Raw genomic sequence first — 72,089 nt, 5'->3', positions numbered from 1 at the left:
TTTTATTTTACTATAATAAGCCTATAATCTTAAGTATAGGATTTTTCAGTGAGCTCTGTGAGTCATTCTAGAGAATTTCTGAATCTGGCAGGGATCCTGGAATTGGTAGCCAGTTGGTCAGAAGTGAGGATGGCTCAAGGGGCTCTTGGATTTGTGCCTGGTGCCTGAAGGACAATCGTGAAGAAAATAGCCCTTATCTTGTGTGTTCTGGCTAAGTCCAGGTAGCTAAAGTCAGAATAGAATTGATTGAGTTAATGAAGTCTTTTGCAATTGGTGTCAGAAACTGTTGGAAGTTGCTGAGGCTTTTGAAGATTTCATAGCATCCATCATTCTTTTTTATAAATTGAGCTATGAGGAGATAATATTTTCTATGACAATTATTAGGACTTTTGGTTCTAAAAAGATTTATGTTTTAACAAAATGTTTTTAAAATAATTTTAAAGATATCTTTTCTAATTATGACTTTTATTTCATCATAGGCCAATATTTCCTTATGATATTTGACCTTAATAAAGAAATATCCTTACCAAAAATGTACATTGTACTTTTGGAAACATTACTATGAACTAATGTAGTATATATAAATAATAATTTAGAAGTACTTAAAATTATAGAAATACTATAGAAATAATGTAGTTAGAATAAATATAATGTTGCCTTCCAGTGGCTTAAGCCTGAGCTTTATACATAATTACACATTTGACAATACATAATTTCCAAGAAAGCACATTGACTTTCTTAAAATTATATCATATAGTAGCATTTTGCAGTCACATTATTTTTTTTCAAAAATATGCTCCTCCTAAAGTAAAGTTCCTGTAAAGTTTACATACCTTTACATTTTAAATGAAGAGCACACATTAAAATCACTCTGCCGAGTTCCAGGCCAGAGGTCATGGTGTTTGATGCCTCACGGGCTTGCAGCCAGGACTTTGGTGATGGCTTTGGCTCGTCAGACACTAGGCCTAGAAATGAAAATGTCCTCATATGGACTGCAATGGTGAATGCATAACTATATGATTATACCAGGAACCATTGTTTACTTAAGAGGAAATGTCCAGTATGTGAATAAAACTGTTTAAAAATAAACAGAGAGGCAGATTCTGGGAAGATGGTGGCATAGAAAGAAGTGGAAGACTTAGTCTCCCCCAGAACAATTCATAAATGAACAAAAAACCAGTAAATAACCTGGAATAACAGCGGGGAGACAAATGTGACTGCACACTCAACATCCACTGACATGAATTGGGAGGAATGCCCGAGATCACACCATAAAATCTGTAAGTAAAACTGCGGACCCGTGCTGAGAGCCGAGAACCTAGAGCCGAGAGCCTCTCCCTCACGGAATCCATGCGGTGCACTTTCTCAGCCCAGCTCCAAGTGAGGTTTTAATATTAACTGCTCAATAGAGACAGTGAATCCTCAACAAGCAGACAGAGGCTTTTGGTGACAACTGACCTTGGATGAATCACAGTATAGGGAGCCCAGAGGAGTGGGTGCTATATCTGGCTGACGGGTGAACCTGGGAGTTTTGTCTGTCTCTCGCTCTCTCTCTGTGGAGAAAGCCTCAGCTGCTCTCAGCCCACAAGGCTTTGCAGTAAAGACAGCCTCAGAAATTCTGCATTCTGAAACAAGCTGAGAGCCCCACGGCACAGCCCAGTGACCCAGGGCTTCCCTTGAGGGACGGCGCACACTGATGACGTAGCACAGCATTCCCTCGGCTGAGGGAGGATCGTGGCTGGTAGGGGGCATCTGCTTGGAGAACCCAGGGGCACTACGCCAACTCCGGTGGTTTGTGGGACACCGAGAGAGAACTGCTTTTCCTCCCTGGCCACCCATACACATGCCCCACATTCAGGGCGGATGGCTCCAGCAATACACCCAAACTGAGTTCTCCAACTGAACACACAAGAATCATTTCCCCACACTCTGTGGAAAAAAGGTTGAGAACTGACTGGAGGGATATAGGTGGCTCACAGACGCCATCTGCTGGTTAGTTAGAGAAAGTGTATGTCATCAAACTGTGTCGCTGAAAAATTAGATCGATATCTTTTTTTTTTTGATACAACTTGAAAGAACCCTATCAAGCAAAACAAATGCCAAAAGGCCAAAAACAACAGAAAATCTTAATGCATATGATAAAACCAGACAATATGGAGAATCTAGCTCCAAACACACAAATCAAGATTTTGGAAGAAATGTTGTAGCTTGCAAAATTAATTAAAGAACTACAATCAAAGAATGAAAACATGTCAAAGGATTTAAAGGACATCAAGAGGACCATGGCCCAGGATATAAGTGCCATAAAGAAAGCCCTAGAAGAGCATAAAGAAGACATTGCAAGAGTAAATAAAAAAATAGAAGATCTTATGGAAATAAAAGAAACTGTTGGCCAAATTAAAAAGACTCTGGATATTCACAATACAAGACTAGAGGAAGCTGAACAACATCTCAGTGTCCTAGAAATCCACAGAACAGAAAATGAAAGAACAAAAGAAAGAATGGAGAAAAAATTGAAAAAATCGCAATGGATCTCAGGGATACGATAGATAAAATAAGACATCCAAACTTAAGACTTATTGGTGTCCCAGAAGGGGAAGAGAAGGGTAAAGATCTAGAAAGAGTATTCAAAGAAATTGTTGGGGAAAACTTCCCCAACCTTCTACACAATATAAACACACAAAGCATAAATGCCCAGCGAACTCCAAGTAGAATAAATCCAAATAAACCCACCCCAAGACATATTCTGATCAGACTCTCAAATACTGAAGAGAAGGAGCAAGTTCTGAAAGCAGCAAGAGAAAAGCAATTCACCACATACAAAGGAAACAATATAAGACTAAGTAGTGACTACTCAGTGGTCACTATGGAGGCTAGAAGGCAGTAGCATGACATATTTAAAATTCTGAGAGAGAAAAATTTCCAGCCAAGAATACTTTATCCAGCAAAACTCTCCTTCAAATTTGAGGGAGAGCTTAAATTTTTCACAGACAAACAAATGCTGAGAGACTTTACCAATAAAAGACCTGCCCTACTTCAGATTCTAAAGGAAGCCCTACCGACAGAGAAACAAAGAAAGGAGAAAGAGATATAGAGAATTTTAACAGACATACATAGTACCTTACATCCCAAATCACCAGGACACTCATTTTTCTCTAGTGATCACAGATCGTCCTCCAGAAGGGACCATAAGCTGGGACATAAAACAAGCCTCAAGAAATTAAAAAAAAAAAAAAATTGAATATACTCAAAGAACATTCTCCAAACACAATGGAATACAAATAGAAGTCAATAATTTTTGAACTATAACTCCACTATTTACTTCCTACATGATAAAAAATACACAAACTCTAAGGACAAATCAGTGGTTTTGAACTCAATGTAAAATATGTAATTTTAGACAACTATATAAAGGTGGGGGAATGAAGAAGTATAGGAACATAGTTTATGGGCCCTATTGAAGTGAAGGTGGTATCAAAGAAAAACAAGATTGATATGGATTTAAGAGGTTAATTTTAAGCCCCACAGTAAACACAAATAAATTATCAGAGAATATAACCATAGAGATGAAAAGTAGAGTTTGGGTTAAGAGAAATGGGGGAAGGGGCAATGGGGAGTTAAGAAGGGAGTGTAGGGTTGCTGTTTGGGGTGAAGGGAAATTTCTAGTAATTGGTAGTGGGAAAGAGCATAACATCATTCTAAATGTGATTAATCCCACTAATGGAAGGGTAGGGAGAGGGTGGAATGGGAAGATTTAGGCTGTATATATGTTTCCACAATTGAAAAAAGAAAACAAAAAAAAGACAGTCTAACTAGACAACAATTGAATGCTAAAGATGAACTTGGATGGGATTGGAGGGTGGAGGACTGGTGGCTCGAAGGGACACAGCTGAGACATAAGGAAAAGGAAATATAGAATGTAAGCATTGTATCATTGTTGAATCTCTTATAATTCTTAGCTTTGCTTAATGCAATTAGATAAAAGAATGTTCTTGTTCATGGGAAGTACATGCGTGAATTATAGTGTATGTTCAAAGATGTGTGCAGCTAACTCTCATATGTTCAGAAGACAGAGAAATATATGATGGAAGATGGGGGGGAGGGAAAGAAATAGCGATGTGACAGCATGTTAAAGTTGGATTGAGCTATCGGGGGAGGGGGTCAGGGTATGATGGAATTCTGTGTATGAGGCTAGTATTGTTTTTGCAACTATTCATGTAACTTTGAATTTATTTCAAAATAAAAAAAAGACAAAAAAATCACTCTGCCTTATTCAGAGCAGATAGTAAATAAGGTGATTTTTGAATGAATGAATGATGAGCATTAGCATATGTCTTTATGACACTATTAAGTAGATTCTTATAAATAACAAGATGCAAACTATGTTGTTATTCATCACTAAATTAACGTGTTTTTTTTAATATTAGATAACTTGTAGACTTACAAGAAAAATTATGCATAAAATGCGGAGTTACCATATACTACCATATTATTATCATCTTGCATTAGTGTGGAACATTTTTTACAATTGATGAAAGAATATAATTGTATTATTAACTATAATACATGGTTTATATTATGTTTCATTGTGTTGTACATTCCTATGTTTTATTTTTTTAAACTTTTATTCTAGCAAAATATATACAATTTAAAATTTCCCCTTTTAACCACACACAAATTCAAGACTGATAATTACATTCACAATATTATGCTACTATCATCATCATCCATTACCAACATGTTTCCATCATCCTAAATAGAAACAATGTACAATTGAAGCATTAAGGCCTCATGCCTGGTAGCATATATTGCAGATTCTGACTTTTGCATTTACTTTTTCTAACTATTTCATATCAATGAAGTCATACAATGTTTTTCCTATTGTATCTGGCTTATTTAACTGAATATGATGACTTCACAGTTCACCCATTTTGTCACATTTATCAGAATTTCATTCCTTTAAATGACTGAAGAATATTCCATTGTTTGTATATACTACATTTTGTTAATCCATTCATTGGTTGATAGACACTTGGGTCGTTCCCACCTCTTGGCAATTGTCGATAGTGCTGCTATGAACATTAGTGTTCAAATATCTGTTTGAGTCCCTGCTTTCATTTTTTTTTTTTTTTTGGCATATACCTAGCAGTGGGCTTGTCAGGTCATATGTTAATTCTATATTTGTCTTTCCAAGGAACCACCAAACTGTCTTCTATAGCTGCTGCACCATTTTGCATTCCCACCAGCAATGAATGAGTGTTTCTATTTCTCCACAATCTCTGCAACACTTGTTTTTCCTTTTTTTTTTTTAAATAGCAGCCATTCTAGTGGGTGTGAAATGGTGAAATGGTGAAATGGTGGTATCATTTTGTGGTTTTGATTTGCTTTTCTCTAATGGCTAATGATGTTGAACATTTTTACATGTGCTCCTTGGCCATTTGAATATCTTCTCTGGAGAAGTATATATTCACGTCTTTTGCCCATTTTGAAATTTGGCTGTTTGTCTTGTCTTTTTGTTGCTGAGTTGGAGGATTTCTTTGCATATTCTGAGTATTCAACTCTTATCAGATATTGGTTTCCAAATATTTACTCCGATTGTGTAGATGGTCTTTTTAATTTCATAATAATGGCCTTTGATGTGCAAAAAGTTTTAATTTTGATAGCATCCCATGTATCTATTTTGTTGTTGTTGTTGTTGTTGCTGGTGCTTGGGTGTAAAATATAAGAAATCATTGCCTAACAAAAGGTCCTGGAAATGCTCCCCTATGTTTTCTTCCAGAAGTTTTATATATCTTTTATGGTATTTCTATTTAGGTATTTATCCATTTTAAGTTGACTCTTGTATATGATGTGAGGTAGAGACTGACCTACATTCTTTTACATATGTACAACCAATTTACCCAACTTCATTTGTTGAAGAGTCTATTACTTATGAATTGAGTGAACTTGGTACCCTTGTCAAAAATCAGTTGGCCAAAAACTTGAGGAATGATTTCTGAACTATCAATTTGGTTCCATTGGTCTAAATGTCTGCCCTGTGCCAGTACTATGCCTTTTTGATTATTGTGGCTTTGTGATAAGTTTTAATATGAGGAAATGCAAGTCTTCTTTTCTTCTCTTTCAAGATTGCTTTGGTTATTCAGGGGCCCTTATTCTTCCACATAAATTTCTTGATTGGCTTTTCCATTTCTGCACAAAGGCTGTTGCCATTTTGATTGGGATTGTGTTAAATCTGTAAATAACTTTGGGTAGAATTGAAAACACAATATTTAGCCTTCTAATCTATTAACAGAGACTGTCCTTCCATTCATGTAAGCTTTGATTTCTTTTAAGTAATTTTTTTATAGTCTCTTGAGTACAAGTCCACTACATCCTTGGTTAGAATTATTCCAAAATATTTGATTCTTTTGTTATTATTGTAATTGGAATTTTCTTCTTGATTTCTTCTACAGATTCTTCACTACTAAATTATAGAACTACTACTGATTTTTTATTTTGATCTTTTACCCTGTCTCATTGCTGAATTCGTTTGTTAGTTTTAATAGTTTTGTTGCATTTTTTTTGAGGATTTTCTGTATTGAGGATCATGTCACCTAAAAGCAGGGAAAATTTCACTTCTTACTTTCCAATTTGGATGCTTTTTATATCTTTCTCTTGCCTAACTGTTATGGCTAGAAATTCTAGTACAGTATTGAACAGCAGTGATGGCAGTGGGCATCATTGTTATTTTCCTGATCTTAGAAAATTTCAGTCTTTTACCATTGAGTATGATGTTACTGGTGGGTTTTCATATATGCTCTCAATCATGTAGATAAAGTTTCTTCTGTGCCTAGCTTTCTATACATATATATCAAGAAAATACACTGAATTTTGTCAAATGCCTTTTTTCTGCATCAATTGAGATGTTCATGTGGATTTATTCCTTTGTTCTGTTAATGTGGTGCAGTGCTTTTCATAGCTGGGATAAATTCCTCTTGATCATGTGTATAATTCTTTTAATGTGCTATTGGAGTCAGTTTTCTAGTACTTGTTGAGGATATTTGTATCTATATTCTTAAGTGATATTTGTCTGTAATCTTTTTCTTGTATTATTTTTATCTGGCTTTAGTATGAGGTTGATGTTGGCCTCATAGAATGAGTTAGGGAATGTTGTCTTCTTCAACTTCTTGAAAGAGTTTCAGCATAATTGGTGTTAATTATTCTTGTAACATCTAGTGATATTCACCAGTGAAGACATCTGGTCCTAGGATTTTCTTTGTTGGGAGGTTTCTGTCTACTGACTACCTCTTTAGTAGTTACTTGTTTTCTGAGATCCATTTCTTCTTCATGTGTGTGTGTCTGTGTGTGTGTGTGTGTGTGTGTGTGTGTGTGTGTATACATGCTCATACTCTTGGAGGGCATCCAGAGCATGAATATTCTCAACCTGCCCTGTGAGGGTTAATCAGGCCTGCTCAGTGGTGGTGCCTATATGCAGGCCTGGTTTGCCAGGCCAATTAGTTTTTATTAAATATTTGCTCTATAACCCACAATATAGGTGTTATAGGGAGAGTGAAGAAGTTTAAAACAAAGTATTTTCCCTCAAGATAGCAGCAGACTGCATCTGCCTGGGGAGTCAGGTGAGTTGCATCCCAGTGCAGTCTTTTTTTTTCTTTTTTTTAAATTAAGATTTATTCACACACCATACAATCATCCAAAGTATACAATCAATTGTTCACATTACCATCATATAGTTCATTTGTCACCCGATCTATTTTTTGATCTATTTTTTGAACATTTTTCTTGTACCAGAAAAAGTGACAATAAGAATAAAAAAAAAAAAGAGTAAACAAAGAACATGCAAATCATCCCCCCTGCCCTATTTTTCCTTTAGTTTTTTTTGCCCCCGTTTTTCCACTCATCCATCCATACGCTGGATAAAGGGGAATGTGATCCACAAGGCTTTCACAATCACATTGTCACCCTTTGTAAGCTAGATCATTATACAATCATCTTCAAGATTCAAGGCAAGTGGGTTGTAGTTTGATAGTTTCAGGTATTTACTACTAGGTATTCCAATTCATTAAAACCTAAAAAGAGTTATCTATATTGCACATAAGAGTGCCTACCAGAGTGAACTCTTGGCTCCATTTGAAATCTCTTAGCCACTGAAACTTTATTTCATTTCATTTCATATCCTCCCCCCAGTCAAGAAGATGTTCTCCATCCCATGATGCTGGGTCCAGATTCTTCCCTGGGAGTCATATTCCATGTTGCCAGGGAGATTTACACCCCTGGGTGTCAGATCCCACTTAGGGGGTGGGCAGTGATTTCACCTGCCAATTTGGCCTAGCTAGAGAGAGAGGTCCACATCTGAGCAACAAATAGGGATTCAGGGGGAGACTCTTAGGTACATTTATAAGCAGGCCTAGCCTCTCCTTTGCAGTAACAGGTTTCTTAAGGGCAAGTCTCATGATAGAGTGTTTGGCATATCAAACTGCCAGTCTTCAATGTTTGTGAGAACATCTGCAACCATCTAGGTGAGGAAGCCCAAAACCTCTGCATTCTCCCCCAGCTCCTCAGGGGGGCTCTGCATATATTTTTTCATTTTTTTTAATTAACTTTATCAAAAAGTTAAAAAAAAAACAGCAATCAAAAAAACATTTCAAACAAAACCAAAACAAAGGAATAAGAAAAAACAAATAACCTAAAATAACTACATTACTTCCAGCATGTTCCTACTCTATCCCAAGAAAATATACAGACTATAAGCCAGCAAAGGAATAAGAATGACAGATAACCTAAGACAACATTTCTGTGAACTTGTTCCTACCATATCCACCAGAAATTAACAAACCATAGTCATTCCTGAGCATTCCCAGAGTGTTAAATTTACCCATGGTAACTTATCTGTTCTTAGAAAATTATCATTCCCTCTTCACTGGTTGCTATCTAGCTCTAGGTCCCCTATATTCTATATTATAAAACATTTATTTTACATTTTTCAGTGTTCACATTAGTGGTAACATAAAATATTTCTTTTTTTGTGCCTGGTTTATTTCGCCCAGCATTTTTCTTCAAAGTTCACCCATTTTCTTCAAAGTTCACACACCCGTTGTCATGTGTTTCACAACATCGTTCCTTCTTACTGCCATGTAGCATTCCATGATGTTTATATACCACATTTTATTTATCCACTCATCTATTGAAGGACATTTGGGTTGTTTCCATCTCTTGGCAATTGTGAATATTGCTGCTATGGACATTGGCATGCAGATATCTGTTCATGTCACTGTTTTCAGATCCTCTGGGTATATACTGAGAAGTGTGATTGCTGGAACAAAGGGTAACTGTATATCTAGTTTTCTAAGGAAATGCCAGACTGTCTTCCAGAATGGCTGAACCATTATACAGTCCCACCAATAATGAATAAGAGTTCCAATTTCTCCACATCCTCTCTAGCACTTGTAGTTACCTGTTTATTTAATGGCAGCCATTCTAATTGGTGTGAGACGGTATCTCATTGTGGTCTTAATTTGCATCTCCCTAATAGCTAGTGAAGCTGAACATTTTTTCATATGTTTTTTTTTTTTTTTGCCATTTGTATTTCCTCCTCAGAGAATTGCTTTTCATATCCTTTGCCCACTTTAAAATTGGGCTGCCTTTACTATTGTCATTAAGTTGTAGGATTTCTTTATATATGCAAAATATCAGTCTTGTCAGTTACATGGTTTCCAAATATTTTTTTTGCCATTAAGTTTGCTGCCTCATCACCTTTTTGACAAACTCCTTTGAGGTGCAGAAACTTCTAAGCTTGAGGAGTTCCCATTTATCTATTTTTTCTTTTGTTGTTTGTGCTTTGGGTATAAGGTCTAGAAAGTGGCCACCTAATACAAGGTCTTGAAGATGTTTCCCTACATTATCTTCTATGAGTTTTATAGTATTGTCTCTTATATTGAGGTCTTTAACCCATTTTGAGTTAACTTTTGTGTAGGGTGTGAGGTAGGGGTCCTCTTTCATTTTTTTTGGATATGAATATCCAACTTGCCAAGCCCTGTTTGTTGAAAAGACTGTTATGTTCCAGTTCAGTGGCTTCGGGGGCCTTATCAAAGATCAGTCGACCATAGATCTGGAGGTCAATCTCTGAATTGTCAATTTGAGTCCATTGATCAATATGTCTATCTTTGTGCCAGTACCATGCTGTTTTGACTACTGTGGCTTGATAATAAGCTTCAAAGTCAGGGAGTGTAAGTCCTCCCACTTTGTTTTTCTTTTTTAGAATGTTTTAGCAATTTGAAGCATCTCCCCTTTCCAAATAAATTTGATAACTAGCTTTACCAAGTCTGTGAAGTAGGTTGTTAGGATTTTGATAAGGATTGCATTGAATCTTTAGATGAGTTTGGGTTGAATTGACATCTTAATGACATTTAGCCTTCCTATCCATGAACATCGAATATTTCTCCATCTTTTTAGGTCCTTTTCCATTTCTTTTAGTAAATTTATGTAGTTTTCTTTGTATAGGTCTTTACAGCTTTTGTTAAGTTTATTCCTAGGTACTTGATTTTTTTAGTTGTTATTGAAAATGGTATCCTTTTCTTGAGTGTCTCCAGTTCAGTCATTTCTACTGTATAAGAACATTACTGACTAATGTGCATTAATCTTGTATCCCGCTACTTCGCTAAATGTTTATTAGTTCTTGTAGTTGTGTCATTGATTTCTCAGGGTTTTCCAGATATAAGATCATATCATCTGAAAATAATGACAGTTTTACTTCTTCTCTTCCAATTTGGATGCCTTTTATTCCTTTGTCTTTCCGGATTGCCCTGGCTAGCACTTCCAGCACAATGTTGAATAACAGTCGTAACAGTGGGCATCCTTGTCTCATTCCTGATCTTAGAGAGAAGGCTTTCAGTTTCTCACCATTGAGTACTATGCTGGCTGTGGGTTTTTCATATATGCTTTTTATCATATTGAGGAAGTTTCCTTCAATTCTTACCTTTTGAAGTGTTTTTATCAAGAAAGGATTTTGGATTTTGTTGAATACTTTTTCAGCATCTATTGAGATGGTCATTTGATTGTTCCCTTTTTATTTGTTAATGTGTTGTAATATATTGATTGTTGATTCATTTTCTTATGTTGAGTCATTCTTGCATGCCTGGAATGACCCCCACTTGGTCAGGGTGTATTTTTTTTAATGTGTCTTTGGATTCGATTTGCAAGTATTTTGTTGAGAATTTTTGCATCTATATTCATTAAGGAGATTGGTCTGCAGTATTCCTTTCTTGTAGCATCTTTAACTGGTTTTGGTATTAGATTGATGTTACCTTCATAAAATGTGTTAGGTAGTGTTCCATTTTCTTCAATGTTTTGAAAGAGTTTAAGTAAGATAGGCATCAGTTCTTTTTGGAAAGTTTGGTAGAATTCCCCTGTGAAGCCATCTGGCCCTGAGCATTTATTTGTGGGAAGCTTTTTGATGACTGATTGAATCTCTTTGCTTGTGATTGGTTGGTTGAGGTCTTCTGTTTCTTCTCTGCTCATTCTGGGTTGTTCATGTGTTTCCAGGAAATTGTCCATTTCCTCTACATTATCCAGTTTGTTGGCATACAGTTGTTCATAGTATCCTCTTGTAATTTTTTTTTTTAAATTTCTTTGGAATCTGCAGTAATGTCACCTCTCTCATTCATTATTTTGTTCATCTGTGTCTTCTGTCTAACTTTGCCAGTCTAGCTAGGGGCTTCTCAATCTTGTTGATCTTCTCAAAGAACCAACTTTTGGTGTTATTTATTCTCTCTGTTGTTTTTTTTTGTTCTCTATGTCATTTATTTCTGCTTTAATCCTTGTTATTTCTTTTCTTCTATTTGGTTTAGGATTAGTTTGCTGTTCATTTTCTAGCTTCTTCAGTTGTTATATTAGTGCTTTGATTTTAGCTCTTTCCTCCTTTTTAATGTATCCATTTAGAGCTATAAATATCCCCCTCAGTACCGCTTTTGCCACATCCATAGGTTTTGGTATGTTGTGTTCTCATTTTCATTCATCTCTATATATTTAGCAATTTCTCTTGCTATTTCTTCTTTAACCCACTGATTGTTTATGAGTGTGTTGTTTAACTTCCAGGTATTTTTGAATTTTCTAAGTCTCTGATGGTTATTGACTTCTAATTGTATTCCATTGTGATCAGAGAATGTGCTTTGAATATTTTCAGTTTTTTTTTTTTTTTTAATTTATTGAGGCTTGTTTTATGTCCCAGCATACGATCTATTCTGGAGAAAGTTCCATGAGCTCTAGAGGAGACTGTGTATCCTGGTGATTTGGGATGTAATGTTCTATATATGCCTGTTAATTCAAATTCATTTATCAGATTGTTTAGGTTTTCAGTTTCCTTATTGGTCTTCTGTCTGGTTGATCTATCTATAGGAGAGAGTGATGTATTGAAGTCTCCCACAATTATTTTGGAAATGTCTATTGCTTCCTTTAGTTTTGCCAATGCTTGTCTCATGTATTTTGGAGAACTTTGGGTGCATAAAATAACTTTTATGATTGCTATTTCTTCTTGTTGAATTGTCCCTTTTATTAATATATAGTGGCCTTCTTTGTCTTTCATAATATCCTTACATTTAAAGTTGATTTTATCTGAGATTAATATTGCTAGTCCTGCTTTCATTTGGCTGTAGATAGCATTAAATATTTTTCCATCCTTTCACTTTCAATTTCTTTGTGTCTCTGTCTAAGATGAGTCTCTTATATGCAATGTACTGATGGTTCATATTTTTAATCCATTCTGCCAATCTATATCTTTTAATTTGGGAGTTTGATCCTTTTACATTCAATAATATTACTGTGAAGGCATTTCTTGAATCAGCCATCCTATCTTTTGGTTCATCTTTGTCAAATATATTTTTCCCCGCTCTTTCTTAATTTCCTCTAATGTATCCTTACTGAATCTCTTTAGTTCTGAACGTTTCTCCATACCCCTCTCTCCTTTATTTGTTTCTCTACCAGTAGGGCTCCCTTTAGTATCTGAAGTAGGGAATGTCTCTTGTTAGGAAATTCTCTCAGCACTTTTTGTCTGTTAAAAATTTCAGTTCTCCCTAAAATTTGAAGGAGAGCTTTGCTGGATAAAAAATTCTTGGATGGCAAGTTTTCTCTTTCAGAATTTTAAATATGTCATGCCACTTCCTTCTTGCCTCCATGGTGGCTGCTGAGTAGTCACAAATTAATCTTACGCTGTTTCCCTTGTACGTGGTGAATTGCTTTTCTCTTTCCACTTTCAGAACTTGCTCCTTCTCTTCAGCATTTCATTATCTGATCAGAATATGTCTCAGAGTGTGTTTATTTGTATTCATTCTGTTTGGAGTTCATTGGGCATCTATGATTTGGGTCTTTATGTTGTTTAGAAGATTTGGGAAGTTTTCCCCCAGAATTTCTTTGAACAGTCTTCCTAGACTTTTATCCTTGTCTTCCCCTTCTGGAATACCATTGATTCTCATATTTTCATGCTTTATGTTGTCCATCATATCCCTGAGATCCATTTTAATTTTTTCCCCACTCTTTCTTTTGTTCTTTCACTTTCTGGTCTGTCCTCTTCAAGCTCACTGATTCACTGCTCACCTTCCTCTAATCTAGTACTGTGAGTATCCAGAATCTTTTTTCATTTAATTGACAGTTTCTTTTATTTCCATAAGACCATCTTTTATTTTATTTTATTTTTTTTAATTTACTCTTGTAAATTCTTCTTTGTGTTCTTCTAGGGTCTTCATGTTCTTTATATCCTGTGCCATGATCTCATTTGTCATTAGTTCCTTGATGATCCATTTCTTCTTAAGGCAGGTGTTTTGTGTATTTCTAGAAATTTGTCCACTTCATCAAGGTTATCTAATTTTCTGGCATGTAATTGTTCATGGTATCCTCATAATTCTTTCTATTTCATTGGTATTGAGGATCATGTTCCCCTTTTCACTTCTGATTTTAGTTTCATACCTCATTTTTTTCATCGTCAGCCTAGATAACTGTTTGTCAATTATATTGATCTTTTCAGAAGACCAACATTTGGTTTTGTTGATTCTCTCTCTTGATTTTTTTTTATCTTCTATTTCATTTCTCTCTACTCTAATCTTTATTACCTTATTTCTGCTAGCTTTGGATTAGTTTGTTTTCCTTTTTTTTTTTTGGATCTTCCTCTTTTGAGGATAGGTCTTTGATTTGAGAGCTCTGCTGTTTTTTAATGTGCAAATTTGCAGGTATAAATTTCTGTCTCAGCTCAAAGTTTGCTGCATCCCTTAAGTTTTGGTATGTTATGCTTTCATTTTCATTCACCTCAAGATATTTTGTAATTTCCCTTTTGATTTATTTCTTGATCCATTTGTTATTTGAAATTCACATGTTTGTGAATTTTCCATTTCTCCCTCCAATACTGATTTTTAGCCTCATTCCACTGGGTTGGGTAAGACAAACTATATTGATTTCAATATTTTTAAATTTATTGCAATTTTTTTTGCAATAAAGAAGAATGTGTATTCTACCTTTTAATATACATTGGGTGAAATGTTCTACATATGTCTGTTCTGTCCAGTTAATAGAGTACCAACCAAATATTCTACATCCTAATTTGGTAAGTTTTCTACTATAATTTCTTTGAATACTCATGTTGCCCCTTTCTCTGTTTCTTTTCCAACTGGGTCTTCCATAATGAGTTTATTGGTTTGCTTTATAGTTTCTCACTGGTCTCTTACTCTCTGTTCACTCTTTTTAATTCTTTTTTATTTCTGTTCCTCAGCCTGAATCACTTCAATTTTCTTGTTTTTGAAATCACTGTTTCTGTCTTCTGCAAGCTCCAATCAGGTATTGAAATCTTCTAAGGAATTTTTCATTTCACTTATTGTAGTCTTCAAATACAGTGTACAAATTTGTACATATTATGTCCCCTCAAATGCCATGTTTTTTAATGCAATCTTATGTGAGCAGATGTACTAGTGTTAATTAGGTTGAGATCTTTGGATTAGTTCGTTCCCATGGAGAAGTGACCCACCCAACTGTGGGTAGTATCTTTGATTAGATTATTTCCATGGATGCATGGCCCCACCCATTCAGCATGGGTCTTGATTAGTTTACTAGAGCACTATAAGAGCTCAGAGAGAGGAGCTCAGTGCTGCAGCTGAGACGGACATTTGGAGATGGTCATTGAAAGTAGACATTTGCTAGTCCAGATTTTGCCTGGGAGAAACTAAGAGAATACCCCTAGATACCAAGAAATGTTCTCAGAGAAAGCAATTTTGAAACACAACCTGGGAGCAACCAGACACCAGCTTATACTTTCTGAGCTAATAGAGGTTTTCCAGATGCCAAAGGCCTTTCTCCAGTGGAGGTATACACATGTTTATGCCTTGGTTTGGACACCTTTCTGGTCTTCAGACTGTAAATTTGTAACCAAATAAATCCCTTTTATAAAAGTCAATCCATTTCTGGTATTTTGCATAGTGGCAGCATTAGCAAATCCTCCCTGGATAACTGTATCTCCAATCCTGGCTTGTACTGAAATGGCTGAATTGTTCCAGGTTTCATTGCATCTTCACATAAGGCACCTGCTTCTGGGGTCTCACTTTCTGGAAGCCCAGAATTTTCCAGAACATCAATTTCTGGTTTCTTTGTACCCAAGAGTTCAGTTCTCAGCTTGTGTTTTTCCTCTCACATTTTACTATATGCTGCAAGGAGAAACCAGGCTGTATTTTCCATATTTAGTTTGGAGATCTCTTCAGATAAGAATTCCAGCTCATCATTTTCAAATTCTGTCTTCCATCAAAAACCAAGGCTTAATTTAGCCAAATTCTCTGCCACTTTTAAACAAGGATATCCTCTCTTCCAATTGGCAATTACACATTCATTATTTCTGTTTAAGCCTTCATTAGAAGTATCATTAGAGTCCATATTTCTACCAACAGTCTCTTCAAAGCAATCTAGGCATTTTCTATCAAGCTCCTCACAATTCTTCCAGTATCTTACCCTTATCCATTTAGAAAGGCATTCCAACATGTTTATTGTCTGCAAACTCAGCAGCAATCCACTCCTGGTACCAAAATCTCTTCCAGTTTACTGAAGCTGCTGGAATGCAAAATATCAGGAATGGATTGGCTTTTATAATGGGGATATATTAGGTTGCAAATTTATAGTTCTATAGCCATTAAAGTGTTCAAACTAAGGCATCAATAAGAGGATACCTTCCCTCTGATGGTATCCAGAACACCTCTGTCAGCTGAGAAGGCACATGACTGGTGTCTGCTGATCCTTTGCTCCCAGTTCTGGTTTCAAAATGGTTTTCTCAAAAATGTCTCTGGGTTTCTGCCTCTCTTAGCTTCTGTCTCTCAGCTCCAGTGAATCTTTGCTTGTTCTCCCAGGATACTTCTCTCCAAGCATATGGGGGTCCTCTCTTAGCTTTCTCCAGGGCTAACTCTGGACTGCATCTCTTAGCTTAGCATCTCCAAACATCTTCTTGTCTTCTACTCCAAGTGTTTCCAAGTGTCTGTGTCTGTGTGGGCTCTCAGCTCTTGTAAGAGCCCTTGTAAGTTCTTGTAAGATCCAGTGACCTAATTAAGACTCATCCTGAATGGACAGGGTCACATCTCCATGGAAGTAATCTAATCACTTTTCCCAACCATGGTTGGGTTGGTCACATCTCCATGGAAACAACCTAATCAAAAGATCCCATCCATAAGTCTGAATGATTGCATTAAAGAACATAGCCTATACTGGCATACACAACAGTCTCAGACTGGCACAATCCAGTTATGATATACCTTTAACTGTTTTCTATAATTTTATGGAAGGGTACTGTCTTTAAGATTCCTTTGCCACTTATGCCTACTGGAGGTTGGCACAATGGTCACCCTCAGAACCAGCCTCCAGTGAATTGAAGTAGCTGTTCAAAAGTGGTGATCAGCAATCAGACCACACATACTTGGAGTTTGAGGGACTAGGTCTTTATATCCCCCTCTGGCACCAGAAAGCTGTACCAGGAACACAAACTGCCATCACTGCTTCTCCTGGCTGTGAGGCTGGGGAATAGGGTATGGTAGTCCCTGCAGGGAGGGTGAAATTCACTGGTATGTACTGCAATTTACCAACCTGTTCCTCTAGGTTTTCCTTGTGTGCTACACAGTATTCCACTAGATTCTAGAGATTCAAAATAGTTGATTCAGACAATTACAGCAAGTTCAATATCTATCTTGGTAAGGGGAATGATTCTTGGAGTTTCCTACTCCACATTCTTCCCATAATCCTCACCCAATCTGGTGTTTTGTTGAAATAAAAGTTGATTGTGATCAGTCCATGGGTCAGGCAAAGAACAAAACATAATTTATGTTTACCCAAATATGACCCTTTATAATTTTTTTCTTTAAATTATTCATCCTGAGAAGAAGAGATGGAGTTTGAGCATAAGCTTCTAGAAAGTATGACATGCTTTGTCAGTCTGGATATATTATGTTCCCCAAAACACCATATTTTTTAATGAAATCTTGTGGAGGCAGACATATTAGTGGTGATTAGGTTGGAATCTTTGGATTACGTTGTTTCCATGGAGATGTGAACCACCCAACTGTGGGTAATACATTTGATTGGATTGCTTCCATGGAGGTGTGATCCTGCCTATTCAGCATGAGTCTTGATTCAGTCACTGGATCCTATAAAAGAACCTACAAAGAGAAGGAGCTAAGGGCAGCTGAGAATGACATTTTGGAAAGTAGCTACAGCCAAGAGAGACATTTTGGAGATGGCCATTGAAAGCAGATACCTCAAGAGCAACATTTTGAAGAATGCACAGGAGCTAAGAGGGGAGATGGAACACAATTCAGGGTCAGCAGATACCAGCCACATGCCTTTCCACATAACAGACTGCGGGACACTGTTATCGAGTTCCAACTTGGCGGGCCTGGGCCAGGGGAACTGATCAGCCCCTAGGAAAGGTAGTGGGGCACGGGTGGTAGCGCCCTCCATGGCCCCCCGGGCCTGAGAAAGTGGAGCCAAATGCAGGCCCCATTTCCTCACCCCAAAGTAAAACCGTCAGGGGAAGCTTGCCGGAAAAAACCGCCCCCTTTACCTCGCCCGCCCACTCCCCGTTACCGGAGCAACTCCCGCCCCTTTTCAAACAACCTCCGCGCCCTCTCAGAACCAATCCAAGCCTTTAACCTCTACAGCTACCCCGCCCTCTAAACCGCCCGATATAAGCTTGTACTCTCCCCTAATAAACTCTCTTGGCTTCTTCACCCTAAAAGAAACGTGTCCCGCCTGTTCCTTTTTCGCCGCCCTCCATACTTTGCACGCCACCGCCGGGGACCTGGCCAAGTCCCCCGCCTCGCCCTCGCCTCCGGGAAAGAGCCCCCACCGCCGGTACCCTCCGAGCAGTCCTGAGAGCCTAGGATTTAGCAACCGGCCGCCACCCCCCCCAGACGAATCAACGGCGACCGCAACTGGCGCCCAACGTGGGGCTAACCCTAACCCATGCTCTACCGACCCTGGGATTAAAAGTCCTCTCCACGCAGCGGTCCAGTAAAACCACCCGCTCGCCCGGACGCCTCTCCAACTCCCCTTCTCCTCGCCTGCAAGGTAAGGGCCGCCTCTCCCTCGCCGCCCCACGGAGCCGCCTCTCCCTCGCCGCTCCACGTCCGGAGCCGCCTCTCCCACGCCGCTCCGCGCCCGGGCCGCTCTTCCTTTCCCGCATTAACCTGGCTCTTGCCCCTGACTACCTTTCGTCTTCTTTTCCTATGTCCCCCCCATTCCTCCTAACACTCTTCCTCCAGTAGCTTTCCCTCTTCCCCTCCATTACTTTGCTGTGGTCCTCTGTGTCTTTGTTTCTTTGTTTGGCGCGGTGTGCCTCTTTGTGACCGCCCCCCCCAAACTGCTCTCGCTACTAGAGGGTCCTGCTTTCTATTCTCGCCGTCTCCTTCGGCCTCGCGGCCACGGTTTACCTCATTTTCTTTACTCAATAATCAACCCCCCTTTTTCTTTTCTCCCTCCGCTATGGGTAATCGTCTATCTGCACGCCAAGCACCCCAAGTTCGCGCTCTGGCAGGTCTCCTAGACACACATCGCTGTAAGGTGTCTGTCCGGCAGCTGCAAGTATACTGGGACCTCCTGCTGCCCTTTAACCCATGGCTCACCACTTGCCATCTTTGGGACCCTGTTACTTATAATCGCCTTATTGATCGGGTCACCAACGCCATGGAACATGAGAGCAAGCGCTTCCCTCCCGGCTTGCTCCCCACCTTAATAACCGTCCGCTCCTGCCTTCAAGGCTCCCTCCCCCCTGATCGAGACCCCATTAAATCCAAGGAGGCCCTATCTACCCAGTCAACAGATTCAGACAGCGATACTAATGTGGACCACGATTCGGACACAGAATCCTTAGTCGAGCAGATTAACAATGCGCTCGAAGTCGCCCCCCAAAACCAAAGCAATACTAAGCCTCTCCAAAATGGCGAACTTCCTCCTTCTTCTTCCACTGAGGGGAGGAAGTGCTCTAGTGATGACGTCAGCCCTAAGCCGGGCCGGAAACCGCATGCGCTTTACCCCGCCCTTTCACAAGGTGGAGTTAGTCCGCCATCTTATGCCTTGGGCCCCGCCCTTTCACAGGACGGGGCTAGTCCACCATCTTATGCCTTAGCCACTCCCACCGCGCTGCCATCTTGCGACACTTGGGGCCTCCCACTTCCGCCTTCCCCTTCAACAAGCTCCCCCTCGGAGCCGCTACCGGCAGCTGCCGCTGCTCCTCCCACCCTGCCGACTAACAACCCCTGGCTGCCTTCTACACCTCAAGGCAACCCTTGGGGCAACGCTGCCCCTGCCCCCACCCCTGTGCCAGGCCTTTTGCAAGCGCGTCCTCCTTTCTCTCGTGCTTTTCGCTGCTTTCCTCTTAACCTTACCCCCACACCACAGAAACCGTACGACTGGTATCCCATTGACTCAGATACTATCAAGCAGCTTCGCAGGGCCGTCAAGGAGGACGGGTTAGGTAGCCCATACGCTTCCCAAATACTGCAGAATCTCGCCATGGACTTTTGCCTCCCCCAAGACTGGGCCTCGCTTGCCCGTTCCATCCTTAACCCCGGCCAGTTCGTTGATTGGTGTGCCCACTTCCAGGCAGAAGCAGCTAGGCAAAGCGAGCAAGACGCAGCCACTGGAGTCTATCATCACCCCGAAGCCTACTTAGGCACGGGAGCATTTATAAATGCATCTGCTTATATTAATGTACCTGCCACCTTTTGGCCTATCCTTCGGGTAATCGCCTTGCGAGCATTTGCCAACTGTTCCGCCTGTCGGCCTACCAAATTCACCAAGCTCCTCCAGGAGCCAAATGAGCCTTTTGCCACCTTTGTCTCCAGGGTTGAAGAAACCTGCGCCAGGAAGGTTAGTGATCCCCAGGCCCAACTGGCTCTCACTCGAGAACTCATTCTCGAGGGAGCCAATCCCCCTTGCAAGCAGGCTATTCTTCCCTTGTGGGAGAAAAGCCTATACGATTGGGTACTTGCCTGCAGCGCCTTTGACCCAGCTGCCACGTCCCTAGCCCAGGCTGTCTCTGGCGCTGTCACTGCCGCCTTAGCCGCCACCACCGGTTGCTTTAAGTGCGGGCAGAGCGGTCATTTTGCCCGGGAGTGCCCCAATGCAGAAGTCAACCGCCCGCCTTTCACGCAGTCCAATGGGCGCCCCCCTCCCACTCCTTGCCCACGCTGCCAGCGTGGCTATCACTGGGCACGCGATTGTAAAAATAACCCCAAAAACCTCTGCCGCTGCCCTGGTATCAATCAGCGCCAAAACGCTGAGCAAGCTTTAAACTCCAAGCGGGGCAAGCCTGAGCCCCGCCCCTAAGAGGCAGCGTGCCGGCTGGTTCTAATAAAACTAATCACTTCACCGGCAGTAAAACGCTTCTCTGGACAGTCCCTATCACTCCAGAAAAGCCTACTCGTAAGTTAAGAATAGGGGGGCAATGGTACACGGGCACGCTCGATTCAGGGGCAGAAGTCTCTTGCATGCCCGCTCAGTATGCCACCATGTGCATGGTTCTCGATGGTCCCTCAGTAGTGGGAGCCACTGGTACCTCCACCTCTCTCCAGGCCATAGGGCCCATTAAGTGGGAGGATGAAGAGGGCCACTCAGGCACCTTCCGCCCGTTATTTCTACACACCATAGACCAAATTTTATGGGGCCGCGACATCCTCGCCGCCTCCGGGGCAGTGCTTACCACACAGCCCCCCCCAATAATGTGCGCCACTGCTCGTTTAACACCTCCAGCGCCCGTTCCTCTGCAGTGGGATACTGAGGAACCTATATGGGTGGAGCAGTGGCCCCTTCCCACGCATAAATTAGTGGCACTTCAAGCCCTTGTCCAAGAACAATTGGACGCTAACCACATAGAACCTTCTACTAGTCCCTATAATTCGCCAGTGTTTGTTATTCATAAAAAAGCCACAGGGAAATTTAGGCTCCTCAATGATCTGCGGGAAATCAATAAGCATATTCTTCCCATGGGTTCCCCGCAGCCTGGCCTCCCCCATCCGGTAGCCATCCCGGCCCACTATCATGTAGCCACCATTGACATCAAAGACTGTTTCTTTTCCATCCCGCTACATGAGCGAGACCGCCCGCGCTTTGCCTTTACAGTTCCCGTCCCCAATCACGCGGGCGCGGCTAGCAGGTACCAATGGAAAGTCCTCCCTCAAGGGATGCGTAACAGTCCGGCCATCTGCCAAATGTATGTTAATCACGCAGTGGCCCCCCTGCGAAAGCGGGCCATGCTCATCCATTACATGGATGACATCTTGGTGGCCTCTGAGGACGCCGAGGCACTTCCTCTAATCCTCAAAGACCTCACCACTAATTTAGCTGACCTCGGCCTTACGGTTCAGCCCGATAAAGTTCAAATTGTGCCACCATTAGCCTTCTTAGGGTTTAGTATTAATAGAACCATTGCCCCGTCCGCTCCCCAGCTGGACATACCGGATCGGGTCACTATCACTGAGCTTCAACAGCTCTGCGGTCAGATCAATTGGCTCCGCTCTGCGTTGCCGATCACCACCGCGCAGCTCCAACCACTCTTTATGCTGCTGAGTGTCCCTGAAGCCCCGCCGCTAGCAATCTCCCGGCGCATTAAGCTCACCCAGGAGGCAAAGGAAGCCATTGCCGCAATTAACAAGGCGCTCGCCGCCTGCTGTCTCAACAGGTTCAGCACTAAAGAGGGCAATCTTATAGCACTCATCCTTCCTACGCCCGGCACACCCATGGGCTGCCTGTGGCAGGAAGGCCCTCTACTTTGGGTGCACCCTGCTAAAAGCCGGCTTAGAAAAATTTGCCCCGCAGTGCGGCTCTGGATCAGCCTAGCTTCAGATCTAGTCACCCTGGCTGTTCATGTATTCGGAGAGCCGCCGGAAAAAATTGTTTGGCCCCTAGACGCAGGCCAAACCCGCCTGCTTATACGTGATAACCCGGACATGCAAATCCTCTTAGAAGGATTTCAGGGAGAATTCAGCTGCCACTATCCTAGCCATCGACTGTTACAGGGGCTCGCCAAGCTTCCCTTCCGTAGCCCCTTCCATCCTTTCCCCTCCTCTGCACCCATCCCGGGTGCCACCACCGTCTTTACTGACGCCTCCAAAACCCGTTTCGCCTTCCTCTCTTATTCACAGGACCACCCGGAACCCCGCCTATTCAGTTATGTCAACCTTCATTCAGTCCAAGTGGGGGAAATTCTGGCGGTGTCATACGCGCTAAACGCCCACTGTAACCACCCAGTAAACATTTTCACTGACAGCCTCTACACTTATCAGGTCTGCCGAGTCCTCGCGTTTTCCACCTTTTTCCCCGGGGACTCGGCCATTGATAAAGCGCTTTCTACCCTCAGGAGCATCCTGGAGCATCGACAAGATCCTTGGTTCATTAGCCATATTCGTAGTCACTCAGGCCTTCCGGGGCCCTTGGCTAATGGCAATAGTATAGTAGACCAAGTGGTCTCAGCTCAGAATACCCAAGCTATGCTAACTCACACGGCAGCCCCTCTGGGGGATGCTGTTAACCAGGCTAAGTTATTGCATTCTAGATTTCACTTTTCGGCTACGTCGTTGCATCATTTATGTGGCCTCCCCCTAGATACCTGTAAACATCTTGTCCGCAATTGTGCAACTTGTGCACCCTTTGTGCCGCTTGGCCCCTTGTAACCTCAGGGAGTCAACCCACGAGGCCTAAAACCCAATTCTAGATGGCAAATGGATGTAACTCACGTTCCGTCCTTTGGGCGCCTCAAGTATGTACATGTAATGATTGACACCTTCTCAGCCATGTGTTATGCAGTCCCCCTCGCCGGGGAAACGGCCAAACACTGTATCAAGGCCCTAAGACAGGGAATTCTCTTCATGGGAGTCCCCTGGGACATAAAAACGGACAATGGGCCTGCCTATCGCAGTGCCTCCTTTGCAGCCTTTCTTCAGTTATATAACATCACCCATCATTTCGGCATCCCTTATAATCCACAGGGACAAGCCATTGTGGAAGCAGTCCATCGCCGCTTAAAAACACAAATTGAAAAAGAAAGGGCAATGCTCCCCCAGGCAACTCCAGGGGACCTTATCATAGCAACCCTTATTCACCTTAATCTACTCACATTCAATAAAGAAGGACTTTCGCCCCTACATAAACATTGGGGGCCCTCGTATAGGCCCACCCAGGCCCCGATGGTCTACTGGAAGGACCCAGAAAATAATGCCTGGAAGGGTCCCTCCCCACTCCTCGCCCAGGGGCGCGGGTTTGCTTGTGTTTTCCCAGATGATGCAGCACAACCAATCTGGATCCCAGGAAAAGCAATCTGACCCGCCACCAGCAGCCAAACGGCTGACAAGACGAGAACGCCGCCGTCTCCGCAGCCTAACATACCAGATGACAACCTTACAACTGGACCAGGAAGGCCGTCCGAGAGCACCCCCGGAGAGGCCTGAAAACTCGCAAGAGGAAAGACAAGAAATCGTCCAAATCATGCGCCTATACAGACAGGCAAAAGCCAGCCCCCTACACCTTCACAACCCTCACCCAAGCATAGCTTCTCTTCTAATAGCCATGTTAACCCTCGCCTCTTCTACACAGGCCAACCCCCACCAGCCTTGGAAATGGACATTAGCGCGATGGGAAGATAACATAATTATATGAACCAATATCTCTATGCAAGTCTCCTTTTCCATTTACGCCTCCGACCTATTCTCCCCAGGTCGTTTCCCTACCAGTCTTAACCAGGCCCAATATTACATGTGTCCCCAAGTAAATCTTGGAAAATCATATTGCAACTCCCCAAAGGACTATTACTGCCCGTACTGGGGGTGTGAAACAATAGCCACAGGTTGGAAATCTCCCGTTTCTGATCGTTATCTAACCCTTACTGAAGTTGAAAATGCCTGTATGTCCAACAACGGTCTGTTTGAGTTTCTCACCTGCCCCAAAAAGCTTATACTCACCGTGCAGCTTCCTACTGATCCCTCTTGGCTACTTGGTCGAACTTGGGGCTTCCGAATTTACGTTCCGGGAGGCGACCCAGGTTCCCTTATTTTGATAAAAAAGGAGGCTGTACTAAAAAACCCCTCTGCTATCGGTCCCAATAAAGTCATTAACCCCCTTTTTCCACAGCCCTCCAGCCGCACCTCAGCTCCAACCAGCCGCACCTCAGCTGCAAACAATGCATCGCCAACCCCACCACCCCGACCTCCTCTACCCCCCTCTCGCTACTCCTCTCGCTACTCCTCTCCCCTCCTCGGTCTTATCCAAGCGGCCTTCACCTCAGTGAATTCCTCCAACCCCAATCTTACCTCCTCTTGTTGGCTTTGCCTCTCCACTTCCTCCCCCCTGTATGAGCCAGTTGCCTCCAACCTCTCCTTTTCAGAAAACACAGAGGACAGCCCCTCGGAATGCAATTGGAATACCTCTGCCGTCCCCCTAACCTTTCATTCAGTCTCCTTTACAGGAAAGTGCATCCGCCCTCGCTCAAGTAACTCTCCCAACCTCACAGCTTGTGCCAACTACTCATCTCCCAGCAGCTCTGCCAAATTTCTCATTTCTCATAACTCCTCCCAATGGCTCTGCTCCTCTACAGGACTTACCCCCTGCCTTAACGTGCAAACCATCAATATAACTAAAGAAACTTGCCTCCTAATTGTCCTTATCCCTAGGGTCCTGTACCACAGCGAGGAAGACTTCTTCCTCCACCTGGAAACAACTGCAGTTCCTGCCCCTCTGCAAAAGCGAGAGCCCATCACCGTCCTCACGATTGCCTCCCTCCTAGGTCTTGCAGGCGCTGGCACCGGAATCGCTGCATTAGCCAGTCAAGGCTCCGCCCTAACTCACCTCCGGGCGGCTGTTGACGAGGACATTCGTCACCTACAAGACGCTATTTCCCATCTTAAAAATTCTGTCAATTCCCTCTCTGAGGTCGTGCTCCAAAACCGCCGAGGTCTCGACCTTCTCCTCCTCAAAGAAGGAGGCCTTTGCGCCGCCCTAGGAGAAGAGTGCTGTGTATATGCCAATTCCACAGGTCTCGCCGAAGACAGCCTAAAAAAGGTCCAAGAGGGAGGACTAGAACAACGCAAAAGAAACCGTGAAGCCACCAGCTATTGGTCCCACATCTTTACCCCCCTCCTCCCATACCTCCTCCCTCTCATCGGCCCCCTACTAATGATTATTCTAGCTCTCACCCTAGGGCCCTGCATTATCCGCAGAATTGTCCAGCTTGCTAAAAACCAAGCCAATGCTGTCTTTTCATCATTTGTGCAAGTCCAGTATCAACAACTTGCCTCCACTGAAGAAGCTGACCCTCCACAGCGTCGCCACCCTCGTCCATCCCGCAAGCAGCGAGGCCCCTCTCGAACGCCCGGGCGCCGCACCAATGTCGAGCTCCAGCCTCTCTAACTACCATCTACCCCTATACCTTCCCCCACCTCCCCTTTCCCTCATCCCCTGGCGGATCTCTCCAGTAAGCTTCTTCCTCTAATTAGAAAAGAAGGGGGAAATGCGGGACACTGTTATCGAGTTCCAACTTGGCAGGCCTGGGCCAGGGGAACTGATCAGCCCCTAGGAAAGGTAGTGGGGCACGGGTAGTAGCGCCCTCCATGACCCCCCAGGCCTGAGAAAGTGGAGCCGAATGCAGGCCCCATTTCCTCACCCCAAAGTAAAACCGTCAGGGGAAGCTTGCCGGAAAAAACCGCCCCCTTTACCTCGCCCGCCCACTCCCCGTTACCGGAGCAACTCCCGCCCCTTTTCAAACAACCTCCGTGCCCTCTCAGAACCAATCCAAGCCTTTAACCTCTACAGCTACCCCGCCCTCTAAACCGCCCGATATAAGCTTGTACTCTCCCCTAATAAACTCTCTTGGCTTCTTCACCCTAAAAGAAACGTGTCCCGCCTGTTCCTTTTTCGCCGCCCTCCATACTTTGCACGCCACCACCGGGGACCTGGCCAAGTCCCCCGCCTCGCCCTCGCCTCCGGGAAAGAGCCCCCGCCGCCGGTACCCTCCGAGCAGTCCTGAGAGCCTAGGATTTAGCAACCGGCCGCCACCCCCCCCCAGACGAATCAACGGCGACCGCAACAGATGTTTCCCAGATGCCATTGGCCTTCCTTTGGTGAAGGTATACTTGGTTGTTGCCTTAATTTGGACATTTTCATGGACTTCAGACTGTAAATTTGTAACCAAATAAATCCCCTTTATAAAATCCAATCCATTTCTGGTATTTTGCAAAATGGCAGCATTAGAAAACTAGAACACATGCTGACAGTGAGGATTTGAAAAGCAGATGGGTGAGAGCTGTTGTATGCTGGGGAATGCATTTGCATAGCTAAATGTGGAAGTGGTGGTAAAGTCACTGGAAAGGGGCAAAAATAATTTTTCCCCTAAATCAGTGGCTTTCTCACTTAAAAAGTCAGAAAATAAAATTTGCCTGTTGGATGGTTAATTCTTACTCAGTGACTAATGTACTATGCATTTTACAGAGTACCTAGCCTTCAATCTTATTTTCTAAGAGTTGGTGATTTGCTATTTTAATTATAGTAAGTACATTTCTGATTACTAAAAGAATTCTGTGACTACTGAAAAAAAGAAAATAAATAAGGCTTATTTGCCACACAGATTTAAACAATTATTTTCACTTACCTTTAAAGTCACTTAATGTATTTCTTTGTTTTATCACTGTGCATAAGTACCACATTTCCTGTCAGTTATTTATCAACTTAAAACTTAAGTAAATTGTAAATACTAAAAATATTGGATGTTTTTAATTTATGTAAAGAATGAAAAACAATTGTTTAGTGCCTTTTAGGGTGCTTAGATTCCAGATGGTAAAGTTTTAATGGGTTTAAATACTGAGCATTATTAATATTTTATTTCACATGTGCAAAAGAGAATTGGCTATATTCATAATTTTTATGATAAAAATATAGTCAAATTATTGAGTTAATTTTATGATCATTATTTTAAAATATTGAGAGCTCATGGAAAATAAATTGATAATATAGTTAAAAAAACAAGACAGAAAAGAAATGCTTACACAGTGGAAATCATGGAGATTTAATAAAAAGATTTAATTTCAAAATTATTTTAATTCATTAAATTCTATACATGTTAACACTGCATCACTACAGTTTAGATGAGCAAAAAATCAAGATTATTCTCAGTCACAGTATGAAAATCCTTAAGGATCAAAATTTCTTTTATTTCACTATCTGACTTGTTTTCTGAAATCAGGTTTTCCTGTGTTTTCATGTGTCTGTGTGTGTGTGTGTGTTTGAAAGTCATCATTAGTACTTAACAACTATTTTACAACAGATATTTTAGGACCTGAGCCTATACTTAGACATATTTTTAAAAGAATATTTTAGGAAATAAGCATTTTGAACCTAATAGAAAATTAACTTCTGTAAAACTTTCTCAGACCAAAAAAAAAAAAAAAAAGGCACTAACTAGACAGTTAAAACATGTTAATATTTGAGTAAAAAATTCAGTGAAATCTTAAAAGTGGTGTTTTTCACTTTCTAGAACAAATTTCTCTTGTTGGTATACAGTATGTACCATTTAGCTATCGCTGACAAACCACACTGAAACACAATGGCTTAAACTATCATTCATTATTGTATACCACCAGTCATGAAAGTATGGGTTTACTGATCTTACCTAGGTTCAGTGATGTGTCTGTGGGTCATCTGACTCACTCATACATCTGTATTTAGGCTGGAAGTTTACTCAAGGCTGGCATGACTAGAATAACTTGGCTGGGATGACTCGGCTTTATGCGTCTTCCATCCTGTTTCTCTGGCCTGCAGGCCAACCTGTGTTTCTTTCTAATGAAGATGATACATACACAAAGAGGCAAGCAACATACACAGAGACTCTTGAACTCTAAACATAGAAATGGCACCATCACTACTATTCTCACTCAACTGTCCAAATCCCTCGTAGGATTTTTTTTCCCACTCACTTTGGGAGAACATTCCAAAGGGCACAGATTCAGAAAGAGGTTGAAGACATTAACACTGATTTACTAAGAAGTAGTCAATTTTCAATTGAGCATTTATGCTCAGTCTCACAATTAAGTAGAGGAAAGCTTATTAAAATAATTAGATACCACTTTTTCACATCAGATAGGAAAAAAAAATCATTAACTTAATGAAAGCATTCCCTTTCCTAGTATTAATGTAAATAAATAAAATATAGTCAATTTGGAAAAACAGTCAGTATTTGCTAATAATGAAAATATTCAGAAGCTATAACTGAGTAATTTTGACTCTAAGATCCACTTTGGATCCACAGTGCCCATATGGATTTTTCTTGGAAATACCTATTTCCAAGAAAAATCCATATGGGCATTCACAAAATTGTGCATGTTTTTAGGTTTTTCATTTACACTCTACAGTCAATACATGTGTCTCCTAAGAGCCTGTCAACCCCACTCACTGTTACATAAGTAGTTAAAGACAAGTTGTTAACTTGCAGCACTCTCAGGAATAGCAAAACTTCGGATCATCCCAAAGGTCTAAAGATGAGGGCCTAGATAGTAAAATATCACACTCTTAGAATAGAATATTGAAAAGTAATTCAAAGAATTCCCTAGATCCATATTGATATGAACAGGTGCCAAGAACATGATGACTGAAAAAGGAAAAGAAGTCAGAATTAGATCTTGAACACTATGAAATTTATCAGGTAAGAAAGTCACAAAACTGCATTATATGATTATAGATGTATTTGTACTTGAATTGGATTTGAAAAGCCTACATTAAATATTTGAGTGAGTGTGACTATGGTAGTGGAGTGCAGATTCTATTGGAAATAAAAGATATGAGGGGAGAAAAGGAAGAACTAGATCTGAATACACCATGATAAAATATTTCTCACTAAGTAACATAATTGAGTGAATCCATCCAAATCTGAGGTTTGCTCCTTAGGTTCAAAATAGATCATATATAAATTTTACATTTTTTTCCAAAAGAAAACCAATAACTCACTTTTTAATATAACAAATATGTACTGAGAGACTGTTGTATAAATCAATAAATAGAGACAGGTTCTGGGGGGACTCTGTCTCTTCCTATTTGAAGAATATAGTTCTAGTTGCTAATGCTGCCAGAATGCAAAACACCAGAGATGGATTGGCTTTTATAAAAGGGGGTTTATTTGGTTACACAGTTACAGTCTTAAGGCCATAAAGTGTCCAAGGTAGCACATCAGCAATTGGGTACCTTCACTGGATGATTGCCAATGGTGTCCGGTAAACCTCTGTTAGCTCAGAAGGCACATGGCTGGCATCTGCTCCAAAGTTCTGGTTTCAAAATGGCTTTCTCCCAGGATGTTTCTCACTAGGCTTCAGCTCTTCAAAAATGTTACTCTTAGTTGCTCTTGGGGCGCTTGTCCTCCCTTAGCCTCTCCGAAGCAAAAGTCTGCTTTCCAAGGCCGTCTCCAAAGAGTCTCTGTAAGCTGAAGCTCCTCTCTCACTTCCAGGGCATTCTTCAAAGTGTCCCTCTTGGCTGTAGCAGCTTTCTCCTTCTGTCTGATCTTATATAGTGCCCCACTAATTTAATTCAGACCCACCCTGAATGGGTGGGCCAACACTTCCATGGAAATTATCTAATCAGAGTCATCACCCACATTTGAGTGGGGCATATTCCATGGAAACACTCAAAGAATTACAATCTAATTAACACTGATAGGTCTGCCCACACAAGATTACATCAAAGATAATGGTGTTTGGGGACATAATACATTCAAACCAGCACAAATATTGAGCAAGTTACTTAACTTTCTAATCTTGGATTTTTTCACTAACTTAAGGGATGATACCAGTAATCACCTGATAAGCTTTTAGTGAAAACTGAGGAAATACATAGAAAAAGTAGTAGTGAGTATTTAACATGTGAAACAGTTGATCACTCAACATTTACTTATTGTGCACTGACTATATATCAGGTATCAAAATAGGCTTCAGGAGATAGTGGTAAACAAAAAAACCAAGGTCTGAATTCCAGATGAGTGTTGATGATGAATGAATGAAAGGTCATATGGATGGATGAATCAGTAGATGAATTGATGGATGGGCTGATGTATATAGAAAGAAAAATATCATAGAGAGATAATTTTTATCAGAGGTAAATAGGGTGATAACAAAGAGAGTGCTTGAGTGGCCAACTTCAGATTTGATGTTCAAGGAAGACTTTTTTAGAAGGCTGCATGTAATATAACAGATAACAGAAAAGAAAGAGCCAACCATGGGGAAAATAGGGAGAGATTATTGCAGGGAAACAGAAGTTGCTAAGTTAGAGAACTAATGTGTTTATTTAAGGAAGTAAAGAATGCTTAATGGTGGGAACACTGTAAAGCAGGGTCAGAATGGTAAGGAACAATCACAGAAATTTACAGGGACCACACATCTAAGGCTTAAAAGCCAAGATAAGGAGTCACAGTTTGATTCCAAATGCAATGTTATGATGGTTTTAAGCAAATGAGTGATATGTTTTAAAATGACATCTCTGGCTACCATGTACCATAAAAATAGTGGATTATTGAGGACAAAAAATGTAAGAGAGGAGAGTTGAGGAATCTCTTGAAGCAGTACAGGTATGAAATGGGAATAGCTTTATCAAGGGAGGGAGTAATGAGAAGAGAAAAAAGTAAACATATTAAGGATACATTTTGCAGGCATATTTAACAGGACTTCCTGATGTATTAAATATGATGAGTAAGTAATTATGACAAGATAATTCCTAGTGATTATTGTGTGGGATACTGCCTTTGCCTTTGGTTACCTTAGACTTTAAAGAGAGAGAGAGAGAGAGTGAGAGAGAGAGAGAGAGAGAGATTGTGTGGTGGTTTGGAACTGTATGTACCCCAGAAAATTGTGTTCTCAAATCAAATCCGTACAAATCCATTGTAAGTAGGATCTTTTGATAAAGTTGCTTCAGTTAAGTTGTGGCCCAGGGTGGGTCTTAATCCTCTTACTGGAATCCTTTATAAGGAAATGAAATTCAGACAAAGAGCAAAAAGCCATGGAAGCAAGAAGCTGAAAGCAAGGAAACCCGGCAGAGAAAGGAGAGACTAGCAGACACAACCATGTGTCTTGCCTTGTGGAGGAGGCTATGATCACCAGGAGCCTGTCTTCAGGAAGAAAGCATCATCTTGATGATGTCTTGATTTGAACATTTTCACAGCCTCCAAACTGTAAGCTTGCTAGCTAATAAATTCCCATTGTTAAAAGCCAACTCATTATATGGTATCTGCTTCGACCGACTTAGGAGACTAAACATATGCAAAGAAATACTTATATATTTACTTACAAACCATCATAAAATATGTTGACAGTAGCATGTTAAGAAAATATATCTTACTTAATTTTACCGCTTAAAAAATTCCTCACCAGAAAATAACAAATTAGCAAGAAATACCTGAAGTAAGGAAAAGGAGATTCTTAAATAACAAAGCAAGAAAAAAAAGTTGTGGGAAATCTAGCAGATTAAACAATTCTAACTTTTTAAGAGCAGGATGCCTGTGGGAATATTGGCAGAGACAACACAGATTTTTTTGACTTCGAGCTGAGAAGAATTGCTATGAGAGAATTTGATAATACAAAGAGCAAAATACTCTATTTTTTTTTTCATATTTATGGCTTAATCTTAGAAAAAGGATAACTTGAAACCATTTTGGTATTTGTCACTGTTTTGCATTCTTTAGCCATGCTGTATACTCTGAGGATTCCTACTAACTATCTATATTCTTTTTTTCTACCATATTTCAGGAGACACTTTCTCTCTTATGGATGGGAACATTCTTATCCCTGCTCAATCCTTTGGGAGTCCAGGTAGCTAAATTTACCCCAGGAAAAGGAAGAGAAAAAAATCCCTCTTGCATTGCTATTTTACCCAGCAATCTGTTAGTTTTTTTTCTTGGGACTCTGTCTCCCATTAAAGGCAATATTTTATATTATTATGCAGAGCAGTTTACCTCTTTATTTCAGCATAATATTTGAGCTTTACATTTGCATTAGCAAGTGGCCTATTGAAGTGGAGCCAAATTCAATCCCTTTGCTGTACAGAAAGAAAATGTGGCATCATTGAAATAGTAATTTGTCCCCAGTGAACTGACAATATCTCTTATGGAATAGCCTTGATTTCCTTAAGAGCCCAGCATGGAATTAATTATTTTATTTGGTTATTTAACACATGGTTGTTGTTTACTATTTGTGTTGTTATGATTTTGACAGTACAATTTTGTATAAGTAGTGCCTGAAAAGAATATAAATAAGGATCAAGCATATTCTTTGTCTGTGAAGAATTTTTTTATTTTACAGGGATATATGCATAAAAGGAGCAAAAGTATAATGTAAAAGTGATCCTTTGAGCCATTTATGGAGAAATACCTGTGAATGTTTATAAGAAGGAGCAAGAGTGCTTGCTGGCTTTCCTGAATTTGTCACACACCTGGATAGACCTTAGAAAGGAAGTTAGTTTAGGATAAAACTTCAAAAATCTAACTTTATTGGAAGTAGGAAAGTTTTAGAAAATGCATCACCAGGGAAGAGGAAAAAATGAGTGAAAGCATAGCAAAGAAAAGGGATATAATGTGAAGTAATAATGTATAGTTAACTTTGGCTTGAGGGTTTGTGTTATGAAGATGAGTGCTGAAGCTAAAGTTTAAAAGGAAGGTCAAAACTCGAATCTGTAGGAGACGGCTAAATTTGTACATCATTCTAGAGGAAATGGAAATCTATTATATCAGAAAGATATCTAAAAGCTGCGATTAAGGAAAATTAATCTGGGAGCAATGAGGAGGAGTCTCCATGGAGATGAGTTGGTGCCTTGCACTCATCATGTGATACTCACATTTGCAACTTTCATCCCACTTTAACCTGAAGGACAACTGAAAATACTGCAACTCAGTAGTAGCAAAGTCTAAGGGATTTTAGCAGAAATATCTAGCATTTCAAAGGCAATGGTGTTCATGACAGAAAGAGATGGATGCTAGACTCCAACATAAACTCAGGATAATGGATAGGTGGAGAAGACATTCAAGGTAAGATATGAATGTGCCTCTCCATGCTACAAGTTAGGAAAGCTTGTGATGATTACTCTCTTCAGTATTTATGTACACTTTTATGGAAAGAAAACCAGCTTTTGCATCATTTTCCAAGGAAAATTTCATTGAAAAGTAGAAAATAAATTAAAAAAATAAAATTATAACAACACTGGAAATCAAGAAATAGCAATTAGAAGGAGAGAACTAAGAAAGTGTCCATCTTGAGCTTTGTTTTAGATCAGTTTATGAAAATGGGAATTATCTCCTGAAAATTTTGCAAGTATTCACCTGTGAAAATGTAGCAATATATATTTTCCTATAAAATTGTTAATTTTACATATAATTTCAAATTTATCTTTATAAAGTTAAGGAATCTAGCAAACCATAATTTAAAATATAATACAGTAATTTAATGAGGATAGTAATATGTAACCTAAATATATAATAAATATAACAAGAAATATAAATTTTCATTTACAAAATATAAATGTAATAGTGTAATAAAAAAGTACAAAAAATTAAATTTAATAAATAATAGTTTATAAAGCATATTATTATAATATAATATTTTATTCTCTATTTTTGGTACTACTGTGACATATTTCTATTATATGAAGCATATCATATATTTAATATTCTCTATGTATTTGTTTACTTTCCACCTTTTATTTTTTCTTTCACAGACTGAGGTATCTGTGTTAACATCACAATCACCGCATAAGCACTTGTTTCTTGCTATTTTCCCCTTATGATTAATCCTTCATTGAGATAAAATATATTAAAATGGAATTGCCTAAGTGCATTGCCTTTAAGTCTGTATTCTGCTGTCCTATGCAATGAATGATCAATTACTTTTCATATGAGTGAATGTCAACAACAGTTGCTTGAGTGATATATTCCACATTCTTGCCCTCTTTCTTGCCCAGTTGTGGTACTTCCTCTCAACAACCCCTCACCCACACAGAACCCTCACCCCTCCAATTTTCCTGGAAATTGCTTTAAGGATGTGACAATGAGAGACTAGATTAAAGGAATAAAGTAACATGTTAGCTATTCTTTTTAAAAATGTACTCTATGCAGAGGGATAGATTTCAGATTAATATAGGCTTTGGATACCCAAAAATCATAGCAGATAAAGTATCTTTCAAATTGATGTTTTCTCTCTATTTCAGGATATAAAATCTGGGTGTGCAAACAGACAAATCTGAGGTAGGTTTTGTTTAATCTTACCCGCTTACCTTAAAGTCACAGGAAATTCCTTCCAGGTTCTGGCCTTAGGTTTTAAGTCATGTTGCAATTTTGTTTTTCCTCTGTCTTCATGTGAGTCTTACTGGAAAGTTTGGTGATGCAGTATCGGAGTAATCTAAACAGCATATTTAACCAGAATTCATATTTAATAATTAAATTTCAGCTAGCTATTTTCGTAATCCCTACTCTTCCCTATTCCAAAAGCTGGACGTACACTTGCATTTCCAGATCCAGGCTGCTTCTTCTAACTCCCTGTTCCGGACCTGGTGGACTGACCCATACAGATGCACTGACAAAAATCCTTGCCCTCTGTTTTCTAATTGGGTTGTGGAATAGAAGGTATGATAGGCGGTTCAAAGAGGGGAGCAAAATGAAGTCAGGCAGATTATTCCCCCCAGTTCTCTCCTCCTGCCTAGTCTGGTTGGTGGGAGGCATCATATATGCTGTCAGCAGTTCTCTCCACTGAATTTCCCAACCCTTTCAGGCTTAGGAGTGAGGCAGGCTCTACACACTATGCCTTGGAGTTAGTGTGTAGCTACAACTTTGTATATCCCTTTATTCAAATTTCCTCAAATCATCCAAGAGTAAGCGATCTCCTTCCTCCTTGACACTGATTTATACACCCTTATTGATTAAATTATGTCTAAAGGACCTTTGGTATATTCAATTACTTGTATAGACCCTGGCCTATCTCTCTAATTTCCAATATTGACAATCTTGATAATTTCCAACCTATGTACAGACCTTAAGCTTGTAACTGTTATATTAAAAAGACATGACTCATGGCATACAATCATGAACTACTTTATTTCATCTACCATTACACTTTATATCTGCCTTGAATGGCTGTATCTTCCCTTTCTGAAGGACAGAATTTAGATATTTCTGATTAACTTCCAATAAAGTTAACTATGAGTTCAGACACACACATATGCACCCACACACACATATGCACAATCTGTATCATTTAAATAATTAATATTCCAGACCTGTATAATGGTTGAGATTTCTATCTTGCTTTAAAGTGAAAGTTTTCCCCTCTCCAAATCAGCATCCTTCAGGAAGGAAGCTTGTTCTCCAACCTTGCCCCTAGAGGGAGCCATTCAATTATGATCCCTTCCCAGCAGTGGGGAAGATTTGCCCACCTTTCATTTTATTTATTTTTATGTAAATTCATATTTACAAATAAATTTTATTTATTTTCATTTTTTTGTTCTCCAGCATAGAATGATTTGTATGTCTCCATTTCTTCTGATTAATTCAGTGACATTCAAGAAACTTGAGTGCAGTAATGACTGGCAATTTTGAACTTTTTCTGAGTCCTATTTTCCTGGAAAACAGCAACAATTTAAAAATCCCCCCAACTTTTTGTGCTCTGGGAAAAGGTTTACTGCAAAAAAACACCCTTTCCTGCATGAGTTAGATTAAAAACTAAGTTTTATAAATACTACCAAAAACCCTCCAAATTCCCAATATTTGTCCTGTAAATAATTAACTAAACACTTTGTCCCCTCTGTCAAATTTGGATAAAGAGCCTGCTAACTTGTCTTGACCAAAATTTAGTCAGGCACCTCTTCTGCTCACAGTCTGCTAGTCCCTGACCCAGATCTTATAATCAGAGCAATCTCTCTAATGCAATAGTCCTCTTTTCCCATTACAAAGTTTCACTTATCCTCCGTGCAATAGTCTTTTCAAATAATGTCCCCCATTACCTAAGTTCAGATGTGGTTTTTAATTTGACATAACTATATCATCAAGGCCATGCTCACATAGAGTTTCCTCAATATTGATCATTAATCTTTTATTCAAATCTTTATTGCTGAACAAATAGTGACTGCTCCAAAACATCTCCATTATCCCAAATTTCTAACTATATCCTATTCTTGATTTTCTTGGCAGATTATCTCTTCTAATTTACTGAAATTGCTGCCTGCATATAAAACTTTATGTATCTTTATTAAACCTATAGGTTTTTCCTTTTTGTCAAAAGTAACCCCTCACTTGTGACCTTCATGCCTAGTTCTCCCAAACACTAGGGACATCACTTCATCAAATGATGCCTTCAAATTTTTATCATTTATCTGCCCCTCTCTTGACATCTATCTTAGTAATTCTAATAGGCCTGAAAGTATATAAGGTATCCTTTGGTCTTTAAAACAACAGCAAAAAAAAAAAAAAAAAATACAGCACAAATATTTCTCCTGTATCCTACCATCATGTTGCAATCTTTTCCCCCTTCTTTTTCTTGACAAATGTCCTAAAATAGTAATTATACTCTTTGTATCCTGTCTCTCACCATGAGCTCATTAGTTAGATACCTCTGTGTTCTTTGTACATCATCTGAGTGAAATTGCTCTTTTGAAAACTATCAGTGCTTCCCAAGTTTTAAATCTATCTTTAACACGTACTATTAAAACTACTGAGAACCTCACTCCAACATATAAACTTTTTTGAAACTCCATCTGCCCTTGGCTTCTGTCAGCCTAAGTAGTCTAGTTTCTTTACTTTGTGAAACTGATCATTTTCTGTCTTTAACAGCGGTTCCTATTTCTCCTACTGCTACTCAATTGAAGGCACTAGCTCAAAGTTTTGTTCTGCCTTTGGGCAACTTTCCTTTTCTATCTGGTTCTTACTCATGGCAAATTCATGTTCTCATTATTTCAAGTGTCATTTCTAAAGTGATAAATACACAATTCTATATATTCCTTTCTAACATCTTGCTCAAGCATCATCTATTTCTTTGAAGTGCCTTAAATATAACATATGACAAATCAATCATGTTCTTTTCCCTGTTAATTGTTTTTTAATCTCAATTTGTATGATTTTCCCTATGAGTTTTTCAACTTTTTCTCAAAAAATTTATCATTTTCCACTCTTCTCCATTCTCTTTCTTGCTCTCCTTCATTGAGTGATTCCCTGAATATATATGTCCATCATATGCATACATATAACTTTACATATACATATTTTAAATTTATTTTTCATGTATCACAGAGTTTTTATTTTTCCAAATGGATCCTTAATGTTGTAGTTTTGAAGAGGAATTTAAAAAGAGAAGAAGTAAAACATAAAAATAATTTTTTTTCCAAGAACCTCAGTAATGAGTACAGAAGTTGAGCTCCTGTAGTTAAAAGAGGGGCAGTGGGCCTAGAGGCTACTTGATTTGTCTTTATCTGACCCTTCACATGAGATGCTGGAGCAGCCTTATCAACCGTTGCAGAAACATTGGTGGTAATTATTCCCCCAATATCTATTGAATTTGTATTTTTCCCTTCTATTCTTGCCACTCACTTTCTGTTTTTCCTTTCCATTATGCTTTATTTTATAGGTATTAAAACAAATAGTCTCTCTTACATCAGTCTGACTCCATTTCAAAATCTCTTGCTTCTTAGTACCAAATTTTCTCTACTAGTAATATAGTAATCAGGGAACTCCTCAAGTGGTATCCTAATTTATTTGGGACATGTGGGTATTCTACAATTTAGAGCCAACTTACAATTCCAAACTTACCTCTCCTTAGTCCCATAACCTCATGTCTAGTAAAAATCACATTTTTTGTTTTCTGGACCTGTCTCATGATGTCCTATCCCTGCATTGTGGTTTACAATGCTTAGATTGGACTGTGTTCCTCATCTTCTTTGTGAAAGAAAAATGCAAACATCTGCAAATCCAAGCTCAACTCATGCCATCTTTTGAAAGCATTTCACTGATAAAAAATTTCTGACATCATCTCTTTTACCTTTAAACTGATATGCCCTATGTCAAATTCTTTTATATCACTCTTTACCTGGGCTGATAGCCCAATGATACTCACTGAGAAAGCTGTGACAATCGTTACAAAATTGAAATACATCTGATGGTAAATAGCTACTGCCTGGTTCTCTTGAAACTCCATGTCCAACTACTACAACCTGGTGGATAGGGACCAAGAGATTGGAGGTACCACCAGGATGCCTTCCAAACTTAACAGACACTAGCCGGGCTGAGAAGGTCCACATGTGCAGGAGCCTCTCCAGAGCAGACCTAGATACTTTGGGGTTGACAGTATCCATGGTGGTAGTGCTCTTACTCCAATGGCAAAGGTTTAATATTCACCTAGACCCACTAAGAGAAGTCCATACCTGAGTGCCTAGAGGAATTGCAGCTTCAACTATGGATTATAGAAATTATTCAATATTTTGAATTTCACATCAATCTATAACTTTCTACTTCTTAATATAGTCATTTGAATTAATGGTGTAAAACACTTAGAACAGTGCCTGGAACATGTTAATTGCTATATGTGCTAGTTCTATTATCATTGTCATCACCATTACTATTAATATTAATCAAGGTCTCCTTGAAGTCACATATTTTCTTATGTAAACTGGAACATCTTGGAATACCCAGCCTATCTTCTTGCATTTAGGAATAATATACTTGCATTTAGAAATGATGGTATGATTAAAGTTTCTTTTGGTTACTTGAATTGTTTCTTTCAAATTTTCTAAAATGTTCGTATATGTTTGTTGTAGCCTGAAACTAAAATCAATAATGAGGAAAAGAAAGGTGAGTATAGAACATGAAAACAGAAAATCCTTCATATAACTAAAAAAATAAATAAATAAATAGACACCTTACCTCTATAACTTTTTCATAAATAAATTTAGAGAATTTAACATTTGTTTCCTCATGGAAAAACTGGTCTTCACTGTCAGATATTATCAGGTCCTTCTTACCTCTTGAGTTAATTTTCTATGTATCAACACAGCACTTTATTTAGGTTGAATGGAGAGTCTCCTTGTTAAGGACCATAACATATCATGAAATACAAAATAAATAATGAATAGTAATTATTTAAAATGTAGAACTGGCAAGAAACACCCATAGAATATCTCTTATTCACTGTTATCATTATGCTGTTCTATTGGAAACATGTTTAGGCTTTGAAAAAAATATTAGAAAGATTAAGTGATTAACATTTTTGACAGGTAAAATTTTCAAATATTTAAAAATATAGAATACTTCTTAAAAGAATTCAGGACTCTTTGTAAAATTGAAATACATCAAAGCCTTCTCTGAAATTCAAGGCAATTAGTTGTGTCTTCTGTTCTACCTCTTTGAACCATTAAAATCGTTTTTAGAGTTTTTAAATATGCTTTCTCAGTATTTCAGGCTGTCTGCTAGACAGTTTGCTCCATGAAGGCGGGGGTTAGTTCTAAATCATCTTTTTGTCCCAGCTGTCTATCACAGTAGCTGAATCAGGGCAAATGCTAAATATAGGCTTATTGAATAAATACATAAGTAAAAGAGTTCCCTCATTCTCTGTCATAGAAAATGCTTTATTTTCCTAATGTTGATTGTTAGAGGGCTTAGAGTTGAGGAATTTTCTCAAACTGTTCCTTTAATTTTCAAGTCTGAGATGTTCTGCTTTGAGAAATAAATAGTGCAATGATTACCTTTTAAATTTGATGTTAGCAAAAATCTTGATTATTCAAAGCAAAAAAAACAAATGTATGCTAGATTTTTCCTGAATTATTATATCAGTTCTTGATTAACTTTGTAAATATTCATTAATCTTAGAGAAAAAAATTTAAGTTTGATATGTCATTTCAGTTAGGTTTTGAATAATAACTGTACCTCAAAAATATCTTCCCAGAGATGACTTTTACAGGAGCTAAATATAATTGTGAGAGAAAAATAGAAAGACGTTGATGCATAATCTCAACTGGGAGCTGTCTGCCATTGTGTTGAATCTTAATTGCAAATACTATAAAATATTATCTATCTATGTAACCCTTTCACTATGAAGTAAAGAGGCAAAACTCTTAAATAATGATCATATATAATGAATGAAATATTTTAATTAATATTAGGCATTACTTACCGAGCATTTTGCAAAATTGCTAAAGATCACAAGATGAGAGCATGACCTGAATGAACTCAAAAGTGAAGTCCTTGAAGAACTTCATCTGTTCAGTGATCTCATAATACAGTCCAAATCATCACTCAGCATTAAACATACAAACAAAAATCCTTGAATACATAGGGCACTATGAGAGAAAATGACTTTGAATCAGTTAGGATTCCAAGAATAGTAATTACAGAACAGTTGCTTTATTGATAGTGTCTATCATATAATTTCCATAAATGATTGGTAGCATTTTGTTTAAAAATCTTCTAGGCTTACCATATCATGTATTCTGTACTGAAAAATGAAAGGATTGCAAAATGTTCACCATGTATTTTATAAATGGGTTCTCTAGGTATACACAGATATCTACTGTATATATGTTATTCCCATAACTGTAACTCATTTTCAAATTATATTTATAAATGATTTCACATTCATACTTTAATATGGAGTAACAAATTAAAAACTGTTTTATAATATGTAATTTGTAGAGGCCTTTACATATTATAAGTAAAAATATCTTTTATTTAAGATCCTTTTACATAAATACTATCACCATGATTTCTCAAATGGGAAAGTCAAAATATAGAGATTTAAAAACCTTATTCAAGATGTCCTAGCTTGTAGTGGAAGAGAGGGAGACATTAAAATCAGTTCTGTTTACAATTCAAGTCAAAGTGTGCATGTGTGTGCGTTTTAATGAAACTGTGAATTGATATAAATTTATTCAAACAAATATACCTATTTTAAAGTTCTCTCCTAGGAGCCTGAAAATCATTCCTAATTTTACTTGATTTCCTTTGTATTAGTTAGGGTTCTCTAGGGAAACAGAATCAACAAGAAATATCTATAAATATAAAATTTTATAAAAGTGTCTCACGTAACTGTGAGTATGCACAAGTCCAAATTCTGTAGGCAGGCAGCAAACTGGCAACTCTAATGAAGGTGTTCAATGAACTCCTCAGGAAATGCTTTGCTGGCTAGCTGAAGAAGAAGTGAAGGTCCTCTCCATCTCTTCCTTAAAAGTCTTCAACTGATTGGATCAAATCCAGCTGATTGAATTCTCTCATTGTGGAAGACATACCCTTGTTGATATAATCATTCACAGCGGCAGCCAATTGACTGATGATTTAAAAAAAAACAGCCTTATGGTCTATTGACTACCCACAAGTGTCCTTGCAGTAACGGTTAAGCTAGTGCTTCCTTCACCAGACACCTGAACACCATGACTTGGCCAAATTGACACATGAACCTAACCATCACACACTTCTAGTTTGGACTCTTCACAGGACACCAATAATTGTCAACCCTGTAACAAATCATACAATAGATACACATCTGTGAAAATGTTAAAAGTTTTGCAATGTTTTGTTGATGGTTCAGTTTTTTATGAGAATGCATACTAATCTCTGAACAGAGTGTACTTCCAGGCAGTTGTATTGAGAGAGGAGATGGGTGGTAAAGTGTTATTATTATTATCATTATTTTAATTTTGTATACTTCCATAATACATAAATTCATTTACTTATTACAGCAAAATATATTCTTTTTGTGTAATATTGAATCTGTATATTTCTTTACAGTTTAAAAGTAAAAATATCTTTTATTTAAGACCCCTTTATATAAATACTATTAGCATCATCACATATAAGATACATATCCATAGTAACACTTGAATAAAGTAATTCAAGAATTACTTGAGGGAGTCAAAAAGACATCATCAAAATATGGGTAGAATATTAGGATTCAGCCTGGTGGAGTTGGGTGTGGTAAAACATGGTGAGCGCATTTTTAGTGGATTGGATAACTTGCCATCCTAGACTCCAAAATCCTCCAGTAAGGTAGTAGGACTTATTAATTTTGTTTCCTCAGCATTCTGAATAGTATCTTTCATATAATATGATAACAGATAAAAGTAAGCTCTTTTATTTGGCACTGGAATATATTAAATGACACACTTATCTGAGATCCAGCCAATTATTGGGAAAAAAGGAGGTCATGAATGATCCACAGAGAGAATTGAGATGAGTATAGTTTACCAGGGGCCTGTTAGTGCAGGGATAAATTTTGTATCAAGCCACACCACTTGTGTGTGAAACCTAGCTCTTCCTTCTAGTAGTATGTAATTTTGAGCAACTTAAATTCTGTACATAGTTTCGTCATCAGTAAGTTGATATTAATAATACTAGCACTAATGCATAGAGTTCTTGTGAGAATTAAACAAGCTAATACACATAAAGTAAACCCTCAAAATGTTAGATATTGAACTACCCAAAATAATAGTTTTATTGCTCTTTTCAATGGAACTAAATTCAGAAACCGAATCCATGTCATTTCAACTCCAGTACATATTATCTATATATTTTGCACAACTTAATGTATAAATGCTTTAATCTCATTGTTGGCCCTTACAATAAGTTAAGTAAAATGCCTTGGATGCAGCCTTTTTGCCTGGAAGAGCCTATTTGGCTATGGGTCATTTTGATTCCATTGATAAATACATCCAAAATAAATTTAAATTCAGTTTGAATTACATTGTTATTGAATTTAAGAGTATGAAGTTAAATAAAATAGTAGGACTGTTCTTCAGAGTATAAAGGAAATTCTATTCTGGTTTCAGAAAAACAAAGTACAAATTACCAGTGCTGTTTTTTCTAGACTTTTATCATATTTTCCCTTAAGATATTAAATGGACAATGTGTTCTTGTCTGTGTCTTCTTTTAAATTACTTCAAGCATTTTAAGAGATTTATGTAATGTCTTTCAAAGTTCTTATAATGATTCTCTCTTCAATGTGTAGCACAGGAGGGGCATTTCAAAAAAAATTCAGATAATTAAAGAAAACTATGAGGAAAAATGTTTATTAAAGAGAAAATATGATGATTAGAGAAAATAATTACACATCAAAATTACTACAACCCCTTCCTCCCAAATTCCAGATCTGAAGAAAGACTCAATGTTTCTTAAACACATAGATGTCTATAAGGAAACAAGATAAGCAATTTGTTTTTAGAAAGAGACATCTTGTTCTCTATGGGATAGTCATTAAGTGGGAATATAGTTAATCCATGCTGTTGCCTGTAATGTGTTGTGATAAGGATGATAGTGTTTCCATCATCTCACACATAAAATTTTACTTTTTACCAAGTTGAGAAATGTGAAAATTCACATATGTACTAGTTGTGGCATTTTTATCAATATGTTTCAATTAAATTGTAATATATGAAAGAATACTAACTAGCAAAAATTCAAATTTGAGCTCCTTATTGGAAAGTTCTGTATGGTAATTTGAATTACACTTAGCTCTCTGCATTAAGTTGCATTTTTCACATAAATGTTTTATTTTTTAGGTTCCTGCTGTATCATACAGAAAAAAATGATTTGATATGTACTGAAATTATGGTCTGTGCTATTTTTGTATTTCCATTGCAGAGTAATTATGGCCACTTTTCCTCCTTCAGTTTTAAAATAAAAAAGAAGACTTACTTTAAAATAATTACCTACAATTTTGACTTGACGAAAATGTCAAAGCTTATTTCCTTCCTTAGAGTTCTCTACTTGTGTTCTGGATTAAGAGTAAAATGTTTTAATGTTGTATCTACTGTCACTGCATTTCTTGTGCAGTATGATACAATTATGAAAACTAAAGCTTAACATACAGAAGGAAAAATACTGAGAGTCTTAAGATTCCCCTTTTTAGAGAAAATAGGAAAAAATAACAATGTGTTCCTCTTTCCATTGCTTAAAGTAAGCTTTTTTTTTTTAATAATACAGGTGTTGTAGCCCAAGAGCGCCATGCCAGTCCAAAGGCCAAAGAAGACAATGAGCATTTTCTGATACATGAACTTTTATTCAGGGCTTACTTACAGGGTGAGAAGTCGTGGAGAGATCATGACGGCTCTCTCAGGTCGGGCAGGCATCGTGTTCACAGGAAGAGGACCAAACAATGCAAAAAGGGCAGACAGCCTTTTATACCGGTTTAAGACAAAGGCCTTCCTAATGGTGGGGGGAGCATAGATGCAGGAACAGGTTACTTTGACCTGGGGGGTGGTGCAGGAAGGACTAGAATAATACTTGAATAACTACATTTTGTTCATTTTGTGAGACTAAAAGCCTCTCACTTCCTTCCTGCTTCCCATAAAGTTACATTTTAAGGTCAATTTACCCTTTTTCCCTTTACTGGCTTAGAAATACAATAGGTTAAACATTTAGCTGCCTAGGTCATGCAGACTGCTGTGCACCAAAGATCTGCAGGCCTGTTTTGCTCAGGCCACAGGTTGCCACAACAGGTTTCTAAGTCAAATTCTATAGGATTACCACATACTTCTTACATGTAATTTTAAAAATTATTCAGAGTACTTCTTAGACATTGCATATGCTGTAATAAACAAGATGGTATAGCTTATTATCCTAATATGTAAACTTCTTGTTTGATAACTGGCATTATGGATCACAATCAAATTTGCTGTTGTATTCTTTATAATAAATATAGTTGGAAAAAAACAGTATGTCTGTTATTTTGGCCAGTGTGTGATCAAAGTTATGTAATTTGCACTTGAAATTCAACTAAATATATAGGATAACTTTCTGGAAAACTTGCAGATTCTTAACTGCCAGGACACATACCCCAATGAACTCACATTTTCATAATTTTAAGTTCACTTAAAAGTGGACTTAAATTAGGTTAATGAGAAAAACAGCAGATGTTGTAGCCATGAGGAGGTATGTAATTGTAAAACACAGTAAGCATAACTGGTTGCATTTAAATAATAATATATTTTGAAATTGTGATTTAGCTGTACTCTATATTGGTTATATGTAAAACTGTTTTATCTAGCCATTAATTACTACAGACTTTATTTTGCTTTGTGATGTGAATTGGAGATGCAACATTATCTTTATTTTTCCTAAAGGTTTGGCCAATTTTCCAAGCACTATTATTAAGCCTGTATTTCTGTTCTGAATATAAAATGTCACATTTATCACCCAATATATCTCTGTAGAATTCAGTGTCTGTTTCTGAGAATTATAAACTAATTATTTTGCTTGTTTCCACTAATGCTGCCAAATGATTTAAAATATTTTATTTTTATAGTATAATTTGTTAACTTAATGTGCAAGTGTTTACTCAGTTATCTTTTTATCAATGATTTCACGGTCATTTTCATCTGTTTATTTATCTATTTGCTTTGCATAATGAGTTTATCAAGTTTCTTATCACACTGGGATTTCCATTTGAAATACAGAAAAATATTTTAATTGATATTGTGATAAAGGACATATTTATAAAAATAAGTCATGGTATATCCCTCCATTTCCTAATTTCTTTTAATAAAACCAATACAGTTTTATCAATATATATTCTTGCAGTTTATTCCTAAATAAAGTCCCTAAATGTCTTTTTCAGATGCCTATTAATTCATATTTTCATAACTCCAAGCAAGTGGGTTTTAGGACCATACCTCTTGCTATTGAAGTAAAAACTGGACCACATATTTTCTTACCTAACTCCCTGGAAGATAGATAGCTTAATATGCTTCAAATTCTAAAATTAAATGGACTTCTGGGTATTTTGAACCTATAAATAATTACATAAATATATATTAAATGCCAAAGATAATTTCCTGTGTCTTCCTGAGAACTGGGAAACCAGTGATTCACTTGGCACAAATCTTAGGACAAGTATCAAGTAATGGCAGTGACAGTACTGGTGTCTTTAACATGCAGTTTCTGTGGAGACATCTTTTCTGTGTCTTCCTACAAGGTTGACATTTTCTGAGTTTTGAACTTCAGCTGTCATAGATTCCAGAACTGTAACTAGAGTCAGGAACCATCAAATTTTAAGAATCAAAGTTTCAAACCCTGGAAGGGAAGCTTTACATAACAAAGAAATTTCAGAATACTGCTAATCTATATTAACAAAAATTGGGGAACATTTGTGGTAAGAGATTGTGCAGACTTAGAACTAGAGGGTAGTAAAAAAGCTTTTAGGTTTTATTAATTTTAAAAATGTTTGACTACCTGAGATTCTGAATTGAACATGCCAGCTAAAGCGGGTAGGTTTGATTTTAATTTTTTACCTAATAACTGACTGTAATGTTAACTCAGTGTAGGCCCATGGTTAAATGAAATTGAGGTGGAAAAAAATTCCTTGCTATAATTTGAGATAAAATTAAAAGTCTTCAAGACATAGCAGTTTTGTCATAGTCCTTTTTGCCCAGTTGTATGCAATTTCATTTCTTTGTGTTGATTCAGATTTCCATATGGCATAATTTTCCTTCTGTTTTAAAGATTTCCTTTAACATTTCTTGTAGTGCAGGTGTGTTAGATGATGTATTCCAAGTTTTGTCTAAAATAGTTTTTATTTCACATTTGATTTGGAAAAAAGTGGTAAAGATCTTCTGGTAAAGAATTCTGGATTGGCAGTTTCCATTGTTCTTTTTTTCAGTACTTTAGAGATGTTGCTCCACTATTGTTTTTTTTTTTTAATCATCATTTTATTGAGATATATTCACATACCACGCAGTCATACAAAACAAATTGTACTTTCGATTGTTTACAGTACCATTACATAGTTGTACATTCATCACCTAAATCAATCCCTGACACCTTCATTAGCACACACACAAAAATAACAAGAATAATAATTAGAGTGAAAAAGAGCAATTGAAGTAAAAAAGAACACTGGGTAACTTTGTCTGTTTGTTTCCTTCCCCTACTTTTCTACACATCCATCCATAAACTAGACAAAGTGGAGTTTGGTCCTTATGGCTTTCCCAATCCCATTGTCACCCCTCATAAGCTACATTTTTATACAACTGTCTTCAAGATTCATGGGTTCTGGGTTGTAGTTTGATAGTTTCAGGTATCCACCACCAGCTACCCCAATTCTTTAGAACCTAAAAAGGGTTGTCTAAAGTGTGCGTAAGAGTGCCCACCAGAGTGATCTCTCGGCTCGTTTTGGAATCTCTCTGCCACTGAAGCTTATTTCATTTCCTTTCACATCCCCCTTTTGGTCAAGAAGATGTTCTCCATCCCACGATGCCGGGTTTGCATTCCTCCCCGGAAGTCATATTCCACGTTGCCAGGGAGATTCACTCCCCTGGGTGTCTGATCCCACGTAGTGGGGAGGGCAGTGATTTCACCTTTCAAGTTGGCTTAGCCAGAGAGAGAGGGCCACATCTGAGCAACAAAGAGGCATTCAGGAGGAGACTCTTAGGCACAAATATAGGGAGGCCTAGCTTCTCCTTTGCAGCAACCGTCTTCCCAAGGGTAAAGCTTATGGTAGAGGGCTCAACCCATGAAACCACCAGTCCCCTATGTCTGTGGTCATGTTAGCAACCATGGAGGTGGGGTAGGTGAATACCCCTGCATTCTCCACAGGCTCCTCAAGGGGGCACTACATCTTTTTTTTTTTCCTTGTTTTTCTTTTTTTTTTTTTTTTAACTTTCCCTTCTTTTGTAAATCAACTGTATGAAAAAAAAAGTTAAAAAGAAAACAAACATACAATAAAAGAGCATTTCAAAGAGACCATAACAAGGGAGTAAGAAAAAGACAACTAACATAAGATAACTGCTTAACTTCCAACATGTTCCTACTTTACCCCAAAAAAGTTACCTAATATAGCAACATTTCTGTGAACTTGTTCCTACTATATCCATCAGAAATTAACAGACCATAGTCATTTCTGGGCATCCCCAGAACGTTAAATAGCTTATCTGTTCTTCTTGGATTATTGTCCCCCCTTCCTTAATTGCTCTCTACTGCTAGTTCCCCTACATTCTACATTATAAACCATTTGTTTCACATTTTTCAAAGTTCACATTAGTGGTAGCATATAATATTTCTCTTTTTGTGCCTGGCTTATTTCGCTCAGCATTATGTCTTCAGGGTTCATCCATGTTGTCATATGTTTCACCAGATCGTTCCTTCTTACTGCCGCGTAGTATTCCATCCTGTGTATATACCACATTTTATTTATCCACTCATCTGTTGAAGGACATTTGGGTTGTTTCCATCTCTTGGCAATTGTGAATAATGCGGCTATGAACATTGGCGTACAGATATCCGTTCGTGTCACTGCTTTCCGATCTTCCGGGTATATACCGAGAAGTGAAATCGCTGGATCAAATGGTAGCTCTATATCTAGTTTTCTAAGGAACTGCCAGACTGACTTCCAGAGTGGCTGAACCATTATACAGTCCCACCAACAATGAATAAGAGTTCCAATTTCTCCACATCCCCTCCAGCATTTGTAGTTTCCTGTTTGTTTAATGGCAGCCATTCTAACCGGTGTTAGATGGTATCTCATTGTGGTCTTAATTTGCATCTCTCTAATAGCTAGTGAAGCTGAACATTTTTTCATGTGTTTCTTGGCCATTTGTATTTCCTCTTCAGAGAACTGTCTTTTCATATCTTTTGCCCATTTTATAATTGGGCTGTCTGTACTATTGTCATTGAGTTGTAGGATTTCTTTATATATGCAAGATATCAGTCTTTTGTCAGATACATGGTTTCCAAAAATTTTTTCCCATTGAGTTGGCTGCCTCTTTACCTTTTTGAGAAATTCCTTTGAGATGCAGAAACTTCTAAGCTTGAGGAGTTCCCATTTATCTATTTTCTCTTTTGTTGCTTGTGCTTTGGGTGTAAAGTCTAGGAAGTGGCCGCCTAATACAAGGTCTTGAAGATGTTTTCCTACATTATCTTCTAGGAGTTTTATGGTACTTTCTTTTATATTGAGATCTTTGGTCCATTTTGAGTTAATTTTTGTGTAGGGGGTGAGGTAGGGGTCCTCTTTCATTCTTTTGGATATGGATATCCAACTCTCCCAGCCCCATTTGTTGAAAAGACCATTATGGCTCAGTTCAGTGACTTTGGAGGCCTTATCAAAGATCAGTCGGCCATAGATCTGAGGGTCTATCTCTGAATTCTCAATTCGATTCCATTGATCTATATGTCTATCTTTGTGCCAGTACCATGCTGTTTTGGCAACCGTGGCTTTATAATAAGCTTCAAAGTCAGGGAGTGTAAGTCCTCCCACTTCGTTTTTCTTTTTTTAGAGTGTCTTTAGCAATTCGAGGCATCTTCCCTTTCCAAATAAATTTGATAACTAGCTTTTCCAAGTCTGCAAAGTAGGTTGTTGGAATTTTGATTGGGATTGCATTGAATCTGTAGATGAGTTTGGGTAGAATTGACATCTTAATGACATTTAGCCTTCCTATCCATGAACATGGAATATTTTTCCATCTTTTAAGGTCCCCTTCTATTTCTTTTAGTAGAGTTATGTAGTTTTCTTTGTATAGGTCTTTTACATCTTTGGTTAAGTTTATTCCTAGGTACTTGATTTTTTTAGTTGCTATTGAAAATGGTATCTTTTTCTTGAGTGTCTCTTCAGTTTGTTCATTTCTAGCATATAGAAACATTATTGACTTATGTGCATTAATCTTGTATCCCGCTACTTTGCTGAATTTGTTTATTAACTCTAGTAGCGGTATCGTTGATTTCTCAGGGTTTTCTAGATATAAGATCATATCATCTGCAAACAATGACAGTTTTACTTCTTCTTTTCCAATTTGGATGCCTTTTATTTCTCTGTCTTGCCGGATTGCCCTGGCTAGTACTTCCAGCACAATGTTGAATAGCAGTGGTGACAGCGGGCATCCTTGTCTTGTTCCTGATCTTAGAGGGAAGGCTTTCAGTCTCTCACCATTGAGTACTATGCTGGCTGTGGGTTTTTCATATATGCTCTTTATCATGTTGAGGAAGTTTCCTTCAATTCCTACCTTTTGAAGTGTTTTTATCAAAAAGGGATGTTGGATTCTGTCAAATGCTTTTTCAGCATCTATTGAGATGATCAATTGATTTTTCCCTTTCGAGTTTTTAATGTGTTGTAATACATTGATTGTTTTTCTTATGTTGAACCATCCTTGCATGCCTGGAATGAACCCCACTTGGTCATGGTGTATGATTTTTTTAATGTGTCTTTGGATTCGATTTGCAAGTATTTTGTTGAGGATTTTTGCCTCTATATTCATTAGGGAGATTGGCCGGTAGTTTTCCTTTTTTGTAGCATCTTTGCCTGGTTTTGGTATTAGATTGATGTTAGCTTCGTAAAATGAATTATGTAGTGTTCCATTTTTTTCAATGTTTTGAAAGAGTTTGAGTAAGATTGGTGTCAGTTCTTTCTGGAAAGTTTGGTAGAATTCCCCTGTGAAGCCATCTGGCCCTGGGCATTTATTTGTGGGAAGATTTTTGATGACTGATTGAATCTCTTCGCTTGTGATGGGTTGGTTGAGGTCTTCTATTTCTTCTCTGGTCAGTCTAGGTTGTTCATATGTTTCCAGGAAATTTTCCATTTCTTCTACATATCCAGTTTGTTGCCATACAGTTGTTCATAATATCCTCTTATAATTTTTTTAATTTCTTCAGGATCTGCAGTTACGTCACCTTTTACATTCATTATTTTGTTTATATGGGTCTTCTCTATTTTTTATTTTGTCAGTCTAGCTAGGGGCTTGTCCATCTTGTTGATCTTCTCAAAGAACCAACTTTTGGTGATATTTATCCTCTCTATTGTTCTTTTTGTTCTCTATGTCATTTATTTCTGCTTTAATCCTTGTTATTTCTTTTCTTCTACTTGGTTTAGGATTGGTTTGCTGTTCATTTTCTAGCTTCTTCAGTTGATCCATTAGTTCTTTGATTTTGGCTCTTTCTTCCTTTTTAATATATGCGTTTAGTGCTATAAATTTCCCCCTTAGCAGTGCATTTGCTGCATCCCATAGGTTTTGGTATGTTGTGTTCTCATTTTCATTCGTCTCTATGTATTTAGCAATTTCTCTTGCTATTTCTTCTTTAACCCACTGATTGTTTAGGAGTGTGTTGTTTAACCTCCAGGTATTTGTGAATTTTCTAAGTCTCTGATGGTTATTGACTTCTAATTGTATTCCATTGTGGTCAGAGAATGTGCTTTGAATAATTTCAATCTTTTTAAATTTATTGAGGCTTGTTTTATTTCCCAGCATATGATCTATTCTGGAGAAAGTTCCATGAGCACTAGAAAAGTATGTGTATCCTGGTGATTTGGGATGTAATGTCCTGTATATGTCTGTTAAATCTAATTAATTTATCAGATTGTTTAGGTTTTCAATTTCCTTATTGGTCTTCTGTCTGGTTGATCTATCTATAGTAGAGAGTGATGTGTTGAAGTCTCCCACAATTATTGTGGAAACATCAATTGCTTCCTTTAGTTTTGCTAATGTTTCTCTCATGTATTTTGTTGCACCTTGATTGGGTGCATAGACATTTACTATTGTTATTTCTTCTTGCTGAATTGCCCCTTTTATTAGTATGTAGTGGCCTTCTTTGTCTCTCAAAACATCCCTGCATTTGAAGTCTATTTTATCTGAGATTAATATTGCTATACCTGCTTTCTTTTGGCTGTAGCTTGCATGAAATATTTTTTTCCATCCTTTCACTTTCAGTTTCTTTGTGTCCCTGTGTCTAAGATGAGTCTCTTGTATGCAACATATTGATGGTTCATTTTTTTTGATCCGTTCTGCGAATCTATATCTTTTAATTGGAGAGTTTAATCCATTTACATTCAACGTTAAAACCGTGAAGGCATTTCTTGACTCGGCCATCTTATCCTTTGATTTATGTTTGCCATATTTTTCCCTGTCTCTATTAATATCCTTTATTGTACCCATACCGAATCTCTTTAGTACTGAACCTTTCTCCAAGTCTCTCTGTCCTGTCTTTGTTTCTCTGTCTGTAGGGCTCCCTTTAGTATCTCCAGTAGGGCAGGTCTCTTGTTAGCAAATTCTCTCAGCATTTGTTTGTCTGTGAAAAATTTAAGCTCTCCCTCAAATTTGAAGGAGAGCTTTGCTGGATAAAGTATTCTTGGTTGGAAATTTTTCTCACTCAGAATTTTAAATATATCGTGCCACTGCCTTCTTGCCTCCATGGTGGCTGCTGAGTAGTCACTACTTAGACTTATGCTGTTTCCTTTGTATGTGGTGAATTGCTTTTCTCTTGCTGCTTTCAGAACTTGCTCCTTCTCTTCTGTGTTTGACAGTGTGATCAGTATATGTCTCGGAGTGGGTTTATTTGGATTTATTCTATTTGGAGTTCGCTGAGCATTTATGATTTGTGTATTTATGTTGTTTAGAAGATTTGGGAAGTTTTCCCCAACAATTTCTTTGAATACTCTTCCTAGACCTTTACCCTTTTCTTCCCCTTCTGGGACACCAATGAGTCTTATATTTGGACGTTTCATATTATCTATCATATCCCTGAGGTCCATTTCGATTTTTTCAATTTTTTTCCCCATTCTTTCTTTTATGCTTTCATTTTCCATTCTGTCATCTTCCAGGTCACTGATTCATTGTTCAACTTCCTCTAGTCTTGTACTATGAGTGTCCAGAATCTTTTTAATTTGGTCAACAGTTTCTTTAATTTCCATAAGATCATCCATTTTTTTATTTAGTCTTGCAATGCCTTCTTTATGCTCTTCTAGAGTCTTCTTGATTTCCTTCATATCCCGTACTATGGTCTCATTGTTCATCTTTAGTTCTTTGAGTAGCTGCTCTAGGTGCTGTGTCTCTTCTGGTCTTTTGATTTGGGTGCTTGGGCTTGGTTTATCCATATCGTCTGGTTTTTTCATATGCTTTATAATTTTCTGTTGTTTTTGGCCTCGTGGCATTTGCTGAACTTGATAGGGTTCTTTTAGGGTTTGTAGACCTATTGAAGTCCTTATCTCTAATTTATCAGATCTACAGCTTCGTGGAGTACACTTTCTCTAACTAACCAGCAGGTGGCGTCCACGAGCCACCTGTTCTCCACAAGCCAGTTCTCCCCTGCTTAGCCTTTTTGGTGAGTGGGGGAGTGAGTCTTGTGGGGCCCAATTGGTGTACCAAGCTTGCGTGTGTAGTTGGTGTTGCCTGCCCTGTATGTGGGGCGTGTTTCTGGGCAGTCAGGGAGGGCGGGTGGCCCTAACAATCAAATCTCCCTGATGATCCTAGAGTTTTAAAGCTGCTGCAATAGTCTAATCCTTCAGTTCAGTCCTGCCACAGTTTGTCTCTGCCACTGACCCACAAGTCCTTGGTATTGGCATATGGCTCCTGAGACTTGCAAGTGGGCCCCTCTTCCAGGCTGTGCACCCCGGGTCCTCTGTTGAGGGATGACTGTGCTATGTCACAGGTGAGTGCCATCCCCCCAGGGCAGTTCTGGGCTGCTGGGCTGTGTAGGGAGGCTCCCAGTCTGCTCAAATGATGGCTGAGTGGGGCTTTGTTAATTCACACTGCTCCACCTTCCCAACTCTGTGACAATCAGCTGAGGTTGCAGGGAAGGCTAATGTCCACACCCAGTTTTGTGGTGTGTGCCCGTTATTTGAAGCACTTCCATCACACTGGGTTGTCTGGGGCAGCTCTGGGCTATGGGGCTGGCAATGGGCAGGAGTGTTTCCTGTCCACCAGGATGGTGGCTGTGAGCGGACACCCCCCTTTTCTTGGGAAGTTGTGGTGTTTAGTGAATTTTCTCAGCCACTGAATTATTGCCTTTTGTCTCAGAGCTCTCTTAGTTCTGCTCTTGACTTGATGTGCCCAAATTGCTATTCTTTGAAGCTTTCTGTATTGGGCTTCTTAGAGTAATTGTTTTAGAAAAAGAAAAAAGGATTAAAAAAAAAAAAAAAAAAAAAGGGCCCTCCTCAGAGATCTAATGGGTTATTGAAATGCTAATAGACAAAGCAACCAGGGCCATTAAGGAAAGGTCCACAGGGCAGAGAGATCAGCTTTTCTTCGGGATTTGCATATGCGCCTCAAGGCCTGAGCTCCGCCCTTCCCCTCTCTGTGTTCACCAGAACTCCAAAAATCCTCCGCTTTTATTTTGGAGTTTTTCGTGTTATTTATTTTTTTTTTTCTATGCCTGTCTCCTCTCTGCTGGGCTGGCAGCTCTCAGATTCTCTGGTGTCTGGTCTCAGTCTATCTATGGTTGGAGTATGGATCAGTAGAATGAGTTTCTGAGAAGGGCTACCACTGCAGTTCTCCCTTCTCCTTCCCGGAGCTGGCAGCCCCTCCTCCCACGGGACTGAGCCTGGGGGGGGGGGCGCAGGTCCCCTGGCCGCAAAAACTTACAGATTTCGCTGATCTCAGCAGTTCAACATTTTCATGAGTGTTGTATGAAGTATGCTCAAAGACAGATTGCTCTGTGGCGTCCAGTCCACGCAGTTCCTGGCTTTTTATCTACTTTCCTGGAGGAGTAACTAAAACTTACAGCTCACCAGTCTGCCATCTTCCCCCTCCACTATTGTTTTTGAAGAAACATCTGCTATCATAGTTATCTTTGCTTTTCTGTACAAAACATGTCTTTTTCTCTAGATTATATTAAGGTTTTTCTGTTTCTTGTATTTTCTTTTGAGCAATTTGATTATTTTATGCCTTTGTGTAGTTTTATTAATGTTCCTTGAGCTTTGGTTTCATTAAGTTTTTTTGGATATGTGGGTTTATAGTTTTCATCAAATTAAAAAAAAAAAGCAGCCATCATTTCTTCAATCCCTCTCTTCTCTTAGAGACTCCCAATACACATGTATTTGGCTGCTTAAAGTTGTGCCACAGTTTGCTAATGCTATTTAAAAAAAAAATAAAGTATTTTTCTGTGTTTCATTTTTGGTTGTTTCTATTTTTATGCCTTCAAGTCAACTAATATTTTCTTCTTTTATGTTTAACTTGCCATTAATCCCATCAAGTTTACTTTTCATCACTGACATTTTAATTTTCATTTCTAGAATTCTGTTTTGAGTCATTTATAAACTATCTTCCAGGTCTCCATTTAAAATATTCAATCTTCCTGTAGCTACTTCAATGTATGGAATGCAGTTATAATAATTTTAATGTACTTATATACTAGGTAACTAGGTGTCTGTATCATTTAGAGGTATTTAGATTAATTTATTTTCTTCTTCATTGTAGATTCTATTTCCTACATCTTCCACATTTTTATATTGAATGACAAACATTAAGAATTCACTTTATTGGGTGTTAGATATGTTTATCTTCCTATAAATATTCTTGAGATTTGTTATGTAACACAATTACTTAGCAACAGTTTGATTCTTTTGAGTTTTGTTTTTAAAACCATTTTAGGTGAGTCCTTCTAGTTTAAGGCTAATTTATCCACATTATGGCAAGACTCCTCTTAGTACTGTAATAGATTATCCAAGAATAATGAAATTATCCCTTCCAACTAACAAGAATAGGCACTTTTCCAGGTCCTGGGTGAGCAGTGAGAACTATTCCATCTAATTTTTTCAGATGATTCTTTCTTTGGTCATGGATAATTTCCTAAGAAATGCACTGGTTAGTGCTCAAGCAAATACTCATTCACTTAATTAGTATTTAAGTTAATACATAATTGGGAGGGATCCTGTGACTATCCAAAATTGTCTCTCTGTGCAGCTCTTTCTTCTCTGACCTATTAACTCTAGTTGCTTTGGTTTCTCTGGACTGCAATCACCATCTTTTCCAACTTAGAGAAGCTGCAAGCTTTATCTGAGTTAACCCTCTCTATACCATGGCCTGAAAACTTTATCCAAGTTGAAAACAGGGACAGTTGTATGGTACATCTTATTTTTTCCTGTCTTTCAGAGATCATTCTCTTTTATTGCCTGATTATTATGCTATGGAATATGTTGTTTCTTATATTTTTGTTGAGTTTTTGAACTGCTATTCCATCTTGGTGGGAAGCAGATTTAGTGGAATGAACCTTTTATTGGTGACAGATATAACCACTACTGATATCCTAAGAAGGTCCATAAGATACTTCTTTTATCAAGACTTTGAGAACAATTTTAGCAGTACACCAATATTTTCCTATCAGTACAGGCCAATCTTTTTCTAATGCAATTTTATTGAGATATATTCACATACCAGATAATCATCCAAAGTATAAAATCAATAGTTCACAGTATCATCATACAGTTGTGTTTTTATCACCACAATCAATTTCTGAACATTTTCATTACTAAAAAAAAAAACAATAAAAATAAAAATAAAAAAGAACACCCAAAACATCCCATACCTCTTACTCCCCCCCCCATTATTTTTTTATTTCCTTTTCTTTATTTTCTTACTCATCTGCCCATACACTGGATAAAGAGGGTGTCAGTCACAAGGTCTTAGAGAATACACAGTCACACCTTAAGAGCTATATAGTTATACAATCATCTTCAAGAATCTAGGCTACTGGGTTACAGTTCAACAGTTTCAGATACTTCCTTCTAGTTATTTCAATACACTAAAAACTACAAAGGGTATCTATATAATGCATAAGAATAACCTCCACAATGACCTCTTGCCTATACTAGAAATCTCTCAGCCAAGGAAACTCTATTTTGCTACATTTCTATTCCCTCTTTTGGTTCAAGAAGGTTTTCTGAACCCCACGATGCTGAGTCCAGGCTTATTCCCGGGAGTCATGTCCCATGTAGTGGGGAGGGCAGTGAGTTTACCTGCAAAGTTGGCTTAGAGAGAGAGGCCTCATCTGAACAACAAAACAGGTTCTCTAGGAGTTACTTTTAGGCATAATTACAAACAGGTTTACATTCTCTTTTGTAGGAATGTATTTCATAATGGCAAGCCCCAAGATCGAGGGCTTAGCCTATTAAATTGGTAGTCCCCAATGCTTGCAAGAAGATCAGGAATTCCCCAGGGGGGAAAGCATAATATTTCCACATTTTTCTCGTCCTTTGAGGGGACTTTGCAAATACTTTTATATCATCTGTCCAAATTACTCTGGATGAGTCAGGACATCACACTAACCTGTACAAACTAACAAGATCTCACTGTCTATTCAAGCTTCCATGTAATTATGGTGCTTGAATAAACTGACCATATAAGTTAAATTACTTAGTGTGCTACAGAAGTTATAAATTTTTCACCAAATAAACATCTCTTCCTTTGGTTTCACACAGAAGTTGAAGTTTTAAAACATAGTCAATATCATCCTTTACCCTTTAGTCTGATTTGCCTTGGTCCTGATAAGATCAGCTTCATTCATATCTCTAATTGAAGCCTGATCTCTTTTTCAGCTTTTATAACAATTGCTGTTTGGAGTAATTCTGACTTTTCATAACTGCAGAATTCTAGCTCTAAGTCTTAGGTGTCATTCAGATCCCTGAAGTTCCAGGGAACAACCAGGTTGTATACAAAGAGCCCAGCATCTCAGAATTTAGAATTAACCATAACACCTCAAGAATAGATGTGACTTCTGTAAGAGCTTACAATCTAAGAACCTTTACTATAAGCCTTTCCCTCATAACCTGTACTCTCAATTCTCAGAGTGTGCACATTATATTTGGTCCATATTGGTGAGGCATTATAATATTAGTCTTTTTGTTTCTGGCTTATTTTACTCAATATACTGTCCTCAAGGTTCATTCACATAGTTGCTTGCCTCACAACTTCATTCTTTCTTGAAGCCACTCAATATCCCATTGTATACATACACCACAGTTTGCCCTTCCATTCATCAGTTGATGTACCCTTAGGTCACCTCTATCCTTGCAAATTGTGAATACTGCTGAATACAAGCCAATCTTGATTTTCTGCTGTATAAAAACCTAACAAGCTGTAGTCAGCATGTACCAACTTGCATATGCTTATTGTTAAAGTTTTAGGAATATTGTGAACAAGTTGTTAAGCACAGCCATTATTAAAAAATAAATTATGTAAACTTGCATGAAATAAATTATATTAAAAATGTAATGAATACTCAAAACTCACCGATTCCTAATTATTTTACTATATTTTATTAACATTATTTAAGTCAGTTTTATCTATGAGGTAGAAATCCTTCTTAATGGTGTGCAGTTGTGCATCACTTTCCAGTTTGTGTTCAGTGACATTACATCAGTAGTGTGAAATCAGCCATGATAAAAGTATTTGCGCCATAGAAATCATCAATCCCTAAAAACAGGTCTTGACCCATTGTACATTTTTATCAGGTTAGATTTCAGAAAAAAGGTAAAGAAAATTTTAGTAATGCAGGTAAACATAAAAGTGTATCATATTTGTAGCCAATCAATATAATAATACACAAAAACATTAAGGCAATATTATTCCAGCAACTGAAAATTGTGATGTGCATTTTGCTTACCTTTATCATGTACCTTTAAAACAAAAAAAAAAAAGGCCATACAATTCATAGTTTATAAAGAATGTTTTATGAAGTATGTTATTTGGATCTTTTCACTGCTGTTTTGAGCTATCATATTGCTCACACCTTTTTCTTTCTTTGCATAAATTGCATAGTTCAATGGTCTAACCTTATTTTTGAGAAATTATATTATCAATCTGAGTATATATCTTTGCTTCAAAATTTTTACTCTCTAGTCATTTTTATTTGGAGTTCTAATAGCATTTTTTGATATACAAAGCATATTTTAGAATATTTATTTAAAACACATGGCTATTTCTCCAATTTGTTTCCTCCTTTTTTTTTGGTTTTTGTTTTGCTTTTCTTTTTTAGTAAATCTATAAGATATTAAAACTCTCCATATGTAAAAACTTCCTACAGACATTTGCCCTTGTTTAATTATCAGGTAGGAATCTGGATGATCATGTTGTAGTGTAATAAAACAGGGTCTATTTCCAACTCCTGAAGGGATTCAGAAAAGATGAATTCCTTAATTTGCACTTCTCTGAAAGCCCAATAAATGTGTTGACTTAGGTATAGCAGGGCAAAAGACGAGAATTTCAGAGATTGATTGTCCTTTGGGATGTGAGTTTTCTCTAGTTTTTTTCTCAAAAGTAATATGTGATTTAATTTGACATGTATTTTAAGATTAGAAATCCATGCCTTAGCTCTTTTCATAATTAAAAGTGTTCATTCATTCACTAAATATATTGATCAGGTACTATACACAGGGTCCTTTCATCAGTGGCAGGAATATATACATGACAGGAGCCTATCTTTCAAGGACCTTACACTCTTGTAGGGGACATAAGCAAGGAAATAATTATATACAATTAATTATGTTTAAAACTATATTGGGGCAAGTAACAATTGCAATAGGAACACAGAAAAGGGAGCCTTGATGCTTATCTGAGAAAGTTGCAAGAGAGCCACAATATATTTGACATTCTCTTTCTTAATATTATCCAATAAGCTCAGCAAACTCATCTATAAGGACTCAGAGAAAAATATCATAGAGGACTTATAATTGTTCTTAAACTAGAGTTTTATGGCTGACTGCACCCCTCCCACCACAGCAGCAAAAAGAATATTTATTGCACAAAGAATTGCCTCCTGGAGAAAGAATGCAATTGGTAACAGGAAATGGACAAATGATGTTCAGATAAATGAGAAAGAAACAGGCTTTTTACTCAGGACATTGTTGTAAGGAGGGTACCTGAATAGGACAATGGCAGTGTCCAATATATCATAGGAAGCTACATTTAAGAGTTCAATCAACTCAGTCTGGGGTGAAACAAAAACTACATTCTCTAAGACTCCTAGGGAGCATGGAGAGACTAGATGGAGTAAGAAAAGCTTGTTAACAAAAATGTTTACTTCAGTAGAGTTTCTCTCTTTAAAAATCTCCAAAGGAAACCACAATGTAAAAAAAAAAAGAAACACACAAAAAAACTTGACAGGTAGGATATGTGTTTTGAATACAAAGCTAGTCATCTAAGACTTTGGAATTCATAAATGATTTATTTTTAAAACATAAGCCCAAACAATGATGTAAACTAATGTAAAAGATGCCAGTTTACCCAACATGGACATCAGTATGGTAAATAAAGATTCAAATTGAATCTGTCTTTTTTGTCATCAAATGTTTTGCTGAGTAGATGATAAAAAGAAAGAGATGGTATGATGTGTATGTTGTGATGGGTGGGCATAAAATTGGATGCTGATAGGCTTGACATGAATTCTAATTCTGCCCCCTCTAAATGTAAGACTCCATGAATGTGCATTCTTATCTATGAAATGGATATAGTAATTACTACTCACAATTGCTTTGAGGATTAAATTAGGTATAATGTATATAAATTATTAGAGCAATGAGCAATTAACTAGCATTAGAATATTGTAAGAACAAAAAAAGACTCACTTTTTGTCATCTGTATTATCCATATCAGAAAATTTATATGATTTTTTGTATAGCACTCCTGTATTGCTTATACTGCAATTTTATTTACTGACAGATTTATTTTAAGGAAAACTATTAAGTATTCAATATATTTTAATTTTAGATATAGTCAACATTTTGGTATTCTTTTGAATAGTCACTCTTAAATTAAGAGGATTTTTTTATTATTTATCTCCTATTCATTTCTGATAATTATACTATTCCTCATAAAAACAATTACACACCTTTAGTGTTTCATCTGTAAAAAACAGTAAAACCTCCATTAAATATCATCACTACTAACATATGCATAATTTACATATATTATTTAATAATATTGTATTACGAACGTAGTCTGTGCCAGAAACTCTGATGAGTGATTAGGAACTAAATTTAATTTTGACCCAATTCAGAACATGGTACACAGGGACCTTTAAACACATCACTATTAGAGTGTTACCAGGTTTTCTATAGTAAATGCAAAGTGAATGGTGATGTAAAAAAAAAAATAAAAATAAGAGCTGACTACTAAAGAATGTGGATTGACAGATTAAAGAATGCATCTAAGAATAAAAATACTAGAATTTTCTTTTCCATAATTAGATGGAATTAAGTGTAGAAACAGGGAAGATGTCTTGTTAACCAAAGAAGAAAAGGAGAACTCACATACTAAGGTCTGCTTGAAAGGTGTCTCCTAAACAAAATTTTAAGTGTTTTTAAACAAGAATTATGTTATTTCTATCCAAAAATGAACCAACCATATGTCCCATGTTTCTAGCCTCTCTTAGTGTTACTAATTTGCTAAACTTTTGACCATATGCAGCGAAAGATTCTTTCAGCACTAATTCAAATCACTCCCTACTGATTCTGTCATTGCTGATTCAATTTCATTTTCTTTCATTTGTCATTTATCTACTGGTTGAATCTGTCCATTTTTACCTAAAATTTTTCTTGTTTTACTCCATTCTCCATTTATAGCTTTTTTATCACATTAGTTTACAGAAGAATGTATAGTTTTCTTCACTGTTGAGGAGCAACCTGGAAAATTATTTAACTTTCCCTGAAATCGTATGGTATGTCTGGAAAATAGATCAGTAAAATACAAACAAATGTTCTGGAGCATTTCCAAGGGAAACAATTGCATTTTTTTCTCACCTATATTCCCTTGAACACATTCAGTTGAGTGGCATTTCCACACCTCTGCCATTTCTATAAATTCTTTTGTTTTGAACCTTAAAATGATGCCTTGAATATTTGTATTTTCGTTATCTTTCCAGCAGAATGAGGTCTTATATATTTATAAAGTTTTATTTTTTGCTTGATCTTTTAATGCGTAATATAAAATTGGGTTTTTCTCAGTAAATGTTTTTACTTTATAGGTCGCCTTTAACAGTACTGTAAACACTTTGTTTTTGCATTTTTCTACACAGGCAGATTACAACAAATAATTTATTAATTTTTAATGCAATTTTGTTGAGATATATTCACACACTGTGTAATCCATCCAAAGAATACAATCAATGGCTCACAGTGTCATCATATAGTTGTATATTCATCACTACAATCAATTTCAGAACATTTTCATTACTCCCTGTGCCAGTTTGGATATATTATGTCATCCAAAAAACCATGTTTTAATCCAATCTTGGGGGACAGATTTATTAATCATTTTTATTAGGGTGTGACCTCTTGATTGAATGTTTCCATGGGGATTTGACTACACCCATGCATTGTAGGTCTTGATTAGTTCACCAGACTACTTAGGAGCTGACACAGCCCTAGATGCTTGCTTGCAATTTGAGATGCTAGCACAGAGTTTGCTCTGGAGAAGTTAAGAAACAACAAAATGCCCTAAGAGATGCTTGTTGATGCTTAGAGAAGCTTGGAGATGCAGACAGAAGGATGTTTGGAGATGCTAAGCTAATAGAAACCCAGAGATATTTTGGAATGCAACCCAGGAGCAAAGGAACAGCAGACCCCAGCCATGTGCCTTCCCAGCTGACAAAGGTGTTCCAAACACCATTGACCATCCATCAGTGAAGGTATTCTCTTGTTGATGCCTTAGTTTGGACACTTTTATGGCTGTAGAACTGTAAATTTGTAACCTAATAAATCCCTTTCATAAAAGTCAATCTATTTCTGGTATTTTGCATAGGGGCAGCATTAGCAAACTGGAACAATCCCCAAAAGTAATAAATAAATAAATAAATAAATAAATAAATAAATAAATACCCAAAACATCCCACACCCCTCATTCCCCACCACTATTAATACTTTTGTCTTTATTTTATTACTCTTATGCCCAAACACTATATAAAGGTAGTGTCAATCACAAGAATTTCCTAATCATATGGTCACATGATAAAAACTATACAGTTATACAATCATCATCAAGAATCAAGGCTACTGTATTACAAATCAACAGTTACAGGTACTTCCTTCCAACTATTCTAATACACTAGAAACTTAAAAGGAATATCTATATAAGGCATAAGAACAACCTCCAGAATGACCTCTGACTCTATTTTAAATTTCTTAGCCACTGAAACTTTATTTTGTTTCATTTATTATGCCCCTTTTTGGTCAAGAGAGCATTATTCATCCATGATTCCAAGGCCAGGCTCATCCCTGGGAGTTTTCCTGCATTGCCATGGAGACTTAAAACCCTGGGAGTCAAGTCCCATGCAGTGGGGAGGGTAATAAATTAATTTGCAGCAGTGGCTTAGAGATATAGGCCATTTCTGAGCAACAAAAGAGGTTTTCTGGGGGTGACTCTTAGGCATGTTTATAAGTAGGCTTACTTTCACGTTTGGAGAGATAAGTTTCATAACAAGGCTACCAGTCAAGGACTTGGCCTACAAAATTAGGAGACCCAATTTCTTAAGAGAATAGCAGGAATTCCCCAGGTGGGGATGTTTAATAGCCCCCATATTTTCCCCCAGTCCCTCAAGGTGACTTTGCAATTTTTTTTTTTAATTTTCTACCCAAAATATTCTGGTATGTATTGTGGTAGTATAATAGCCTGTACACAATGTCAAGAACTCATTCTCTATTCTACATTACATGTAATTACAGTGTTTAAATAAACTTACCAGACAGGTTAAATTGGATAATGTACTACAGAAAATATAAATTTTTTACCAAATAAAATTTCTCTTCCTTTGGTCTTACACAGAAGTTGGAGTTTAATAATACAATCAATATCATCCTTTGACCTGTATTCTAATTTACCTTAGTCCTAACTCAGTATCTTTCATTCATATCTCTAATTGCAATCTGATTTCTTTTTCTGCTTCTTTAAGAGTTACTGTATAGAATAATGCTGACTTTCATAGCTGCAGAACTCCACCTCTGAGTCTTAAGTGTCACACAGATACCCAAATTTCCAGGTCACTACCAGGTTATACACAAAGAGCATAGTATATCAGAATTTAGAATAAAAGTTATAACTCAAGAATAGATGTGACAGCTGTGAGAGCTTACAATCTAGGAACATTTACAAAAAGCATTATTGAACATTCTGTACTCCTTAATCATTTATTGCCCAATTTCTGCCCTGTTCTAAACTTGGATAACCTATGCTCTCAGATTCAATTCTCAGCATTTACTAATTATAGTTAGTTTATATTGGTGAGGACTTGCAATATTTGTCCCTTCATTTTTGGCTTATTTCACTCAACAGATCCTCAAGATTCATTCACCTAGTTGCATATCTCACAACTTCAGTCCTTGCACCCACTTGCACCTACATTCATCTATCAGTGTACCTTAGGCCACCTCCATCCATTGCAAATTGTGAATAGTTCTGCCCAAATAATTTATTTGTAATAGTTTAGGAAAGTTGGGAGAGCTGCCATTCGATACTGGAGTCGCTCCGCGCTCCCAGAATGCACCGGCAGTCCGCGGGAAACCAAAATGGTGAAGGGCTGTAGCGAAGTGGGGTGTGTTTGAGGCCGGTGTAAGAAAGCCCACTCTACCCCCAGCCCTTATCCCCACGTTCGTATGTGAGGGGTGCTCGGTGGGGTGGGTGCCCAGTAAGTGCTCGGACTCTCAAGAGAAGCGCCCAGGGGGACGTGATTGGTTGTTTTTTCCTGTATGAAGCGGTTGGTACCACTGAAGTCACCGAATGAGTGTCGGAGGCGGGGCAAGATGGCAGACTGGTGAGCTGTAAGTTTTAGTTACTCCTCCAGGAAAGTACGTAAAAAGCCAGGAACTGCGTGGACTGGACACCACAGAGCAATCTGTCTTTGGGCATACTTCATACAACACTCATGAAAACGTGGAACTGCTGAGATCAGCGAAATCTATAGACTGAGACCAGACACCAGAGACTCTGAGAGCAGCCAGCCCACCAGAGAGGACACAGGCATAGAAAAAAAACAACTCGAAAAACTCCAAAATAAAAGCAGAGGATTTTTTGAGTTCTGGTGAACACAGAAAGGGGAAGGGCGGAGCTCAGGCCTTGAGGTGCATATGCAAATCCCGAAGCAAAGCTGATCTCTCTGCCCTGTGGACCTTTCCTTAATGGCCCTGGTTACTTTGTCTATTAGCATTTCAATAACCCATTAGATCTCTGAGGAGGGCCGTTTTTTTTTTTTTTTTTTTTTAAATCCTTTTTTCTTTTTCTAAAACAATTACTCTAAGAAGCCCAATACAGAAAGCTTCAAAGAATTGCAATTTGGGCACGTCAAGTCAAGAGCAGAACTAAGAGAGCTCTGAGACAAAAGGCAATAATCCAGTGGCTGAGAAAATTCACTAAACAACACAACTTCCCAAGAAAAGGGGGGTGTCTGCTCACAGCCACCATCCTGGTGGACAGGAAACACTCCTGCCCATCACCAGCCCCATAGCCCAGAGCTGCCCCAGACAACCCAGTGTGACGGAAGTGCTTCAAATAACAGGCACACACCACAAAACTGGGCGTGGACATTAGCCTTCCCTGCAACCTCAGCTGAATGTCCCAGAGCTGGGAAGGTGGAGCAGTGTGAATTAACAAAGCCCCATTCAGCCATCATTTCAGCAGACTGGGAGCCTCCCTACACAGCCCAGCAGCCCACAACTGCCCTGGGGGGACGGCACTCACCTGTGACATAGCACAGTCATCCCTCAACAGAGGACCCGGGGTGCACAGCCTGGAAGAGGGGCCCACTTTCAAGTCTCAGGAGCCATACGCCAATACCAACGACTTGTGGGTCAGTGGCAGAGACAAACTGTGGCAGGACTGAACTGAAGGACTAGACTATTGCAGCAGCTTTAAAACTCTAGGATCATCAGGGAGATTTGATTGTTAGGGCCACCCCCCCTCCCCGACTGCCCAGAAACATGCCCCACATACAGGGCAGGCAACACCAACTACACACGCAAGCTTGGTACACCAATTGGGCCCCACAAGACTCACTCCCCCACTCACCAAAAAGGCTAAGCAGGGGAGAACTGGCTTGTGGAGAACAGGTGGCTCGTGGACGCCACCTGCTGGTTAGTTAGAGAAAGTGTACTCCACGAAGCTGTAAATCTGATAAATTAGAGATAAGGACTTCAATAGGTCTACAAACCCTAAAAGAACCCTATCAAGTTCAGCAAATGCCACGAGGCCAAAAACAACAGAAAATTATAAAGCATATGAAAAAACCAGACGATATGGATAACCCAAGCCCAAGCACCCAAATCAAAAGACCAGAAGACACACAGCACCTAGAGCAGCTACTCAAAGAACTAAAGATGAACAATGAGACCATAGTACGGGATATGAAGGAAATCAAGAAGACCCTAGAAGAGCATAAAGAATACATTGCAAGACTAAATAAAAAAATGGATGATCTTATGGAAATTAAAGAAACTGTTGACCAAATTAAAAAGATTCTGGACACTCATAGTACAAGACTAGAGGAAGTTGAACAACGTATCAGTGACCTGGAAGATGACAGAATGGAAAATGAAAGCATAAAAGAAAGAATGGGGAAAAAAATTGAAAAACTCAAAATGGACCTCAGGGATATGATAGATAATATGAAACGTCCGAATATAAGACTCATTGGTGTCCCAGAAGGGGAAGAAAAGGGTAAAGGTCTAGGAAGAGTATTCAAAGAAATTGTTGGGGAAAACTTCCCAAATCTTCTAAACAACATAAATACACAAATCATAAATGCTCAGCGAACTCCAAATAGAATAAATCCAAATAAACCCACTCCGAGACATATACTGATCACACTGTCAAACATAGAAGAGAAGGAGCAAGTTCTGAAAGCAGCAAGAGAAAAGCAATTCACCACATACAAAGGAAACAGCAGAAGACTAAGTAGTGACTACTCAGCAGCCACCATGGAGGCAAGAAGGCAGTGGCACGATATATTTAAAATTCTGAGTGAGAGGAATTTCCAGCCAAGAATATTTTATCCAGCAAAGCTCTCCTTCAAATTTGAGGGAGAGCTTAAATTTTTCACAGACAAAGAAATGCTGAGAGAATTTGCTAACAAGAGACCTGCCCTACTGGAGATACTAAAGGGAGCCCTACAGACAGAGAAACAAAGACAGGACAGAGAGACTTGGAGAAAGGTTCAGTACTAAAGAGATTCGGTTTGGGTACAATAAAGGATATTAATAGAGAGAGGGAAAAATATGGCAAACATAAACCAAAGGATAAGATGGCCGATTCAAGAAATGCCTTCACGGTTTTAACGTTGAATGTAAATGGATTAAACTCCCCAATTAAAAGATATGGATTCGCAGAATGGATCAAAAAAAATGAACCATCAATATGTTGCATACAAGAGACTCATCTTAGACACAGGGACACAAAGAAACTGAAAGTGAAAGGATGGAAAAAAATATTTCATGCAAGCTACAGCCAAAAGAAAGCAGGTGTAGCAATATTAATCTCAGATAAAATAGACTTCAAATGCAGGGATGTTTTGAGAGACAAAGAAAGCCACTACATACTAATAAAAGGGGCAATTCAGCAAGAAGAAATAACAATCGTAAATGTCTATGCACCCAATCAAGGTGCCACAAAATACATGAGAGAAACATTGGCAAAACTAAAGGAAGCAATTGATGTTTCCACAATAATAGTGGGAGACTTCAACACATCACTGTCTCCTATAGATAGATCAACCAGACAGAAGACCAATAAGGAAATTGAAAACCTAAACAATCTGATAAATGAATTAGATTTAACAGACATCTACAGGACATTACATCCCAAATCACCAGGAAACACATACTTTTCTAGTGCTCACGGAACTTTCTCCAGAATAGATCATATGCTGGGACATAAAACAAGCCTCAATAAATTTAAAAAGATTGAAATTATTCAAAGCACATTCTCTGACCACAATGGAATACAATTAGAAGTCAATAACCATCAGAGACTTAGAAAATTCACAAATACCTGGAGGTTAAACAACACACTCCTAAACAATCAGTGGGTTAAAGAAGAAATAGCAAGAGAAATTGCTAAATATATAGAGACGAATGAAAATGAGAACACAACATACCAAAACCTATGGGATGCAGCAAAAGCAGTGCTAAGGGGGAAATTTATAGCACTAAACGCATATATTAAAAAGGAAGAAAGAGCCAAAATCAAAGAACTAATGGATCAACTGAAGAAGCTAGAAAATGAACAGCAAACCAATCCTAAACCAAGTATAAGAAAAGAAATAACAAGGATTAAAGCAGAAATAAATGACATAGAGAACAAAAAAACAATAGAGAGGATAAATATCACCAAAAGTTGGTTCTTTGAGAAGATCAACAAGATGGACAAGCCCCTAGCTAGACTGACAAAATCAAAAAGAGAGAAGACCCATATAAATAAAATAATGAATGAAAAAGGTGACATAACTGCAGATCCTGAAGAAATTAAAAAAATTATAAGAGGATATTATGAACAACTGTATGGCAACAAACTGGATAATGTAGAAGAAATGGACAATTTCCTGGAAACATATGAACAACCTAGACTGACCAGAGAAGAAATAGAAGACCTCAACCAACCCATCACAAGCAAAGAGATCCAATCAGTCATCAAAAATCTTCCCACAAATAAATGCCCAGGGCCAGATGGCTTCACAGGGGAATTCTACCAAACTTTCCAGAAAGAACTGACACCAATCTTACTCAAACTCTTTCAAAACATTGAAAAAAATGGAACACTACCTAACTCATTTTATGAAGCTAACATCAACCTAATACCAAAACCAGGCAAAGATGCTACAAAAAAGGAAAACTACCGGCCAATCTCCCTAATGAATATAGATGCAAAAATCCTCAACAAAATACTTGCAAATCGAATCCAAAGACACATTAAAAAAATCATACACCATGACCAAGTGGGGTTCATTCCAGGCATGCAAGGATGGTTCAACATAAGAAAAACAATCAATGCATTACAACACATTAAAAACTCGAAAGGGAAAAATCAATTGATCATCTCAATAGATGCTGAAAAAGCATTTGACAAAATCCAACATCCCTTTTTGATAAAAACACTTCAAAAGGTAGGAATTGAAGGAAACTTCCTCAACATGATAAAGAGCATATATGAAAAACCCACAGCCAGCATAGTACTCAATGGTGAGAGACTGAAAGCCTTCCCTCTAAGATCAGGAACAAGACAAGGATGCCCGCTGTCACCACTGTTATTCAACATTGTGCTGGAAGTGCTAGCCAGGGCAATCCGGCAAGACAAAGAAATAAAAGGCATCCAGATTGGAAAAGAAGAAGTAAAACTGTCATTGTTTGCAGATGATATGATCTTATATCTAGAAAACCCTGAGAAATCAACGATACACCTACTAGAGCTAATAAACAAATTTAGCAAAGTAGCGGGATACAAGATTAATGCACATAAGTCAGTAATGTTTCTATATGCTAGAAATGAACAAACTGAAGAGACACTCAAGAAAAAGATACCATTTTCAATAGCAGCTAAAAAAATCAAGTACCTAGGAATAAACTTAACCAAAGATGTAAAAGACCTATACAAAGAAAACTACATAACTCTACTAAAAGAAATAGAAGGGGACCTTAAAAGATGGAAAAATATTCCATGTTCATGGATAGGAAGGTTAAATGTCATTAAGATGTCAATTCTACCCAAACTCATCTACAGATTCAATGCAATCCCAATCAAAATTCCAACAACCTACTTTGCAGACTTGGAAAAGCTAGTTATCAAATTTATTTGGAAAGGGAAGATGCCTCGAATTGCTAAAGACACTCTAAAAAAGAAAAACGAAGTGGGAGGACTTACACTCCCTGACTTTGAAGCTTATTATAAAGCCACAGTTGCCAAAACAGCATGGTACTGGCACAAAGATAGACATATAGATCAATGGAATCGAATTGAGAATTCAGAGATAGACCCACAGATCTATGGCCGACTGATCTTTGATAAGGCCCCCAAAGTCACCGAACTGAGCCATAATGGTCTTTTCAAAAAATGGGGCTGGGAGAGTTGGATATCCATATCCAAAAGAATGAAAGAGGACCCCTACCTCACCCCCTACACAAAAATTAACTCAAAATGGACCAAAGATCTCAATATAAAAGAAAGTACCATAAAACTCCTAGAAGATAATGTAGGAAAACATCTTCAAGACCTTGTATTAGGAGGCCACTTCCTAGACTTTACACCCAAAGCACAAGCAACAAAAGAGAAAACAGATAAATGGGAACTCCTCAAGCTTAGAAGTTTCTGCACCTCAAAGGAATTTCTCAAAAAGGTAAAGAGGCAGCCAACTCAATGGGAAAAAATTTTTGGAAACCATGTATCTGACAAAAGACTGATATCTTGCATATATAAAGAAATCCTACAACTCAATAACAATAGTACAGTCGGCCCAATTATAAAATGGGCTAAAGATATGAAAAGACAGTTCTCTGAAGATGAAATACAAATGGCCAAGAAACACATGAAAAAATGTTCAGCTTCACTAGCTATTAGAGAGATGCAAATTAAGACCACAATGAGATACCATCTAACACCGGTTAGAATGGCTGCCATTAAACAAACAGGAAACTACAAATGCTGGAGGGGATGTGGAGAAATTGGAACGCTTATTCATTGTTGGTGGGACTGTATAATGGTTCAGCCACTCTGGAAGTCAGTCTGGCGGTTCCTTAGAAAACTAGATATAGAGCTACCATTCGATCCAGCGATTGCACTTCTCGGTATATACCCGGAAGATCGGAAAGCAGTGACACGAACAGATATCTGAACGCCAATGTTCATAGCAGCATTATTCACAATTGCCAAGAGATGGAAACAACCCAAATGTCCTTCAACAGATGAGTGGATAAATAAAATGTGGTATATACACACGATGGAATACTACGTGGCAGTAAGAAGGAACAATCTGGTGAAACATATGACAACATGGATGAACCTTGAAGACATAATGCTGAGCGAAATAAGCCAGGCACAAAAAGAGAAATATTATATGCTACCACTAATGTGAACTTTGAAAAATGTAAAACAAATGGTTTATAATGTAGAATGTAGGGGAACTAGCAGTAGAGAGCAATTAAGGAAGGGGGAACAATAATCCAAGAAGAACAGATAAGCTATTTAACGTTCTGGGGATGCCCAGAAATGACTATGGTCTGTTAATTTCTGATGGATGTAGTAGGAACAAGTTCACTGAAATGTTGCTATATTATGTAACTTTCTTGGGGTAAAGTAGGAACATGTTGGAAGTTAAGCAGTTAAAAAAAAAAAATAGTTTAGGAAAGTTGTGAATATCTTGGTGTAGGAAATTTAATGTCTCCCACTACAGACATTCAAATTCTAATCCCTGCTCTGTGGGTATGACCCCAGTTGTACGTAAGATCTTTGAATATGCTATTAGTTAAGGTGGTTCCAAACCAAATGAGAGCATGTTAATCCATTATAGCTGGGTTCTTGTAAAGGGATGACTGAGCTGGAGAAGTAGAAACTAGAGCAAGGGACAGATATAGACAGATGGCCACACGAGGAGGCAGGGAGGGAGCCACCATAACACTGCAGGCTTTGGAGTAAACATGGCTTGTCAATTCCTTGCTGCTGGATTTATAGCCTACAAAATGGTGAGACAATAAATGCCTGCTGTTAAGTCAACCCACCCTGTGGTATTTGTCATACCAAAGCAGGCAAGCATAGACATTTTGTTCTGTCACTTTTTATATTAGAATTAAAAATCACTAACTTTTTCTGAATTCATTGAATTTGGGAAAACTGGTGAATCTAATCTTTCTTTCCTTCCTTCCCTCTAATTTTGTTATTGTTAGTTCCTGTGAGAGAAA

Source organism: Choloepus didactylus, chromosome 3, assembly GCF_015220235.1.
Source record: "Choloepus didactylus isolate mChoDid1 chromosome 3, mChoDid1.pri, whole genome shotgun sequence".
Taxonomy (NCBI): domain Eukaryota; kingdom Metazoa; phylum Chordata; class Mammalia; order Pilosa; family Megalonychidae; genus Choloepus; species Choloepus didactylus.
This window is presented reverse-complemented; position numbering follows the sequence as displayed.